Consider the following 72,089-nt stretch of genomic DNA (forward strand, 5'->3'; position numbering starts at 1 on the left):
GAGAGGAGAAAGTCCCTCAATGTATCATACCATACTCTAGGTGCTTGATTCAAGCCATATAATGCCTTCTTCAACTTGTACACATGGTCGAGCTTCTTGTCATCTTCAAAATTGGGAGGTTGCTCAACATAAACTTCTTCATTGATGTAGCCATTGAGAAATGCACTATTGACATCTATTTGATAGAGCTTGATGTTATAGGCACAGGCATAGGCTAGCAAGATTCTAATTGCTTCCAATCTAGAAACCGGGGCATATATTTCTCTAAAGTCAAGACCTTCAACTTGTGTATAGCCTTATGCTACTAATCTTGCTTTGTTCCTTACCACTATCCCATCTTGATCTTCCTTGTTTCTATAGACTCATTTGGTTCCAATTACATTGTGTCCCTTTGGTCTCTCAACTAATTCTCATACTTGATTTCTTATGAAGTTGTTTAATTCTTCATGCATTGCATTCACCCAATCAACATCCTTCAATACTTCATCTATCTTCTTTGGTTCAATAGATGACACAAATGAGAAATGCTCATAAAATGAGGCCAATCTTGATCTAGTTTGCACACCTCTAGAAATATCTCCAATTATAGTGTCCAGTGGATGATCTCTTGCAATATTGGTTGGTTGGAGTATTGGAACATTGTTGCTTGCACTTGCTTGATCATTGGGTTGAGATGATGTACTAGCCACTTGATCTTGCACATTATCATGAGAGCCACTTGTGCTACCTTGATTTGTATCATCTTGCACATTTGAGTTAGAGAGCACTTGCACTTGATCATCTTCTTCATCATTCACTTACCTAGGCCTTAATTCATCAACATCCATGTTCTTCATGGCATTTGAAAGTTGAATTCCTCTAACATCTTCCAAGTTCTCATTCTCATCTTGGGAACCCTTGGTTTCATCAAATTGAACATCATGAACTTCCTCAAGAGTACCACTTTCCAAATTCCAAACTCTATATGCTTTGCTTATAGTGGAGTAACCAAGCAAGAATCATTCATCACACTTCTTGTCAAACTTGCCCAATCTAGTGTCTTTCTTCAAGATATAGCATTTGCAACCAAAGACCCAAAAATATGTAATATTCGGCTTTGTACCATTCAAGAGCTCATATGGCGTCTTCTCTTTCAATGGGTGATAATAGAAGCGGTTGCTACAATAGCAAGCCATGTTGATAGCTTCAGCCCAAAAAGATTGACTCACATTGTACTCACTAAGCAAGTAAGCATAGACCTTTGCATATCAATGAGTATTCTATTCTTCCTCTCAACAAGATCATTTGATTGTGGACTGTACTTGGCCAAGAATTGATGTCTGAATGGATCAAGATGCCTAAGAGGGGGGAGGGTGAATTGGGCTAATTCTAATTTTTTACAATAATTAAGTCCTATACTTAGCCTACTTCACCCCTTGTGCCTAGAATATATTTCTATTATTCTCCAGCATAAAAGTTTTGCACCCTAGGTTCCAATCTTACTCTAGCATGGCAATTCTAGGAATGTAAAGACATGAAATGAATTGCTCAAATATAAATGCTCAAAGTAAAGAGAGGGAAAGGAACATGACGATGTTTTCCCGAGGTATCGAAGAGTCGTCACTCCCCACTAGTCCTCGTTGGAGCACCTGCGTAAGGGTGTAGCTCCCCCTTATCCGTTCAAGGATCAAGTGCTCTCTATGGGCTGATTCTTTGACACTCCATCGCGGCGAATCACCCACAATCGCTCACAACTTGACTTGGGTCATCTACAAGCTCAGTCGGATGATCACCAAGCTCCCAATCACCACCGAGCCGTCTAGGTGATGGCGATCACCAAGAGTAATAAGCACAAACTCTCACTTGACCAAGACAAGCCTAATAAGAAAGGTGGATGCACACTTGCTACTCCCTATCCACTAATGAGGTCCTTAATCTTGGATTATCAAACCGTAATCACCACACTAGGCTCTTGCTCTCCCTTACACTCCAAAGGTGTTTCTCAGCTGAACAAATGCGCAAGAGACCACCTATGGCCAAGTGGAGTAAGTATTTATAACCCCTCATTCAAAACATAACGTTTGGAGGCTGAGTCAGCACTCTGTGGGCTGACCGAACGCTCCAGTCAGGGTGACCGGACGCTCTGATCAGTTGTACCCACCACTATGTTAGAGAGAGCCATTAAGCTTTGATCGGACTCTGACCTGCGCCCGGTCAGCACCCACCGGACACGTCCGGTCAAGAAAGAGCCTTTCTAGAACCTCTCTAGAGTCGACCGGACGTAGGCACCCCAGCATCCGGTCAGCACCTCCACTCAGCGTCCGGTCAGTACCAGATGACTGCAGTTGATTGACCAAACTCTGACCAGCTTCCGGTCAACATACACCGGACACGTCCAGTCAAGAAAAAGCCTCTCTAGAACCTCTCTAGAGTTGACCAGATGCAGGTACCCTAATGTCTGGTGCTCCTCCACTCAGCGTCCAGTCAGTACCAAACGACTATAGTTGATCAAATGAACTGACCGGACTCACCCTCCAGCGTCCGGTCACAACCAGACCAGCGTCCGATCAGTCATTTGACACTCCATTCACTTCCAACTCGAAATCCTATGTGAATGAAGTTGACTCCAATTGATCTTAGGGCTACTCTTGAGCTACCTAGTACTAGGTTTGATAAGTGTGCACCACACCTAACCCACTAGACTCACCTAGGTCAAGCTACTAGTCCATACCCCCCTTAATAGTATGGCCAAAGGAAAAACAAAGTCCTAAACTACTCTAAGTGTCTCTCCAACACCAAACGACACTTAGAACTAGTCCGTCCTTAACCTTGTCATCCATCCTTTGAAAACCAAAATGATTTCCATCGACAGGGGCATGACAACCATGATTGCCCAATCAATTTCCATTACCATGACCTAACTAAAATTGCCTCTGCAAAACACATGTTGGTCATAGTAATCTCATGTCATCATTAATCACCAAAACCCAACTAGGGGCCTAGATGCTTTCAATGTCTAATTCCAAATTCATCACATAGCTCATCAATTCTAGTGTTCTTGAACTCACTTGCATTGTCACTTCTAACTCTCTTGATGGTTATTTCAAACTCACTGTGAATGCCCTTGACAAATGATTTGAATGTTGCAGACACATCACTCTTGTCCACTAGAAAGAATACCCAATTGTATCTTGTATAGTCATCCACTATCACAAAAGCCATATTTGTTTCCACCAATGCTAGTATATTGTGTTGGCCCAAACAAATCCATGTGCAATAACTCAAATGCCTTGCTAGTGCTCATTATACTCTTCTTAGGATGGGTGTTTCCAACTTGTTTGCTGACTTGACAAGAGCTACAAAGCTTATCCTTTTCAAACACATCTTTCAAGCCTCTAACCAAGTCATGCTTAACCAATCTATTCAATTGGTTCATTCTAGCATGACCAAGCCTTCTATGCCATAACCAACCCATGCTAAACTTAGGACCTGTTTGGCAGGGCTCCTCTCCAGCTCCGGCTCTGGCTCCTCCAGAGGAGCCCTGCCAAACGTTTTCTTGGAGGAGCCATTTTTCAGTAAAAAATAGAGGAGCCAGAGCCATTTTGGAGGAGCCACAATTTGTGGCTCCTCCAAAACGGCTCCGGCTCCTCCAGAGGAGCCCCTCAGGAGGAGCCGTGCCAAACAGGTCCTTAGTGAACAAGCATGTTGACAGTTGAGCTTCACTAGCATTGAAATGAATCAAGTATAGATTCTCATATCTAAAGCCTTTGAAGATCAAGTTAGAGCCATCTACACTTATGATCTCTACATCATCTATTCTAAATATGCATTTGAATCCAAGATCACATAATTGAGCCATGATAGCAAATTGAAGTTCAAGCTCTCTACTAGAGACACATTGAAAATGCTTATGTCAATGGATATTACAATCTTACCAAGCCCTTTGACCTTGCCTTTGCCATTATCACCAAATGCGATACTATCATAACCATGATTGCCATTGGTATTGATTGAGTTGAACATTTTTGCATCACCGATCATGTGTTGAGTGCACCCACTATTAAGAACCCAATGCCTTCCTCCGGCTTTGTAATTGACCTATAAAAGAAGATCAATTCTTTTTTGGTACCCAAACTTGCTTGGGTCCTTTAAGGTTAGTGACCAAGCTCTTTGGCACCCAAATGACTTTCTTCTTTGAGCCCATCCATGGTGCACCAATGAACTTAGCATTCACACCATTTGTACCCTTAATAAGCACATAGAAAGAATCAACTTAATTGAGGATACATTGGCTTGAGGCTTCTTTTTCATGCACTTTTGCTCTATATGACCAACTTGCTTGCAACTAGTGCAAAACCGATCATTGTTCTTCACAAAACTAGCCTTATGAGGAGCAAAGGCTGCCTTGCCTTTCTTAGGGGTATATCCCAATCCCTCTTTGTAGAGAGAAGCTCTTTGGCTACCCAAGCACATAAGCAAGTGGTCCTCACCACCATAGGCTTTGCCTAAGGCGTGAGTGAGCTCATTAACCTCCTTCTTGAGGGTCTCATTCTCAATCATTAGTGAGGCATCACATATGAAACCATCACTACTAGATGAGGTAGAAGTAGAAGTGCTACAAGAAGGGTTAGTGGGAGCAACAATAATAGACTTATAGAAAGATTCATCAATTATATCACATGTTAAGCCTTTCTCACATGTTACAACATACTCCTTCTCATTTTGCTCATCAAGTAGAGTGGAATGAGTTTTTCAAGCTTCTTGTAAGCCTTGCCAAGCTTCTCATGGGCTTCATCTAGCCTCTCATGAGATGCATTGAGCTCATCAAAGGCTTGCTTAAGGACTTTTAGTTCCTTTCGCAAGTCTTTGCATTCCCTTCTCTTAATGTCAAAATGTTCTTTAGCATCTTCTAACATGTCAATTAGTTCATCTTTAGTGGGTTCATCATCATTGTCACTTTCACTTTCATTATCATGTTTCTCATCACATCCATCATCACAAGTTTGTACCTTAGTAGCCTTAGCCATGAAGCATGATGGAGTGTCAAAGAGAGAATGCTTCTCATTGATAGCAATGCTTGCAAGAGCCTTCTTCTTGGTGGTCTTGTCATCATCACTATCATCATCACTTGAGAAAGCATCACTATTCCAAGTGACCACATATGAACCACTCTTCTTCTTCTTCTTGAAGGCCATCTTGTCATTCTTCTTGCTCTTCTTGTCATCATCATCATTGTCGCTATTGTATGGGCATTGAGCAACAAAATGATCCTTACTTCCACACTTGAAGCACCTTCTTGACTCTTCCTTGTTCTTAGATGAAGACTTCTTTCTTCTAGCATGATAGCCCTTCTTCACCATGAACTTATTAAATCTCTTGACAAAGAGTGCCATCTTCTCATCATCCATCTCATCAAAACTCAAGTCTTCATCTTCACTTGATGATTCTTGCTTTGCCTTGCCCTTGGATGATGTGGCCTTGGATGCCACTCTTCTTCTTGTCATTCTTCTTCTCCTTTTTTCTTCCTTCTCATCATTATCCCTATACATGTCATCGGTCATCACATCTCCCAACAATTGGTTTGGTGTCATGGTGTCCAGACCACTCCTCACTAGAATAGTGGCCAATGTGCCAAATCTTGATGGTAAGCATCTTAAAAACTTGTGGAAGAAGTCCTTGTCCTTTACTTCTTCTCCAAGTGCTTTGATATCATTGACAAGCACTTGATGCCTATGGAACATCTCTAACATGCTCTTATCTTCTTTCATCTTGAAGCCTGCAAACTTCTCTTAAGAATATATGCCTTTGCACCCTTCATGGCTTGAGTGCCCTCAAAGGATTCCTCCAACTTCTTCCATGCCTCATGAGCCATCTCAATGTTCTTGATTTGCTCAAATGTTCTCTCATCCAATGCATCATGAATAACACTAAGAGCAATGTCATTGTTTTGGAGCAATACTTCCTCGGCGGCGGTGGGAGCCTCCTCATTGGCAATCTCAATCTTGGTCTCCATCACCTTCCAAACCTTCCTATTGATAGCCTTCCAATAGGGATAGCTGAAGCCATCAAATTGGGGTGGCTTTTTCGTGTTATTGATTTGAGTCATTTTGACACTGAAGGTTGTTAAGCTTCAAATAAGGTGACCACCGCTCCGATACTACTTGAAAGGTCCTAATGGCTAGAGAAGGGGTGAACATCCTATTTAAAATTTCTCCAATAACACTTAGGCCCTGTTCGCTGGTCTGAAACTTGGCTGAAACTAGCTGAAAACATTGTTCCGGCTGAATTGTTGTAAGAGAAAAACACTGTTCCAGCTGAAAAAAGAAGCCGAACAAGCCGAATATGGGGTAAGCCGAACAGGGCCTTAGCAAATATGTTAGATAATTAAACGATGAAGCGAGTGTTGCGCTATCCTAATAAAAAGCAGGCCATCTACCACAATTCTAGCGACTATGATCTCTAAGCATACAATTTGCTAAGTCACTATACTAAGTTAGTGAGCTCTCAAAGACTAACTAAAGAGTCTCACTAACCACTAGACCCGACACGAGCTAGCTCTCAAAACTAATTACACTAAAGAGCATAGCAACACTAAGAATGTAATACAAGAGATGGTGATGATGATTATACTGATGTGTCGAGGAGTGAGCCAATCACAAGATGATCACGATCAATCACAAGATAACCAATGAAATCCTCGAACAATGATGACACAAGATTTTTTACCAAGGTTCACTTACTTGCCGGCAAGCTAGTTCTTATTGTGGTGATTCACTCACTTGGAGGTTCACGTGCTAATTGGCATCACACGCCAAACTCACAATCAGGTGCCGCACAAATAATACAAGATGAGGATCACACAAGCCATGAGCAATCTACTAGAGTACCTTTTGCCTCTCCGCCAAGGAAAGGTCAAGAACGCCTCACAATCACCATGATCGGAGCCAAAGACAAGCACATTCCTCCGCTCGACGATCCTCATTGCACCAAGCCATCTAGGTGGCGGCAACCACCAAGAGTAACTAGTGAAACCCACAGTTAAACACGAACACCAAGTGCCTCTAGATGCAATCACTCAAGCAATGCACTTGGATTCACTCCCAATCTCACAAAGATGATGAATCAATGATGGAGATAAGTGGGAGGGCTTTGACTAAGCTCACAAGGTTGCTAAGTCAATGCAAATGACTAAGAGAGTGAGCTTGAGTCGACCAAACACCTCATATAGAGGTTCCATCAAAATAGAGCCATTGGGCTCACAGAGCAGCCCAACTCGGGGCGATCAGATGTGCTGGTCATCGTGACCGAACGCACGGCCCCTAGCATCAGATCAACGGATGTCATCCACGTGTCCCCCATTTAAACCCCAATCGTCGATCTCCAACAGTCAAAACTGGTCGCGCCAACGCCTAAGTGATGCCTAGACACGCGTAGACATGACCAGATGCTCTCGCGCCGTGCCAGGTGCTTACAACACCACGTGCCTCCAACTATCGATCGGACGCGACAATCACTCTAATGCCCGCATGTCAGGTCACTTCCAGAGACATTCTAGAGCGCCTAAAATGCGACCGGACATGTTAGATGCGCCTTGATCGGACGCACCCAGTGTCAGATTCTCCTTTTGCTCACTACGCGTCACGACATCAGCGTACGTTAGCCTGACCAGATGCGAAGGCCCTATGCGTCCGATCACAAATACTGTGCAACGTCCGGTCAACCACCAGACCTAGCCCGAGCATGCCAACGATTTTATAATTGATCGGACACTGGAATCCTGAGTCCAGTCACTTCAAACTTAGCGTCTGGTCACTGTTTGATAGTGAAAAACACCTCCTTCACTTCACCAACTTCTCCACCCTTGCTCAAATGTGCCAACCACCAAGTGTATCACCTTGTGCACGTGTGTTAGCATATTTTCACAAACATTTTCAAGGGTGTTAGCACTCACTAGAATGTAAATGCATATGCAATGAGTTAGAGCATATAGTGGCACTTTGATAACAGCATTTTGATATGAGTTTCACCCCTCTTAATAGTATGACTATCGATTCTAAATGTGATCACACTCGCTAAGTGTCTCGATCACCAAACTAAAAAGCTCCTATCAAGTTTTACCTTTGCCTTGAGCCTTTTGTTTTTCTCTTTCTTCTTTTCCAAGCCTAAGCATTGATCATCACCATGGTTACACCATCATCATGATCTTCACCATTGCTCCATCACTTGGAATGTACTACCTCTCTCATGATCGCTATGATAAACTAGGTTAGCACTTAGAGTTTCACCAATTCACCAAAACCAAACTAGAGCTTTCACCAGCATCTCCAGTTTGGTGTGCATGGCATAGATCTCAACATTGCAGCCTGCGAGGAAGAACTATTTCATCAAGGTGAGTTTTCTCTTAACTGCACTTACACAACAAGTAATTCATGATTCCTCGGTCTAAAACAAGAATAATCTTGAATAAAATGTTTTGCCTCACCTCATTACAGTACAACACGAAGGTCTCGACTTTGATGGTCCGGTTGTTCATGATGACTTTTTTATCTCAACATTGGAGTCTCTGCTCAGCAACAGGAGATGCAACAAGTTATCAGTAAGTATATGATCACCAACCCTTTTTATTTACTTTTCCACAGAACATTGAATTGCGTAGTTAAGATGACAATTCCCACATGCTTGAATCCTAACGGTATAGAATAATGCTAAATGGCCACATTGGTCCCATAACATAGTTTAGCACTGCATGGACATCCTCGGTTCCCCCCCAAACTTGAAGTCCACAGGCTTCACAAAGTTAGAGCAATATAATTTACAGAAATTTGATAGGGTTGGGGAGGCGCTACTTCCCTCAATTTACCAACCTATTTTTCTGTACCTCTCTTTTGAGCAGCCTCAAATGCTATCTTACATGCAAAACTGGTGGTACAAAAATCTGTAAAGCAAAACTGCTTGTCACAAAATTTGCAACGCAAAGGATGACAAAAATTGTTTTACACATCTATAGCAATTGCTCTACAACAACTCACCCTGTAATTATTTTGTAGACATGACGGAGGACATGCATGAGTATGGTGTGTACGCTGGTGCCGTGAGCATAGTCTTCGATGAAGAGGAGTTGGAGGACTCTGATGTTGAACAAGGTCATCATGCAAATGAAAATAATACACATCCATATAGAAATTTGACAAATGATGAACGACAACAAATCTATGCAGCATTGCTTGAGCAAAGTGACCGTGGAAGGCTAAAAAGAAAAAGTACAACTATAGTAGCTCAAATGTTCCATGTTAGTAGGCCTCAAGTGCAACACATTTGGCAGCGAGCAAAGCAATGTCGTGCATAAGGATAGCCGATGGATGTTAGATCAAGGAAGTTGAAGAACTGCAGCCGAAAAAAGATGCAAATAGACCTATCTGAGGTTCTCAGGGTTCCCTTGCATAGGAGAAGCACTATTCGATCTCTAGCTAAAGTCATTGGTGTAAAAAGGAGCACGCTACATAGGTGGTTCAAGGAAGATCTACTAAGACGTCACTCCAGCACACTAAAGCCTTTGCTGAGGGAAGAAAACAAAAAGAGAGGCTGCAATGGTGTGTTTCCATGTTAGATAAACGGACATTGCCAAATGAACCCATGTTCCTTGAAATGGAAAATATCATCCACATGGACGTGAAGTGGTTCAACACCACATCAAAATATAGGAAGTATTATAAGCTTGCAGGAGAGGATGACCCACACAGGACCGTGCAGCATAAGAATTCCATTGGTAAAGTTATGTTCTTATCTGCTGTTGGAAGACCTATATACGATGCCGAAGGTAATTGCATTTTTGATGGGAAGCTAGGAGTTTGGCATTTGTTAGAAAGGTACATCATACACTTGTTTCACATTCTTATATTAGTTTGTGGTACTCATTTGTGATCCTTACTTTGTTTCATTTACTGTAGGAACACGCAAAAAGAAGGAGCCATAATAGAGGAAGGGGGCCGTAATCACCAAGCCTATTAAGGTAGATCGAAGCACTATGAGATCCTACGTTATTGATAAAGTTCTGCAAGCTATTGTTAGAAAATGGCCACGAGAACATGCAAGAAAAACCATTTGGATTCAGCAAGATAATGCGCCTTCACATCTTCCAGTAGATGATAAAGAATTTGCTGCTGCTGTAAAACGTACGGGGCTTGACATTCGACTCGTCAACCAACTTGCCAATTCCCCAGATTTGAATGTCCTAGACCTAGGATTCTTTGCTTCTCTTCAATCGTTAACATATGAACGGATCTCTAGGAACTTGGATGACCTGATTGAGAATGTATAAAAGGAGTTTGATAACTACGATCCAGCAACTTTGAACAGGGTGTTCCTAACATTACAAGGGTGTATGATTGAAGTGATGAAAGATGGTGGAGGAAACAGATATAGGCACTAGGCATGCTACCGAAAAGCCTTAGTTGTGACCGCCAGCTATATGAGGATGTGCTCGCATCGTTAGGACACTAATTATGCAATTAGGACTGGTATATTCATCACATGAGTATTTTTTTATAGCTGTAATATAAGTCATAAGCATTTTGCACATGCTGTTATATAAGTCATGAGCATTTTGCAACTGTTGTAATATAAAGTTATGTGCAATTTGCTACTGCTGTAAATGTACAAAGCTGTAAACTTTATATGGTGTGTGGCTAATATTTAATATGGTGCTGATGCTATAATTTCAGGAACTTCTCTAGGACTGAAAGTTCTTCTCACAATATCTATTACAGTGAACACACTAGCCGTAAGAAAAAACAACAGGAAATTAAGAAAAATACATGCAATAGATCAGGTAAGCTTCCATGCTTGCCATTCAAACAACATTATCCATGTAGGCGTATCTAATGAGAAGCTACAAACTTCATACCATCAGCCTGTTCGTTTGGTCGTATTTGGCTTATAAGCCATGGCTTACCAGCCAACAAACAGTATTTTTCTCTCACACCAAACCAGTTAACAGTACTTTCAGCCATGGCTTATAAGCCAAACCAACAGGGTGCATATACAGGGGAATGTACAATAGATTGGTCGTGATGTAGTACTGTTAATAAATTGCAAGAATCACGTCAAACCAGAGAAACAAAAAAAAACTTTGAGTTGCATGTAAAGATTTATGATAGCACTAATTTTATTAGCTACGCTAATTTTTATTCACCACAGATAGCATTCCATTGTGACACATAGGGACTAGGAGTACAACAGTTCATATGACACCTACGTAACAGTTCGTTGTCGCAACTAGTACCTAAACTATAGACATCAGTTCATCATCCCACAACAAAAGCATCCAGCATAAGCACTCTAGCACACATAAGACAACAACGTATTAACTAGGGACGGAAGAATATAGGGACCGGAACCTTATACATGGGGCCGGTTCGTTTTGAGAAATTTCGAGAAATCTGGATCAATCTGGAGGAATTTATGAGATCATGAACAATGAATTTCAGCCATGAATAGTGGATTCCGGCTGAAATTTCCACCAGCCGAACGTAGCCATGCTCACAAAGACCCTACGGTAGATGTTGTTTTGTTGCGAGAGAAAAATACTATAGATTATAGCTGATAAGCCCGCTGATAAGTTCAAGCGAACAGGCCAGATGTTGGCAAGCACCTCCTTCAGACGTGCAGCCACCTCTGGCGCCCGATCCATCTCAGAAGCCTCATCCACCTGAGGGGCCAGCTCCTCGCTGGTAGCCCCGACCCTAGCCACCAGTGGACGCCCCTGCGGGGGCAGATCCGTGGAGGCAGCCCCGGCCTCGGCCACCGGCGGAGGCCCCTTCCGAGGTAGGTCTTCAACAGAAGCCCCATCCGCGTCCACCACCGGAGGCCCCTTCGCGGACAGATCCTGGCCAACAGGTCCGTCGGCGGCCGAAGCCCCCTCGGCGTCCACCTCCATGCCATCTGACTCGAACTCAATGTCAGAGTCTTCATCCTCGGAGTCGAGGACATACAGGATGCCTTCGGCGTTGACACGCAGGCAACCTCATCCTAAACGGCGCTCGCACGCACAAATTGACTTTGTGGCCTCAGTTTGCATCCCAACACTGGCTAGCTTCATGACACAGTCCACGCCATCACCCTTGTTGCCTATCTTGGCGCCTCCCTCATGCCGACGGCGGCTCCACCGGCGACACCTAGGCAACCTGCTGCCCCCAGACATGCACGCAACGAGGATGAGAGCTCGAAGTGGGAGACGAACGAGGAACGGAGATCTGCGGGGATGGGGCTCGATCTGTGCGGAGTTGGGGTGCTGGATAGGGATCGTGGATGGATGGGGAAGGATCTCCAATGGGGAACAGAGCCGGTGTGGGAGAGCAGAGGATGAGATGCAGCAGACCAAAGGTGTGGACGAGGGGCGTTGTGAGATGCGGTAGATTTTTTTTTCTTTTTTTAGGCTATTTGATTCATGCCATTATAATTTTTGATGTTTGGATAAACGCTATTACTATTTGCCTATTTTGAACCATGTCATTATAATTTTTCGTTTTCCAAAAAATGCCACTGAATACGTAAGGACAGCTTGGGCCCTGCTACATATGTATACGAAGACGTATATTTCATCTCCCCTGTCACTGACACACGGGCCCACATGTCATCTTCTTCTTCCTCTCCTCATCTCTCTCCGGCTCTCTCTCTCCATCCCGACGCGGCCACAGCGGGCGCTGCCGGCGGCGGCGGCTAAGGGCTTGCGAGCGAGCCGACGAGTCGCTGTCGTGACCCCGCGCGCCGCGGGCGAGCAATCGGCGACGGGAGCACCACAGCCGAGCAGCAGGACGCGGCCGGTGCGGAGCTCACCGCCTGGGCGGCGCGCCGAGGACGCGGCCGGCACGGAGCTCGCGGCCTGACCGATGTGCTGCTGCTCGCCCGCGGCGTGCTGCTGCTGCTGCTCGGCGTGCTGCTGTTGCTGCTCAGCCGCGTGCTGCTGCTGCTGCTCGCGGGCTGTCGACGTGCTGCTGCTGCTCGCTGTGGCCGTGGCCGCGTCAGGAAGGAGAGAGAGGAGGAAGAAGAAGATGACATGTGGGGCCCGCGTGTCAGTGAGAAGGTGATGGAGTATACGTCTTCGTATACGCCTGTAGCTGGGCCCAGGCAATGTCCATACATATTCAGTGATATTTTTGTGGGAAATAAAGGATAATAATGACATGTTTCAAAATAGACGAATAGTAATAGCGTTACTCGAAACATCGAAAATTATAATGGCATGAATCCAAATAACTTTTTTTTTACCCAAACGGCGGCAAGTACCAGCACCGAGAGACTTCCGTGTGTGTGTGTTTTCTATTTTTTTTTATTCACGAGCGGGGCCGTAACGAGTAACGACGCTCGAGAGCCTTCCCTGAAGTTGGAACAGAAAGTTTTCAGATGTCAGTCCCACGTAAAATGATGACCTAGGCTACTGCTCCTAAAACTACGTCTTTACGGAAAAATTTTAGCCCCGTTTGTTTAACTTGTAAGGTGTACTTTTCAGTCAATAAGTAGTATTTTTTTTTCATAATAAATTAGCCAACAATATTTATAGCTATGGCTTATCAGCTAAGTGAACAGGACATTTAAACTTTTAGGACGGCCTTATCTATATATATAATATTGTATCTTATATTCTTATTGTATATTTTTTAGTGAAAATTTAATGAGACAAATACCGCAAATCAGATACTATTCATTAAGGATGTCTTTAATTTTAGAGATAATTGTCTGTTGGACATCTAGAGTGATGGTCCTTTCCTGACGGACACCCATTTTGAAGCATTTTGTCATAGGGCACTCTGGTTCGTTGAAAATAGGCCACATGACTCCGTGGCCCGGTTTCAGCCGGTTAAGAAGAAAGAAAATTTTACTTTGGACATCCGATGCCCCTGAAACATACTTGGGTCCGCCCCAAGCATAAGAACCCGTTCGTTACCCGGTCATTAATTGTCTCACTCTCCTTCCCTGTCTCTACGATAAAGGCAGCGGTGGGCGGGCGCGGCGGCGGCGGGCTAGCATCGTCGACACGAAAAAACAAGCAGAGGTCGGTTGAAGATGGCGACAGGCTCGGGCGCTTCGTCCTCGACAAGTTCGCGTGGAGCGAGAGAGGCTAAGCCGCTGTGCCCTTTCTGTAGGACGGCCACGGTTGTGGCGCGGACGTCTAGAACCCAAAACAACCCAGACAAGCAGTTCTACACTTGCAGGAATCGTGACTGGTTGAGTTATTTGCATTTCTTGCTGGTCCATTTTGGCATTTTCAAATCGGATCTAGGGTTCATCCCAATGTTGTGTTCTTCGACGTGATCAGGGCAACGCGTAGTGCAGTTTCTTCATGTGGAAGCCAGTGAGCGCAGAAGATGGCGTGGATGTTGCAGCAGTGATGGCCGGCTTGAAGGCTTTGGAGAATTCTGTGTTGAACCTGAACAATGTTGTAGTAGCTCTAAGGGCTGATGTGAGTAGAATAGTTGGAGAGTAGAGAGTTCTTAAGTGAATAAATGTGGCCAGTGTGTTTGTAGGAGTTGTATGCTTTGTTGCCATGTGCATGTTATTGTATGTAGGGCATGAACTTAGCTTTGTAATGTTTGTGAAATGAAAGAAATGCAATTATGTGATATTGCCCAAGTTAATAAAGTTTTAGCATGACCAACTTGAATAAGGTCAGCAACATACAACAAGTAACAACAACCTTGAATTCACTATATTACCAAGCCTTAAACTTCACAAGAATATATTACCAAGTTCACTACATTACCAAGTTCTGCCAAGTTCATATGCCAGATTACAATACCATGTTTAATATATTACAATACCAAGTTCTGCCAAGTTCATATGGCAGAGGTGGCTCAAAATCACACAAAAGCACAGAATTCAAAAGCTTTCTTCTCTTCCTGTGTTGCTTACAGTGCCTAGACATCCATTAGGGCCCTCTTGCTCCTAGTGCATGCACTTGGACTGGATGTCAGCGTTGAGGTAGACTGACTCCTAGTGACCGGGGAGTTTGCAACCCTGCAAGATGAAACATGTGGTTAACATGTTTTAAACTAGTCATGCTTTTAAACTAATTAAAAATAGTGCCAAAAGATGGATCATTTACTGCATAGTTTGATCAGGAGGTGTAGGCTCAGCTGGAGTTGTCTTCTTCTTCTTCTTCTTACTGCATAGTTTCCTCTTCTTAGATGGAGCATCTCTGGTTTCTATAATCTCAACCACTTTTGGCTTGTAAGTCCTTTTCTTCTTTTTCGGTGGTGAAGGTGGTGGTGCATCAGGGTCTAGGACAGTTTCATTACAGGTTTTCTGGAGATGGCCAAGTCCACCACACCTTTTACACCTTCTCTTGCCCTTGCTGGTTGACCCACCCTCTTCAACTCCAATGATCCTTCTCTTCCTTGGGCTTCCTGCTGCTCTATTGCATTTAGGAGGAAGGAGTTTGAAGCCAATTTCCACCTTTTCCCAATCTTCCTTGCCTGGCATAGGAGGCACAACAGTTGCATAAGCTGCTTTGAACATTTCTACAGAGTAGTAATGGTCAACAAAGTCCTCCAATTTAACTCTTCTTGTGCCAATGAAAGCTATGGCATGCACACAAGGCAGACCAGTTAACTGCCAACCTCTATAAGTGCACTCTTTCTTGTCCAGATCAACAATGAACCTCCATGGGACTAGGTCCTTATTCACTCATCCTACTTACTTTTGTACTTTGTAACACCTCTGGTGTTACGAGCTTGCTTAGCACCAAGATTTAGACCTAAGAGGATTTACCAAAATGATTTTCTCGGATTTTAAAATTTAACTTGGATTTAAAAGTGTTAATTTTGGCAAATTATATTGAACAACGGGTTAATTAGTTCCTAGATGTTTTGTTTCCACGAGTTAGTATGATGTATGGACTAGTGCTTAAAAATGCCTGATGGCAAATAAATGGCGAATGACTTGTTTATTTGATTAAGCACGAAAAACAATTTTTATAAACAAAAATGATTGAAAGTAAAATTTGCTAAATATTAAAACCTTAGAGTTTTAGTTATGCTTGTTAGTGCATAAAGTTGTTTAGAAAATGAATTTTTGGAAGCTAAAATAATATAAAATATAAACAGGAAAAATCATATCATCAGCAGGATATGAACATTGTGAATATGTGGGTATGCTTGTTCGAGTGTCAATGTGATGTTTGTTAGTTTAAAAATTAATATGAACGAAATAGAAATAAAAACGAGAGTGCCGCTCACCACTCATCCCACCTACCTCGTCGGTACGACGCATGCGTTAATGGATGATTTGCCAGGCTGGCTGCCTTCACGTCCCGCCAGGTTCAAGTCGTCCCGTCTATGCACTAGTTTGAGAGACGGTGGTGCCTCGTCGCTTTCTCGCATGTACTCGGTCTCGCCTTAACTAGTAGAGCACTCTCGCCTTGGTCCATCTAGCTCCGGTCAGGTGAAAGCTCTAGTTTGGTTTTAGTGAATTGATGAAACCCTAAGCGCTAACCTAGTTTATCAAGTGATCATGAGATATGTAGCAAATTCCAAGTGGTGAAGCAAATGAAGATCATGACATGATGATGGTGATGCCATGGTGATGATCAAGTGCTTGAACTGAAAAAGAAGAAAGAGAAAAACAAAAGGCTCAAGGCAAAGGTATAAATGGTAGGAGCTATTTTGTTTTAGTGATCAAGACACTTAGAGAGTGTGATCACATTTAGGTTTGATAGCCGTACTATTAAGAGGGGTGAAACTCGTATCGAAATGCGGTTATCAAAGTGCCACTAGATGCTCTAACTCATTGCATATGCATTTAGGATCTAGTGGAGTGCTAACGCCCTTGAAAATGTTTGTGAAAATATGCTAACATATGTGCACAAGATGATACACTTGGTGGTTGGCACATTTGAGCAAGGGTTAGAAACTTCACCGACGGAGTGTCATCGGTGCCACCGATGCCATAGACAGAAAAGACGGAGGTCACTATAAGTGACCGGACGCTGGGTCACTCAGTGACCGGACGCTGACAGGGTGCGTTCGGTCCTATTGACGTGGCAGTGGACAGAGGAGTCGTCGAGTGACTGGACGCTAGGTGTGTCTGATCGAGCATGATCGGACGCGTTTGATCGTGAAAAGTCGTCTCTAGATGCTTACTGGAAACGACCGGATACTGGGGTTCAGCGTTCGGTCACTTTGAGCTACTGCGTCCGGTCATCACTTGACCATTGAGATCGAGCGCTTAGTATTTGAAGAGAGGGGACACGTGGCACGCATCACATGACCAGACGCTGAGGTCCAGCGTCCGATCAATATGACCGGAGCGTCTGGTCACCTCGTGTTGTGCCCAGTAAAGGGGTATAGCGGCTCTATTTTGTGGGGACTTCTATTTAAGCCCCATGGCCAACTCAAGCTCACTCTCTTGGGCATTTACATTTACATAGCAACCTTGTGAGCTTAGCTAAAGCTCTCCCACTCATCTCCATCATTGATTCATCATCTTTGTAAGATTGGGAGAGAATCCAAGTGCATTGCTTGAGTGTTTGCATCTAGAGGCACTTGGTGTTCGTGTTTCGCTATGGGATTCGCTTGTTACTCTTGGTGGTTGCCGCCACCTAGATGGCTTGGAGCAGTGAGGATCGTCGAGCGTAGGGTGGTGATTGTCTTTAGCTCTGATTGTGGTGATTGTGAGGGGTTCTTGACCTTTCCCCGGTGGAGAGCTAATAGGTACTCTAGTGAATTGCTCGTGGCTTGTGTGATCCTCATCTTGTGTTGGTTGTGTGGCACTCTATTGAGGGTTTGGCGTGTGATGCCAATTAGCCTGTGAACCTCCAAGTGAGTGAATCGCCACAACGAGGAGTAGCTTGCCGGCAAGCAAGTGAACCTCGGTAAAAAATCATTGTGTTCATCATTTGATTCCAAGGTGATTGGTCTTCATTGGTATTCATTCTTGTGATTGTTTGGCTCCTTCCTCGACACGGTAGTATAACCTTCTTGCTCACTCTCTTTACTTTACCACAAACTAGTTGTCAAGCTCTTTAGTGTAGCTAGTTATGAGAGCTTGTTAGTTTGGTTAGTGTGGCTCTTTAGTTAGCCTTTAAGAGCACACTAACTTAGTGTAGTGTCATAGCTATTATGTGGATAGAAACTATATAAACTAGAATTGTGGTAGGTGGCTTGCCTTTTAGTAGGCTAGCGCAACACTTGATTCGCCTCATAATTGTCTAACCGGTTTGTTAAGTGTTGTTGTAGAAATTTTTAATAGGCTATTCACCCCCCTCTAGCCATTAGGACCATTCATTAGGCTGCTGCCATTTTCACGCTACTCGCATGTGGCCCTGCTCCCACCCAGCTCAGTGTCATTACGCTGACATGACCATGCTGAGCAGGCCGGGCCACCTCTAAGCTACTGCTGTTGCTACTACGTATTGCTTTCTCTCCTTTTCTTTTTCTGTAGCCAGGGAGAGGCACCCTAGTTCCTGCTCGCCCATCCTGCTGGCCCTCTGTTTCTCTGCTTGCCTCCATCATGTAGCCCACTGCATCATGACATCGCACTGCTGGGTGCATGTGGCCGCACGTGGGCACGCTTTAATGCCCCTGTCGCAGCTCATGTCGTGTTGTCCCTACCTACGCACTACTTTTCTCTCTCACTCTCTCGGTGTCTATCGCTGTCTACCTCCCTTTCTTTGTTTGCTCCTACGCTAGGACGCCGTCGCCGCACCACCTACTATCCATCGTTGGCCTCTAGCGTGAGCGCGCGCGCGTACCCCTAGTCCCATGCTGGACTCGCTGCTCCTCGGTGCGCCCGTGCCGCATCGCCCAGCCGAATCGTGACCTGCCCGCTGCCCCGCCGCATGCCATGGCCGCACCCACCGTTGCCCTAGGCCTTGCGTGTGTGCGTGGGTGTGCGCGAGCTCCTCGGCCACCGCCACACTAGTTCGTCGCGGCGTAGCCACCCGAGCCCTGGAGCACCACCGTTGTGGCCACGCCGTCCATGGCCCGGTCCTCCGCAAGCGTGCGCAAAGCTCCCTTGGTCCCACGCTGGAGCCGCAGCCCCAGCTCCTGCTTTCCCCCACGCCATCGCTCTCCTCCCACTCACCGAAGCCCGCGCGTGGATTCGCCTCGCCTCGCTCCTTCACGCCCACCGTAGTCGTTTCCTTTGCCTATCGCCGTGCGCGTGAGCACGCCTGGGCCCACGTCGCTCCACCTCCGTGTGGTATCTCTCATCGCCATCGATGTCTCCGCGCCACCCTCCGCTGCGCCATGGCCACCCACGCGTGCGGCCGGAGCCACCGTTGCGCCGCCGCAGTGTGCACGCGTGGCCATCATGCGGTACCCTGCCTTGGTCCGCGCCGTGGCCAGGCCCAGGTCCGACCGTGGTCCGCACACCACCCCGCGTGGCCCCACGACAACGCCGCCGCTAGCGAGCCGTCCATCGGCCGGCGGAGTACTTCCCCTACTTGGAGCTCTGTTTCAGGGTAGAAAAGGGACTCAAGCGTAAATAGAAATTTTTACTGTGTTCACTTTGCAAAAACGCTAGACTCATAGGTTTACAAATAGGGGCTTAGTTATTTTTAGGAAAATTCAGGGGGCCTTTTCGCAATTGTGCCGCCACCTTGCTTGGTCGCATGGGCCGCTGCTGCATGCGCGCCTGGTGGGCTGCCGGCCTTCGCTGGACCGGCTTGTCGCCGCCATGCCACGGGCCGCTCGCTGGTCCGGCCTGCTGTGCATGTGGCCGCTTCACGCGGGCCGTGTTGGGGCTGCTGGGCTACGGCCTGCCGACCGTCTGGGCTGCCGCACCCCGTCCCCGCCTAGGCCGCCGCGCGCCCACCCGTCTAAGTTGCCTTGGCCGCTGGTCCAGATCGTGCTGGGCCATTGGGCCGAGCTCGTTGTCGCCGACCTTTTTGAATTGTAGAGCACTTTCTAATTTAGCTTGCAAGGTAAATTTGTAAATTTAAAATAAAATTATGTAGGTGTCCAAAAATGATGAAACTAATTTTGTTAAGTTTCTAAAATAATGATCTACCTGATAGTGTATTTTGTTCGCATAAGTTCTATATTTTTTTAGGGTTGCTCTAATTATTTTAAAATATTTAATATTGTTAAAATATGAACTTGTAGGAATATTTAATAATAGGGACGTTGATGGATCGTGGAGTCATCAGGAGTTGATGGAGAAATGGTACTTTTGGAGATCATGTCATGAAGATGAAATGCTAACTTTTGGTTATATCTTATCTGGGCAAGCCCCGGTGCATAACCCCTACGTTTCTGCACTTTAAATTATATTTGTGCATTAAGTTTTAAGAAGTTGAATGAAACCCACTTGCATATATAAATCTTTATCCTATGAGTCTTACTAGTATGACAGGATCATGTAGATTGCTATACTACAGGACTCCGGTAGAAGTCGAGTGATTGCCTGTCACTTGCGAGAGATAGGAAATTTATTACTGTATTATTATCACTTGGAAAATATAAATGGTGGAAATGAAAAATAGTGACCGGGCAGGGATATAGTTTGGGTATTAGTGGGTGTAAGAGGTTGTATCCTGTGGCCAACGGGACATAGCTTGGTTACATTGTTTTCTCTGTCTGTGTCGGTTAAGGATCAGCTATTGCATTGGATTCTAGGTAGGTCACAGACTTATTATTCTGAGCACATACTTGGGTATAGGTGCATGAAAGACTTGTTACTTTCTTGTCATGGGTTCTGGCTCTTTCCGGATCGACTGTCAGGGTGGTTTTTGGGTGGAGGTCCTTGCACCGCACTGAGTCCAGGACTCAAGGACGGGGGCTTGGAGTCCCAGTTTGGATGGGGATCTAGACCCTGTGACAATAGGGTAGTGGGTTGGTCCTACTTATGCCTAGGATACAAGCAGGGCGTGTGTTTTCGGGGTACCCAACTGGAGGCATTGATTCACGAATCGTCGGCATTCCGGTATGACTTGTCTACAGCCTAGCAACGTAGTAAGAACTGGAAGATGAAAGATGGTAAAATGATTCTGATTGCTTACCACCTGCTTGAAAGTAGCACATGTGCTTACATAGAATGGTTAGTTAATGAACTAATACGACTGCTAATAAAAATTGAATATAAGGACGCATACTTAGTAATGCTTTCTGTAGATGTAATAAACCCACAAGCCAGAAAGCCTTGCATATCCTTGGAGTCTTTTTTTTTCTCATGTCGGATAAGTCTTGCTGAGTACAATTGAGTACTCAAGGTTTTATGCAATAGGTGGATGCTAGAGCCGACTTTTGTGTGTGGATTCCTCCTGGTGGGCTCAGAGAGGATTTCCTTTACGCTGTGATCATAGTCTCTATTTATAACTCTTATTAAATGTTTTTATAAATAAAAATTTTATAATCTGTTTTCATAGTTTATATATCGATGCTTCATTATGTCATGAATAGATATTTATTTCCGTTGTAATTCTGATCACATGTTTATATTCCGTTGTTAAATTAAATTGTTCATAACTCTGATAACATGCTCATATTCCGCTATTATAAATAATAAATGTTATATTCTGATGTTACATGTAAAGTGATATAAGAAATGGCTAAAATGTTGTAAGCTTTATTCTCTCATTTGTGATCCTGATGGAAAAATATAGATTTTCAGGTTCTCCCCTGGGGTGTGCCCGACGAGACTGTGTAATTTGATGTCCTCCTTAGGTACTTAGTGTCTAATGAAAGACGAGTACTCCTGGAAGGCATTAGATTAGGTGGTTCTGCCACATACTTCTCTTTCTCATCATCTAGTCCTACATACTCAATTTCATCAGACTCTCCCTAGTCATCATCAGCATTAGTATCATCCTCATTATTATCATCACCTTCAGGATTACCATCAACCTCAGGATTACCATCTCCATCAAGATTAGCAGCCACATCAGAATTAGCAGCCACATCAGGATTATCAACCTCAGTATCAACAGCAACATCAGAATTACTTACACATTTTGGAATATGAACAACTTTAGCATTATGATCATCTATTGGATTAGGCACTGGAATATGAACAGCTTCAGCATTATGATCATCTACTGGATTAGGCACTGAAATATCATCAGGCAAAATCATAGCTAGTGGTAGACAATTGACATGACTCTGCTGTGTGCTAATAAGAGACTGACTATCAACAGAGGCATTGGCACTGAAAAACTGAGACTGTAACAAACGAGGACCAATGTTAACAACCTGTATAGTTAGTGGCAGCTTCCTACAGTCCCAATACTCATCAAATGCATGTAACAGAGCAGAATCAGAATCTATGCACACTTTCTCATCCTTAGTTTTGTTAAAGAAAGTAACCTGCAGTTCTTGATCCTGACCATGAACTATCTCCTGACAAAGCAACTCATGAAAACCGATCCAATTGAAGAGATCCTTATCCACCACACTAGCATGTAGTTAGTAGTTACATGATAATCATCGAGCCCGTCTGATCTTTGCTCTACATAGGCATGTACTCTAATCGCCATGGGATCCATCCTAAATCAAAACAAAGGAAAAGAACTAAACTAAATGATTTCAAACCGCAACCTTTCTAACGCATCCACATGCATACAAATCTAAAGAGTACGTGTTCAAAAAAGCCCACCCTTTTGGAATCCATTTCAATTGAGGAACCCTAGGCGGAGAACCAGGGCACTGCGCGTTCTTCTTGCTGGGGGACTTCATCTTCGGGTCGTGGGGGTGCTCCAGATCCTCAGCCCCACATGGCGGCGGATGACAACCGAGGCTGGAGGTGTCAGCGGCGACAGGCACTGGGGTGGACGGCGGCGCAACGAGCATTGGAGTCGAGTGGGCAGCGAGGAATGGAGTATGGGATTAGGGACGACGTGCGACCTAACCGTAACGGCCGGGTCGTGGCCAGTTCTTATGGGTCCAACCAGACCAGGTTAGGGGCGGACCCAAGAGTGGTTAGGGGCACCGGATGTCCAAAATGAAGTTTTTTCTCTCCTCAACTGGCTGTAACCGGTCCGCGATGTCCTGTGGCCTAATTTCAACGAATCAAAGTGTCATTTGGCAAAATGCTCCAAAGTAGATGTCCACCAACAAAGGACCATCACTCTAGATGTTCAACAGACAATTCTTCCCTTAATTTTATCTACTCTCTCCACCCTTAATATAAAACGTTTACTCCATATAAGCAACCTACTGGCCCCGTTCGGCTGACCTTAAAAGTCAGCTTGTTTGGCTTTTTTTTTTCAGCCAGAACAGTGTTTTTCTTTCACAATAATTTAGCCGGAACAGTGTTTTGGCTTGTTTTTTCAGCCAAATTCAGCCAAGCGAACGGGCCAGTATGTACATGGCATAAAAAAAACATACTATGTACATAAAGATAACGAGGTGTAAAAAATCTGTCCTAACTTTTTTCCAATTCCTCGTTAAAAACATGCTATCAGGTCAGTAGGCCCTCTATTCGTCCACAAAAGTCAACCAAATTGATATCCACCGACATTTTTTTATCTCATCCACCGACATTTCGGCGCAGAAAAAGGATGCCACAGCCTCATGACACACAAGCACCAATACCCATCAATCAAATTCTTGAAGATAACGACCAAGAGGTTAAAAAAAATATCTTCATGGGTTCACTCTCACAGCCCACACACACAAGCACCAAACATTCTAGCCCTCTGTGGGGTCAACGGCAAAGCGGACCCATCAAATCCGCCGTCCAAACCCGCAGACCAAAGAAGCAGCCCTCCATCGGACGGCAGAGAGCAGCCGTTCGCCCCTTGGATTCAAACGCCCCGTCACTCTTAATCGCTGCAGAAACTACCAAAATTACCCCTAGCCCGCTCCCTCAATGTCCTGCTCCGTCGGAACGGACAGCCGCGCCATTCCCCCAGCTTTTGCTGCACCCTCGCGCTGCTAGGGTTTGCTCGCAATCCAGCCCCTCCGCCATGGCCAAGACGAAGCAAGGGAAGCGGGACGTCGACGCCTACACCATCAAGGGCACCAACAAGGTGGTCCGAGGTAAGCCCTTGCCCGGCCGTGCTCTTGATCCACGACGTCGCTTGCTGGTGTCTAAGATTTGAGCCCTGACGGGTCCGGCTGCTGTGCGTGAACCGTGAAGTGGGGGACTGCGTGCTGATGCGGCCGGCGACCACGGACAAGCCGCCGTACGTGGCGCGGGTGGAGCGGATGGAGTCGGACGGCCGCGGCGGCGTCCGGGTGCGGGTGCGCTGGTACTACCGCCCCGAGGAGGCCAAGGGCGGCCGCCGCCCTTTCCACGGCGCCAAGGAGCTCTTCCTCTCCGACCACTTCGACACGCAGAGCGCGCACACCATTGAGGGCAAGTGCATCGTTCACTCCTTCAAGAGCTACACCAAGCTCGACAACGTCGGCCCGGAGGACTTCTACTGCCGATTTGACTACAAGGCCGCCACCGGTGCATTCACCCCCGACCGTGTCGCAGTGTACCGAGCTCTTCCTTTTCTTTAACCTTTTGTCATGTGGTGCTCATCGGTTCGTACTGTCTCGTTGCTTGTGATGTAATGTGGGATTGCTTGTCTTATGACATCGTTTGTATGTGAAGGTATTGCAAGTGTGAGATGCCGTACAACCCGGATGACCTCATGGTGCAGTGCGAAGGATGCAAGGACTGGTAAAATCCTGTGAAAAACTCCACATTTTTCTCCCAATAATAATGCATGTTTTGAAAGGAGTTTATGTGGTAAAATCACTGTGAAATAGCTCCAAATTTTCCCCTCAACAATGCATGTCTTGAAATGGTGCTTATGTGGTGGTTATATGAACTGCCTTTCTTCAAGATGTTATATCTTTCTGCTCTCTGGCCCTATGTCTACTTTGTCGTGCAGAATGAACTAACTAGTTCATCTCGTGATTATTTAGTTTCCTTTTGACTGCGGGGCAAAGTATAAATCATCTGGAATATGGTCACCATTAAGACTAAACATTGATTGATGAACATGAGGTCAATGTTTTTAAGGCGTCGCCTAGGCGACGGCTAGGCGTCCAGGCGACGGAAATGTCTGGGCGTCGGGGGTCGCCTAGCTAGGTACCGTATGGCGTCCGCCTTGGCGTCTAAGGCGCCCGCCTTTTGCATTAGGCGTCGGGGGCGACGCCAACCAGCCTGAGGCGGTCGACATACTCGTGAGCAGCCGCACGCGGGAAAGGGAAGGGACCCAGGGCGGGAAATAGCTCCTGTGCGGGACTTCTCCCGCCTTGCTTCGTTTCCAGCGCGCGCGTACAGAGGAAATCGCGCGGGAATAGAGAGGGATTGCGAGAGAGGGAGGGGATTGGGAAGAGAGAGGGAGAGGCAGACCCTGCTGGTGTTTCTTCCCCACTCGCGGGCAGGTCCCGCTCGCGTCCGCTTAGAGCCGCGCGTCGCGCACGTCCGCTTGGAGCCGCGCGTCCTCCAGCACGCGTCCGCTTGCGTCTTCCGCTTCCTCTGTGTGGACCCGTGCGTCCGTCCGCACAGACCAGGAGGACCGGGACGACCTGCTTCTTCTGCGGACCCAGGATGCAAAACTATGTCCAAGTGTGAGCACTGAAATTAGGAGGGAGATGGCAGCTTACTTGGATGCAAACAAGAGGAAAAGACCATTGGTTCTAGATGATGAGGTGGTGGTGGTGGCAGCAAATGAGGCTCCTGCAAATGAGGCTGCTGCTGCGGTACATCCTAGTTCAGGGACAGCAGCAAAAAAGAGGCAAGCATCCTTACAATTCATGGCTGTTAGCAACAAGACTAAACCAGAGGGAAAGGCAAACAAATCTGTAGTTGAGATGCTTCGAAAAACACCAGAAGAGATAGTAGATGAGAGACTTTCAGGGTCTTATCAGCCTACAATTGTGTCCAGTACAAAAACCAAGGAAGAGAAGCATTATGTGGATACATGGTAGAATTTCATATTCGATTGCTGTGAGCAAGTGTGAGCACTGATTCTTTATTGGCATTATATATTAATATGTTTATATGGCGTCGCCTAGGCAAGCGCCTTATTCGCCTAGGCGTCCGGAAGGGGATCATTTGCCTCGCCTCGCCTTACCGCCTTTAAAACATTGCATGAGGTTTCTTAGAGCCTTATGCTCCTGTGTTTGCTTGGTCCTTATGTAAGATATATGCTATTCACTATTGACTAGTATTGCTTACATAGTCTTTTGTAGATATATATAGTTTCAAGAACTGTTTAAACACATATGATCAAGGAAAGGACTGGTTTTCTGCAAAATTTCATAGCATTTGTCTGTTTTGTTCTGTTTTATTATACCTGTTGCGCATTGGTTTTTCTTGCTTGACAAGCAGCTATCTTAGTTATATGAACCTGATTGTGGTACATGCGATTCTCCCTGGAATACTACGGAACTAAAATAGAATTGGATTAGAGTTTAGAACAGAAGGTGCCATGCAGTGTTTTTAGGATTTGCATGATCTGACATTTCCTTTTTTTTTCTATATACAAAGAAGCTTTTAAGATGTTTGATGTACATGAATATGATTGCTTATGAGAACATTTAGACATCATGGAGTATGCTATCTCTGGATTTTGTCGCATGATAAATGTATGCCATGTATTCTACATAATGATCAAAGGGTTGCATGATGGTATAGTTATGATGTTTGTCTTTTTTGTTGGCTTTCTGCTGCAATGGTTCCTTGAGAGTTGAGACTCTTTTTTCATTTATACATATGGGTATTTATTATTGTTTGTATCCAATATCATTTTATTGTTACTAACCACTATTTCCTCTTGATCCTGGTGCCATGGATATGACTTGTACATATAATCCTGTTTTTTTCCTATATTCTATGGGAAATGTTTATTTAACTTGTTAACATGTTTCTGATATTTGTATGCTGTTATTGCTCTTCTTTATTACCATTTTTTAATTAAGTATCCAACTTTTAACTCTTGTAGGTTCCATCCGTCTTGTATGGGAATGACCATTGAGCAAGCCAAAAAGATAGATCATTACATGTGCTCGGATTGTGCTAAAGAAAATGGTGCAAAGCGACCCTCAAATTCATACCCAGTTTCACCAAACTCTGATTCTAAGGTAGTGTGGTTTTCTCTTTATCACATGACTGCATAAATTGTTTATTAATCTTCTGTGTGCATATAGTTTCTTATTTCTATTTTGAGATGATTTTTAGGCTAAATCCTAATAAGATCTGATTTTCACGTAACATGTTTTCAGAACTGGTAGTTTTGCCTGCATTCCCAAATTAATCATGATCAGTGCTTAGTGTTGAGCTGTCGATTTCAAATGCTCATTCTTGCTTATTGTCTATGTTTGCTGCAATTAGCTCTTTGATGCCAAGTTGATTTATTTTGTTGATTTTTCTTTCATCTTGCACTGATCAATACTATCTCATAATTATTTAGTGCAACATCTGTATTAATCTTCATTCTGTATGTTGTTTTTGGCATATTTCAAAGGTGACTAGTTCAAGTTACTCCCTCTGTCTCAAAATAAATCAACTCCTAGAGCTGTCCCAAGTCAAACTATTTTAAGTTTAGCTAACTTTATAGAGAAGAGTACCAACATCTATGACACTCAATAAGTACACTATGAAAGTATGGGTGTGTTTGGATGCCTGCATAAGGCCCTAGCCAGGGTTCCCCAATGCAAAAATCATGTGTTTGGATGCCTGCATAGGGGTGTAAGCCTGGGCCGGCTAATGCAAAAGAATGCCCTTGGCCTGGCTTCCTGGAATGCTCCCTCCCACCGTTTCCAGCAAGCCTGGCTTGTGCTAACCTCCGGTGCAGCTTTTGGCGTGGGCCCGAGTGGCCTCGCTTGGCCAACGAACAAAACACTCCCCCGTCGTCCAGGTGCTAGGGTTACCTCCCATTCTCACCCTCCCTGCCGCCGCAGCTCTTCCTCTCTTCTCACGGTTCGGAGTCCAGATCGGAGAGCCAGCCCTTGCGACCAAGGCGAGACCTCTTCTCATCACTGGTATGTGCTGTATGGTGTTGGTGACCCATATTGCGGACCTCAATCCCCGTCTCCTCCTCATGGTTGCTAGAATTTCTGATGTGTTGCTGCTGCTTCTTTGATGATTGCGATGTAGACTTTTTTCGTCGATTAACCCTAGTGGTGCTTTTATGTTGTTTTCAAGGGGAGAAATCCTGGTGTGTATGATAACTGGATGGATTGCCATGCACAAGTGAATGGCTTTGCAAGCAACCTGTACCAGAGATACAAAACTTGGGAGGAAGCAAACCGAACTTGGTTGCTGTACAAACGTCACCAAGATCTGGCCACAGAGATCAAAGCAGCTATAGCAGAAACTTGCAAAGCTCCAGAAAAGCCTCCCACTGTTAATTGCAGCAAAGATCTCATCATCATATTGCTGGTTGTAGTGGTTGCAGTCCAGATGTGGCTTCTGTTTGCTAAGTAGTTCTTAGCAAACAGAAGCTAAGTAGGTAGTTAGTTCAAATGATGCAAAGGGACCATATTCATCAATTAGGACTGGTAGAATGTGAATTGAATTGTGGTAATGTCGTTTGTGTCGTTAGCATTGACTTGTGGTAATGCCATTTGTATCGTTCAACTAAGAAGGCAATCCATATTTAAAAAGAACTGAGCGCCGGCGGTAAGGTCACCACTGCAGGTGGTGGCGAGGCCAAAAGAATCCTAACCTAGGTAACCAAACACGCAGCACCCAGGTGGTGAGCTAGCATTGTGCAATCCGGCAGTAGAGCAGGCAACCAAACAAAATACAAGTGCAGCCAGCCTAGACCAATGCAGCCAACCAAACAGGTCCCATTTGCATTGCAGTAGACAGGCCAGGTTAGCCCAGGCTTGATGCGGGTACCCAGGCTAGGTTTGCCCAGGCATCCAAACACACCCTATGTTTCATGGTGTATCTAATGATACCAATTTGGTGTCATAAATGTTGTTCTCTTCTATAATTTCGGTCAAACTGAAGAAAAATTGACTTAGACCAACTCTAGAAGTTGATTCATTTTGGGGACGAATGTTACACAACTCTAGAAGTTGATTTATTTTGGGGACGAATATTAATTTTTTAGCTAATTGGATTTTTATGTTCTCAAGATTGTTTACGCTTTCTCATCTATGATTGGCAAAGCAAGTCTTAAACCTTGATTGGCAATCTTCTCTTCAGATATCTGAAACATGCTTTCTTTGGTGTGCAGTCAGTATTGTTTTGGTTGGAAGCACCTTATGGGCAACATAAAACATACCATAGAGATATATGAAGCCTTGCCATTGTAGTCATATTGAAAACTACAGCTAATCAGTGAAGTTCTGGTAAACATAAGCTATGATCAGTCGATCACATGGCGAAACCAGTGGCCTAACCATGTCTGCCGTAGTGCGTGGTCTAAATTTTACCCTTTTAATTAACTTTGATTAGCATTTTCCCTATGCATTTCTTGGTACATTAGGATGCATTGTTTCAACGGTTACATGTGACTTTAAACTTTTAAAGAGATTAAAAATCAAAATATGCTTTCTGTTCTGTCTCTTCATCATCTGCAGATTGAATCAAAGAGGCGCAAGAGATAAAATGCTGTGGCAGAAGCATCCCTGGCAAAGGAGATGCGGTATTTATGGCGTCAGCTCCTCATTACTGGTGCATATTGAGATATTGAGATGTACACTGCGAGAGAAGAGCCAAGCCAATTGTAGGACAAAACTTGTTTGACTTATCATTCTTCTGTGTATTCTGGGGACGTTTCCTGCAGCTTAGACATTAGTGTGATGAGTAGGTCAGTTCCCGCTGCTGTGCGTGCATGATCAGCTGCTTGAGGCGGGACAAGAAGTCGAGAAATGCTAGAGTGCTGCTGACTCTGTCCGATGTAACTTTATCGGTGTGTGTGTTAACATATGCACTGGCTGGAAACGTTCCCATGTGTGAATTAATGGACGATGCTGATGATAGCTTTGACTGTTGTTTCATAATTCAGTTAGAGATGTTGCGAAGAGTTGAAATAATATTGAGTTTGATCTTGAAACTTGAAATGTGCAGAACGGTATGGTCTATGGTGATGAGCAGGCTATGCTGGATTTCTGTGAGAAAACATAGAAGAGCATTCCTCAGCAGTTTTCTGTGTGCTTGAGCAATCGACTTGTTTAGCTTCCTGTATGTACCTGCGAGACCTTCAATCTGCAATTTTATTTCGCACCTTTTACACTGCATGCATTTGCATGTAATCACAGGTCAGTGGTGGTGCTATGGAGATGGGGTAAGAACGACGCAGCAGGAGTCAGGACGAGACGAGACAGCAGCATCGGTCGGAGACTCGGAGTCGACGGCCCGGCAGTCGGCAGCCACCGGTACATCTTCGAGGTTTCATCAGTAACTCGCGTCCCACGCGCCCACCCACGGCACTGCGCCGACATGCCGTTGCATTTCCATGGCACGGGCACGGCCCTAGCGCTGAACCGCGTTTGCCGGACGTTGGCCGCATATCCATACGTACACGGGAAAAGTGCTTTGATATATACAGTACACTATATAATACTCCTATAAGTTTGTTCCCCAAAAAATATACTCCTATGTGTTTAGTGTAAATAACCTTCAGCTATTCAGCGACGGAGGTTGCGTTGGCAGCCCTCAGGATCAAGTAAATTATGCTCGTTTAACCTAACTAGCAAACATACTCGTACACTACAACGGGAGAAAATAACGGTACAATGGGAGAAAATAACGGCTTGGAGATTTATTTCACGATCACGTCATGACTCACGCGTATGAATTCATCTAGGAATCGAACTCTGTATTGTGTCTGGAAGCGTGATATGTGTGGTATGAGTACGGGAGGTCTACATATATTTATCAATAATCTTTTTATGTGTTCCAATTCATTTTGGGGTTAGAATCTACACCATGTCTAAACACTTAACTCGTACCGGTGTGGGAGAGAGTTAAGAACTATGGAAACTCTTCGTATTCCAATTTGTTTTGAAATAAGACTCTACACCTACATGGACACGCTAATCTAACTTGTAGGGGCATAAAAAAGAATTTGAATCCGCCCATCAGACGGTTGTGAGGACAAAAGACGATTAAACTTTTTTTTAAGAAAAATATAAAAGAAAAAAAGAACAAGCGAAGAAACTCTTTGTAGTTTGATATTAGGATAAGATATGACCAATCGTGAAGAGAAAATCTAGAAGGATGGATCGATTGAACAACTTGGCGTTGGCAATACATGGAAGATAAATCCAAGGAAGAGAAATCAATAGAGCTCACGGTGATTAATTTAGCATATGCACAGACCTGAAGCTTGAACGCACACGTGAAGTCACTCCAGACTCGTTGATGTCAGAAATACTATCACAATCAATTTCACCGTTTTAAGAAGATGAAAACTTCTTAATCAAATAATGTAGCCTAGTTCATTTATTTTATTGTGATTTCTTAGATAATGTTGTTGGTTGTATTTCTAATTATTTGGCACAACAATAAAATCCATAGTCACTGTGGATCAATCAGTAAATCATGTTTATTTTTCCAATGGAACCCACCATTGCTTTATTGTCTTGGCTTTCAGACGGTGCTTTAGACGGACACGTAATGTAGTGTACAATCGATTTTTTTGGGACTCGTTGGATGGTGGTCCATCTCAAGTCAATTAGAAAGCAGACTGTATCAGCAATTCAGCGTGATATCTTACATCCCTGTTACCACGACTGTTAAGATTGAAAGAATCGAGATAACCAAGAGAGAATGTGAATTGAGCTAATTCTAATTTTCTTGTAACAATTAAATCATACCGCTTAGCCCGTTTCAACCATTGAGTGTTTCTATTCTATTGCACAAAGTTTTGCACCATAGTTTCGATCTAGTTTGACATGACAATTCTAGAAATGTTAAAACATGAATGTCAATGCTCAAATGTAAATATTGAAAGTAAGGAGAGGGAAAGGAATATAGTGATGTTTTTTCGAGGTATCAAAGAGCCACTAGTCCCTGTTGGAGTACCCGTGCAAGGGTATAGCTCTCCCTAGATCCGTGCAAGGATCAAGTTCTCACTACAGGCTGATTCTTTGTCACTCTGACGTAGTGAATCGCCCATAACCGCTCACACCATAAGATGGGTCACCCACAAGCTCCACCGGGTGATCACCAAGCTCTCAAACACTACTAAGCCATCTAGGTGATGCCGATCACCAAGAGTAAAAAACATAAACTCTCACTTGACCCAACCAAGCCTAATGAGAAGAGTGGATGCACACTTGCTACTCTTCAAGCACTAATGAAGTCCTTAATCTTGATTTAGCAAATCCAAATCACTCCACTAGCTCAAGCCTCTCTCTTGGAACCCCAAGGCTGTATGTAGAACTTTAGAATGCCAAGAGAGCTCTAATGCACGAGATGGAGGGATATATATAGCCCCAAGTCAAGGAACTAGTTGTTGCTCCTCCACTCAGCCTTCACAGGGGCATCAGACGTGTCTGTGGCAACCTAGCTATCACACCGGACACGTCTGGTGAAGTTATAACGACTAGTTTGAAAACTAATAGCTGTTAAAAGTATGGGACGTCTGGTGCTCACCGGACATGTCTGATGAGTACTAGTCCTCAATCTCCCGATTGTATACCTCTTTGGAACCCTAGTTCGGTGGGGAGTCCGGTGCACCACCGAACACGTCCGTTGAGTGCATTGGCTCCCAAGCTGGATTGTAGGGCTCTCTAGAACCCCTGTCCAGTGCACACCGGATGCCAAGGTGCGATAGCTGATTTCTCCACTAAAGAAAGGGTTGTGCACGCCTAGTGCATAGGTCCGATGCACACCGAACACGTCTGGTGCGCCTGTAGCTCCACCAACTCATCCATTTCATGCACTCTTTGAGTTGGGTTTGATCTCAAACTTGCCTTGGGCTCCCGTAGAGCTACCTAGCACTAGTTTTCACAAGTGTGCACCACATCCACTCACTAGACTCAACTAGGTCAAGCTACCCATTCATGCCACCCTTTATTGTATGGCCAAAGGAAAAACAAAGATCCTATCACTAATCTAAGTGTCCCTCAACACCATTGACACTTAGAACTAGCCGACCCTTAATCTTCGTTCTAATCCTTTGAAAACCGAAATTGAATACCTTCAATAAGGGCATGAAAACCATAATTGCCCAATCAATCATCATTATCGTGACGTAACTTTTATTGCCTCTACAAAACACACATCAGTCACAATAATCTTATGTAGTCATTAATCACCGAAACCCAACTAGGGGCCTAGATGCTTTTAGAGATAGAAATGGATCGGAGATCTAGGAGACTTGAGCCACGTAGGATGAAGAATGGAGGAAGAAACCAACTCACTGGTACCGCATCTAATGTTTACAAATTCGACACCCGCCTACTCCCAATTGGCTCTTGGATGCCCATCCTATAATCTAGGAGGAAAGGATTAAAATAACTTATAACTCATTCCTAAAGCATAGAGTTCACCTTTAAGTGTTGAAGTACCATGACCGAACTAGACAAGACTTGATAGTAGGACCGTAGTGGAATTCTACAACCATGCTTTGATACCCATGCTCGCTGCGAGGACTTTACCCTAGTCATAAAGATAGTACCACGTGTCGTCCACTCGGCCAAATTACCACTAACTTGAGGGTCGTAGGAAGGTCCCTGCAGTCGCCATCCATGATCTACACAAACACAGTTAAACCATAGGATCAATTCATAGACATAAACACCATGAACCAACCATCAAGAATTACATAACTCAAAAATCATACATCATAATTAATTAAGAGAGATATGAAATTTATAATTGTAGAATCTCTGGTTGGTCTAGAGGAGGGGTGAATAGGTCTGTCAAGACAAACACTCAAACTTTTATCAAATTCACCCTACGGCACTACCGCTCTGGAGGGCGGCACTGCCGCAGCTGTAGACAACTTTGAGTCACAGTTCAAAATCCGTGAATGAAAACTTAGATTGGAGAAAATTCCTAGCTTACTGTAGGTATGACAATCATAGATCAAGAGCTCGAAGTGGTAGAAACATCACACACAAGTAGATCGACAAAAAAACCTAGAAATCACCTCAACCACAATATGTCATGCAAGTAATATAAATTAAGCACAAGTGACAATGATTTATCCTGTGGTTTAGCTCACCACCAAGGCTTGCCTACCTCTATGTTGTTGAGGTTAGCCACTAAGGCTTAGAGCTTTCCAACCCTTCCTCATTCTCAAGTCAAGAGACTTAACTCTTGAGAAGAGGGGTGAGTTTACTAGCTTCAAGAGATGGTTACAAACCTCCTGGGGCTGCCACGTAGTTGGTAAGCTCTGAAAGCATCTAGGCCCCTAGTTGGATTTCGGTGATTAATGTCAATACAAGATTACTATGACTAACGTGTGTTTTGCAGAGGCAATTAAGTTAGGTCATGGTAATGGAGATCGATTGGGCAATCGAAGTTGTCATGCCCCTACGATGGAAATCGTTTCAGTTTTCAAAGGATGGACGACAAGGTTAAGGATAACTAGTTCTAAGTGTCGATTGAAGTTGGAGAGACACTTAGAGTAGTTTAGGACTTTGTTTTTTCCTTTGGCCGTACTATGAAGGGGGGTATGAACGGGTAGCTTGACCTAGTTGAGTCTAGTGAGTTAGGTGTGGTGCACACTTGTTAAAACTAGCTCTAGGTAGCTCCTATGAATGCCTAAGATCCTTTGGAGCAAACTTCATTCACATATGTTCGGAAGTTGGAAGTGAATGGAGGGTCAAATACTGACCGGACGCTGGCTCCGGTGCGACCGGACGCTGGCCGCAGGGTCCGGTCAGTTCATTTGACCGAGAAAATCAAGTCTGGTGTGACCGGACGCTGGGAGGTCATGTGACCGGACGCTGAGGGCCAGCGTCCGGTCAACTCCAGTAAGGGTCCAGACTTGGAAAAGTGTGACCAGACGTGTCCGGTCAGTGTGACCGGACCCTGAGTATCCAGCGTCCGGTCGTTTACAGTAAGCATCCAAGAGCGACCGGACGCGTCCGGTCGGTACTGACCGGACCCTGACAGCGTCCGGTCATCACTTGAATGCTAGTTCGCGGGTTGAACTGACCGAAGCGTCCGGTCATCACGACCGGAGCGTCCGGTCATCCCGCAGAAGCTCATAACGGTTCGTTTTTCAGGCTGGCTTATAAATAGAAGCTCCACTCGTGAGTGGAGTATCCTTTGCTCATTCCAACAGCTGAGAAACACGTTTGTGAGTGCCAAGAAGAGCAAGATCCTAGTGAGGTGTTTGTGATTTGAGAATCCAAGAGAGTAGCCTCACTAGCAAATCAAGAGTAGCAAAGTGTGCATCCATCTTCTCATTAGGCTTCGCGTGGTCAAGTGAGAGTTCGTGCTTGTTACTCTTGGTGATCGCCATCACCTAGACGGCTTGGTGGTGATTGGGAGTTTGGTGTTCACCCGGCGGAGCTTGTGGGTGACCCAACTCAAGTTGTGAGCGGCTTTGGGTGATTCGCCGCGACGGAGTGTCGAAGAATCAACCCGTAGAGAGCACTTGATCCTTGCGCGGATCAAGGGGGAGCTACACCCTTGCGCGGGTGCTCCAACGAGGACTAGTGGAGAGTGGCGACTCTCCGATACCTCGGCAAAACATCGCCGCATTCTTCTCTCTCTCTACTTACTTTGAGCTCTTACTTTGAGTATTTACTTTGAGCAATTCAATACTTGTTTTACATCCATAGAATTGCTTGCTAGAGTAAGTTTGGAACATAGGTTGAGAGGTTGTTGTGCATTAGTTTGATATAAACACTTTTCTAGGCACAAGGGGTTAATTGGGCTATCCGTAGGATTTGATTATTGCAAGTGAATTTAGAATTAGCCCAATTCACCCCCCCTCTTGGGCATCTTGATCCTTTCAATTGGTATCAGAGCCTCGTGCTCACGTTTTTAAGCTTAATCGCTTAGAGCAAGATGTCTCACGGGGATGGACCTCCTCCTATCTTTGAGGGAGATGATTTTCCATATTGGAAAATCCGCATGGAGGCATACTTAGAAGCTCTAGATGTTGGAATTCTTAGAGCCGCCTCTCAAGGGTTCCCCGCACCTAGGAATGCCGCACAACTTCAAGGCGATGAAGTGAATTATGAGAAATAGAATGCAAAGGCTCGCAACACCATTTTTAGAGGCCTTTGCAAAGAGGTGTTCAATCGTGTAAGGAACCACAAAGACGCCCATGCTCTATGGTCGGACGTTTGTGCGCTCCATGAGGGAACCAAGAGTGAGCGTGAGGAACGCTATCATCTTGTGATTAAAAAGCTAAATTTTTTTGAGATGTTTCCCAAAGAAAGTGCTAATGAGATGTATTCTCGATTAAATGTTCTTGTAGAGGAAGTCAATGGGCTTGGACTTACTCAAATGTCACCATCCGATGTTGTGAGAAAAATCTTGAGTGTCCTCCCCATTGATAAATATGGGCACATTGTGACCGTGCTACATCAAGGTGATCTTTCCACCGCTACACCGACACAAATCTTGGGAAAGATCAATGCTCATGAGATGTACATGCACATCACACCACAAGATGGCTCATCCTCTACAAAGAAGAAAGAGAAGGACTTAGCATTCAAAGCAAAACTTGAGTATGAGAGCTCAAGTGATGAAGATGATGAAGAAAGCCTTGCCCTCATGGTGAAGAAGACCACCAAGATGCTAAAAAGGCTAAATAAGAGTGGCATCAAGTTTGATGGCAAGAAGAAGAAGTTCTTCACAAGCTCAAGAAGAAAGCTAATCTCCGAGATGGATTGCTACAATTGTGGCGAACTTGGCCATCTAGCTCATCAATGCACAAAGCCCAAGAAAGACAAGTTCAAGAACAAGGGCAAGAAAGATGATTCAAGTGATGAAGATGAAAAGAAGAAGAACAAGCCATACAAGAAGAGAGATGGCAAAAAGAGGGACTTCTACAAGAAGAAGAAGAGTGGCAAGGCCTACATTGTCGGTGATTGGCTCACGGACATTGATTCATCAAGTGGATCATCCGATGATGAGAGTGACGATGAAAAGGTGGCCGCCATTGCTATTGATCTTGCATCTTCACCGCCACCATCGCCATCATCCTCTACACACCTATGCCTTATGGCCAAAGGTGAACGCAAGGTAACTAAGAGTGATGATAGTAGTGATGATGAACATGCTAGTGATGATGATAGTGATAGCGATGATGATGACTCACCTACATATGATGATCTTGTGAAAATACTAAGAAAATATACTAAGATCATTAGAAAGAGTAGAGCTATAAATGAAAAACTTGATGCTAAAAATGATTCACTCTTAGCTAAGTGTGATACATTAGAAAAGGCTAATGATGAGCTCAAAGAAACAAATGATTCTATATCATCCAAACTCAAGGAGCTCAAATCTTCTAAGAAAGAGCTTAAAGATAAAAATGATAAACTTGAGTGGGTGCACAATGAGCTTGTCACTAGTCACCATAAGCTAAAAGATGAATATACAACTCTAAAGATCAATTATGATACCCTTATTATTGCACAAGAATTCTTACCAAATGAGCCACATGATGCTACTAACCATGTTGTTAAAATTGATATAGCTACCTCATGTGATGATTTAATTGATGAAAGCATTGAGCATGGATCTAGTAGCAAGGGCAAGCAAGTGGTTGAGTGCAATGACTATGATGAGTTTGTCAAGCTCAAGAGTGACAATGAGAAGCTCATGAAAGATCTTGAAGAGTTGAAAAGTCACAACACCATTGTGCTAGAAACTCTTGATCATGACAAAGAGGTGATCCTTGAGAATGAGAAGCTAAAAGAAGAAATCAAGAAACTCAAGGAGGAGAAGAACAATGATATTCTCAAGGAAGAGAATAAGAAGCTCAAGATGGAGAAAGAGCATCTCAAGGTGGGATTAAGCAAGTTTGCTAGAGGCAAGCATCTCCAAAGTGAGCTACTCATGAATACCGTCATGAAGATGGATAGAAGTGGCATTGGATATATGGCAAGTGTAGAGAAGAAGAAGGCTCAAGCTCAACACCAACAATCAAAGCCAAAGTCAAAGCCAAAGAGATGTTTTGAGTGTGGACAAGAAGGTCACTTTGCTCATGAGTGTCAAACTCCACCACCACAACCCTTGCCCAAGCATGCTAGACCCTTTGCTTTCAATGCTCACTACATGCTTAGAAAAGATTCGAGTGGAAAGATGAAAGTCATGTTCTTAGGTCCCCCCAACAAGAGTAGGCCTAAGAAAGTTTGGGTGGCTAAGTCACTTGTTGAGAAGGTGAAGGGCCCTCAACAAGATTGGATCCCTAAAGCTTGAATCTCTTGTGTGTAGGTGAACTACAAGACCGGTGGAAGTCATTGGGTTATTGATAGTGGTTGCACTCAACATATGACCGGTGATCCTCGTATGTTCACCTCACTAGATGAAGAGGTAGATGGACAAGAGAAAATAACATTTGGAGATAATTCAAAGGGCAAGGTTAAAGGATTGGGCAAAGTGGCAATATCAAATGATCATTCCATCTCCAATGTACTCTATGTTGCTTCATTGAGCTTCAACTTGCTATCCGTTGGGCAATTGTGTGATCTTGGCTTTCAATGCTTATTCACCGAGAAGGAGGTGGTTGTGTCCATGGTAGATGACAATCAAGTGATATTCAATGGATTTAGATACAACAACTTATATGTAGTTGACTTCACCTTCGAAGATGCAAACTTGAAGACTTGCCTATTCACCAAAACAACACTTGGGTGGCTATGGCATAGAAGACTTGCTCATGTTGGGATGAGCTCACTCAAGAAGCTTATGAAGAATGATTTGGTGAGAGGGTTGAAGGATGTGAAGTTTGAGAAGGACAAGCTTTGTAGTGCATGTCAAGCCGGCAAGCAAGTTGCAAACACTCATCCAACCAAAGCTTTCATGTCAACCACAAGAGTGCTAGAACTCCTACACATGGATTTATTTGGACCAACAACATACAAGAGTTTGGGAGGAAATCTCTATTGTCTTGTGATTGTGGATGATTATTCAAGATATACATGGGTGTTCTTCCTTCATGACAAATCCGAAGTTGCATCTTGTTTCAAGAAGTTTGCCAAGAGAGCTCAAAATGAATTTGAAGTGAAGCTCAAGAAGATAAGAAGTGACAATGGCAAAGAGTTTGACAACACAAATATAGAAGCTTATTGTGATGAAGTTGGAATCAAACATGAAGTCTCCGCAACCTATACTCCTCAACAAAATGGTGTAGTTGAGAGGAAGAACCGGACTTTGATCACTCTTGCAAGAACAATGCTAGATGAGTACAATACCCCCGAAGCTCTATGGGCGGAAGCAATCAACACCGCATGTTATGCATCCAACCGCCTATTTCTTCAAAAGTTCCTTGTCAAGACTCCATATGAGTTGCTCAATGGGAAGAAGCCGGACGTCTCCTTCTTTAGGGTGTTTGGTTGCAAGTGCTACATCTACAAGAAGCGGCAACACCTAGGGAAGTTTCAAAGGCGTTGTGATATAGGCTTTCTTGTTGGTTACTCATTGAAGTCCAAAGCATATAGAGTATTTAATCATACCACCGGCTTGGTTGAAGAAACATATGATGTGGAATTTGATGAATCTAACGGCTCCCAAGGAGCACATGAGAATCTTGATGATGTAGGTGATGAACCATTGAGGGAGGCTATGAAGAATATTCCGGTGGGAGACATCAAGCCAAAAGATGATGAAGATGATGTATAAGTCATTAACCAACCTTCTTCATCAAATGTACCACAAGATGGTGAAAAAGTTGGGAGAGTAGAAAATGAAGATACTCATATCTCCCATGAGCAAATGGTGGTACAAGCACAAGATGTTGATGCTCCACAACCTCCTCCTCAAGTGGTCAATAGAAGAAATACACCTCTCCTACAAGATCATCCACAAGATCTCATCATAGGGAGTCCAACAAAGGGGGTGATGACTCGATCTCAAAAGCTTACTTCATTTATTGCTCATCACTCTTTTGTCTCTTGCTATGAGCCTACCAAGGTAGAAGATGCTCTTAAAGATCCGGATTGGATCAATGCCATGCATGAAGAGTTGAACAACTTCACTCGCAATGAAGTTTGGAATCTTGAAGAGCGACCAAAAGATGCAAGAGTCATTGGAACAAAGTGGGTATTCCGCAACAAGCAAGATAATCAAGGTGTTGTTGTGAGGAACAAGGCAAGACTAGTGGCAAAGGGGTTCTCTCAAGTTGAAGGTTTAGATTTTGGAGAAACCTTTGCACCGGTTGCAAGATTAGAAGCCATCCATATCCTTCTTGCATATGCATCACATCATGAAATGAAACTATATCAAATGGATGTGAAAAGTGCATTCTTAAATGGCTTTATTAATGAACTAGTCTATGTTGATCAACCTCCCAGGTTTGAAGACCCTAGATATCCTAATCATGTTTATAGGTTGTCCAAGGCACTATATGGGCTTAAGCAAGCCCCAAGAGCTTGGTATGAGCGCCTTCGGGACTTCCTTATTGAGAAGGGCTTCACCATTGGGAAGGTCAACACCACACTATTCACCAAGAAGCTTGATGGGCATATCTTCATTTGTCAAGTATATGTTGATGATATCATCTTTGGATCATCAAATGAAGACTCATGCAAAGAATTTGGTGAATTGATGTCTAAGGAGTTCGAGATGTCAATGATTGGTGAGCTTACATTCTTTCTTGGTTTTCAAGTCAAGCAAATGAAAGAAGGCATATTCATCTCTCAAGAGAAATACACAAAAGATCTTCTCAAGAGATTCAAGATGGATGAATGTAAGCCAATCAAGACCCCAATGCCTACCAATGGACATCTCGACCTAGATGAGGGAGGTAACTCGGTTGATCAAACTCTCTACCATTCTATGATTGGTAGCTTGTTATATTTAACCGCATCTAGGCCCGACATCATGTTTAGTGTGTGTATGTGTGCTAGATTTCAAGCTAGTCCTAAGGAAACACATTTAATTGCCGTAAAAAGAATCCTTAGGTATCTTAAGCACACACCAAGCATTGGCCTTTGGTATCCCAAAGGAGCTTTATTTGAATTAATTGGCTACTCCGATTCGGACTACGCCGGATGCAAAGTTGATAGAAAGAGCACATCCGGAGGGTGCCATTTGCTTGGTAGATCACTTGTGTCTTGGTCCTCCAAGAAACAAAATAGTGTGGCTTTGTCTACCGCCGAAGCGGAATACATTGCCGCGGGTGCTTGTTGTGCACAAATATTATACATGAAACAAACTTTACTAGACTATGGAGTAGTTCTAGAGAAAGTACCTCTTTTGTGCGACAATGAAAGTGCGGTAAAACTTGCAAATAATCCGGTTCAACATTCTCGCACCAAGCATATAGATATCCGCCATCACTTTCTAAGAGATCATGTAGCCAAAAATAATATATCACTAGAGGGTGTAAGATCCGAAGATCAATTAGCGGATATCTTTACTAAACCGTTAGATGAAGCTACATTTTGTAGATTGCGGAATGAGCTCAATGTACTTGATTTCAGTAACTTCACTAAAAATTGAGCTTGTGTTGTCCCTTGCATTCATTGTAATATACAACATGTTTAATTTGTAGCGATGCATATAGGGCTTGTCTAACATGGTTAAGATAACCGCCGAAAAGCGTGTGAAGAAGCTTAACCTTGGATCAAACTTGACAAGCAACTAGATTTACTTACAAGCATTACATATGCATGAATGTTTGTTTGTCGTTTTGTTCCATTTGCCCTCTTGTTGCCTATTTTCTTAAAAAGAATTATAGCCTAAGGCAAAATATTTTGAAAAATATGAGGGTTTGAGAGAGGTCACTCACATCAGTCCCAATTGGTGTTTATTTGGATCTTATTCGAGTTGGGACTTGATTGGGAATAGGTAGCGCGAAGGAATGTTGAAGGATTGCTGTAAAAGGTGCATCGGACGCTGCACCGGACGCTGCTGTCCAGCGTCCGGTCAGTTCACAGGAGGTGAACTACTGATGAAGGAGTGACCGGACGCTGCGTCTGTGCGTCCGGTCAGGAAGGGTTCTGCGTCCGGTCGATCAAAGGAAGGACAAGCAGTACTGATCGGACCCTACCTGCGTCCGGTCATGGACCACCGGACGCGTCCGGTCGCAATTTCAGAGGATTCGGACCTCTCTGGAATCGACCGGACGCTGGGTGGTAGCGTCCGGTCGCTACCACCGGAGCGTCCGGTCAGTGGATCTCGCGCATCTTAAGGACTCTTTTCCCCATTTCCTTTTCTATCACGTTCTTGGGGGTTACTTAACCGCGTCCTCTGTCACCCGCCGTGACCTAGCCCAAGCCGCCGCCGTGCCCTAGCCCGAGCAGCCGCGCCACCGCAGCCTCACCGAGTCGCCGCCGTCCCTCGCGCCACCGCGCTCGGTCCCCTCGCCAAGCCGCGCCGCCGTCCCACGGGCCTCCGCGCCTGCTCAGTGCCGCGCCTCTGCAGTGCCCCAGGGCCCGCTGCCGAGCTGCGCGCCCCAGCCTCACGCGTCACCGAGCCCCGTGCCTGCTCGCCTCCACGCCGTGCTCCAGGCTTCTCGCGCCCTAGCTCGTCGCTCCATCATTGCCTCTTGCGCCGATCTGTTGATCATCAATTTGTGAGCCCTAGCCCTACTATCTCCTTTGTTTAGTATGAATTTTTTTTTCTCAATCTTGATCTATACAATGGTGACCTAGATCAATTTGTAGTCTCTGATTCACCATTACATTTAGGACTTTCACCCTAACCCTAGCCCGGTTCCGAGGATCCCCCGCGTGACATCTTACCTCTTCTCGGTTCGCTGATCGTCAGGTAGAAAGCCATTCGATTCAATTTCGCATCTACATTGCTTTCTCTGCTAGGTTTTCGCATCTATTAGACATATGGTATTTATTTGTATATCCATCTATTCTATCGTGCAGCAAGTCGGTTCCGCTGTGGTTCAATTGGCAGTTGGCAGTTAACTCGGAGCCAAGCTCGTGAGTAAGGATCGAGGCCAAGCCTCGAAAGCGACAGTTTGACAGTTGATCTTCATCAGCGTCAGTTCACCATCTTGTCTATTCAGATGGCTCGCACCAAGAATGTTGGTGGTGGCCTAGGTGAAGATGATCAGAGGCCCTCGCCTCGTCAGCCAGCTGGATCCAAGGGCAAATCAACCAAGCAAGTAACATCCAAGAAGCGGAAGTACCCCAACGCAGAGACAGCCAGAGCAGCAGCTGTTGCAGAGGCCGCAGAGCGTGCCGAGAGAGGTGGCACCCGCAGCGGAGTTGTCATTACAGATCAGCCAGTTTCACCCGCAGTCAAAGCTGCGATTGAGGAGGTTGAGCGTCGTCATGGTAGTCCAGCAGGGACTGCCACGTTTGCAGGACGACGGGTTGCCATTGAGGAGGGTCCGTCAGCACAGCAGCAGCCTCCACCAGTAGAGCCTCAGCTAGCCCAGGAGACTCAGGAGAGTCAGGAGACTGAGCCGGCACCTCAGCTACGCCGCTCGAGTCGTACCAGTGCTGCAGTTCCACTGAGGCCAGCTACACGGCGCAGGGGTTCACGCCCTCCGCCCAGACCACAGGGTCCGCCTCCAGTGGTTCACCTCGACTTGAGGGCCGCTATAGCCAGGCAGGTTTAGCAGCTGTGGTTTGTTGAGTTTGAGGTTTGGTTCCCTCTAAGGAGGGATGAGAGAGCAGCTGAGGGGTTCTACACGCCACTGCAGGAGGATTTCTACAATACATATCTAAACAGTGGGGCAGTGTTCAGATCACAGAGGGTCTGTCCGATAGAGTCCATTGTGGTAGCAGCCGGAGAGGGCATTCGGCAATACTTGTCATATTTGCCAGGACTGTCAGATCTGATTGGACGGACAGGGATATATGTACCTTCTTGGGTTCGTCAGTTTTATGCCTCGCTCTACATCGATCCTCATCACAGATTCATTCACTTTGCCTTCAACGGCAAAGACTATAGAGTGACGAGTAGCAGGGCCAGAGAGATACTGAGACTACAGGAGCAGCCTGTAAGGATGCATGAGGTTTGCTATGGACATCAGGAGCCTCCCAGGCGTCCTCATGGAGGGTTGGTGCCCCCTACAGACTTAGTGCGCCATTGCTTCAAGGAGCCGTTTGGTGAGGGGTCGAGTAGGAACCCCAGTGACTTGACTCCTACAGCGAGGATACTAGAGGCCATCATCAGGAGGACACTGCTTCCTAGGTTGGGATACAGGGAGGGCCTGACTCGCTTACAGCTCTGGCTTCTCAATGCCATCATGCAGATGACAGTGTTTGACATCTGGGACCTCCTTCTTTCAGAGATGGAGGATACTATTGCTGAGGAATTCAAGGGTCGCAGGCAGCTTCCCTATGCTCACTGGATCATGTTCCTCATCCGCAGAGTTGTGATTGATAAGCCCCCTAGCATGATGGATGAGTATACAGGTGCCACTACAGAGTTCCCAGCTTACAACCTATCACAGAGGATCAGACACGCCACTCCTCAGGCACCCAGTCAGCCTAGCCATCGCCTCGATGTGCCAGAGTCTGTAGCTCAGCAGGACGAGATCATCAGAGGGATTGCAGCCACTGAGGAGGAGGAGCTAGAGGCACAGCAGGGAGTGAGTGAGTACAGTGACAGCTCTGACGACGACTACCAGCCTATACCTCAGATGCCTCCACGCAGACACGATGTAGAGGCCGGTAGCTCTAGTTCTGCTCCACCTGCTCCTCAGACAGACCCCGCTCTCATTGCTATTCTTGAGCGGATGCAGCAGGATCAGACACGACAGGCATAGGAGACAGCTACAAACTTCGCACAGTTTCAGGCTCGTCAGGATGAGTTTCAGCGGCAGCAGCAGCTCCTTCAGCACCAGATGGGATTCATGCAGCAGCAGCTCATGGGATTCATGCAGCATGTAGTGACAGCCATTGGGATTCCACTGCCACAGACTTCGCCCTAGCTTGGACAGCCTCCTACCACTTCAACGACTCCAGCAGTACAGCCCATCGGGCTTCAGAGTCAGGGACAGCCTCCAGCTCAGTTTACTTCACCTCCTGTACAGGTGTCCCAGTGGTTAGCTTCACCTGGTATAGCCCCGCAGTTCACTCCTTATCACACGGGTTTCTCACCAGAGCAGACTTCCTCGCTATTCGTGCCTGAGTCGTTAGTCTCCAGGAGTCTTGGAGCATCATTCAGCGAATTGACCGGCATGCCTACTCCGCCTCACATGCATACTGCCGGTCCATCTATAGCAGCTCCAGCTATCATGACTACTCAGAGGCTCCCCTCGTCTATTGCCTCGTCAGATCCTACGACAGACATACTTGCAGCTTCACAGGCAGCACCAGCCCCAGCTCAGACCCAGACCGCTTCAGCGACACTTCCTGCTTCAGAGGGTCAGTCAGTTCAGAGCTCAGGGTCAGATGATGATGGCGCCCAGTTCCACCTTGCTCCACGTACTTCAGCGCCCGACTCGTCCGCTGCAGCCCCGCCGACCGACCCTTAGGTTTTGGTGTTTGACGCCAAAGGGGGAGAGGGTTTGAGTATGTAGACTTAGGGGGAGCGAGTTTTAGGGGGAGCTAGTTATCTAGTATTAGCTTATTATATACATTTGGAGTTTTATTTGTGTGATACACTATTACTTATGCATTCGTGTGTTTACTTTCATGCATACTATTATATATATGTGATAGTGCTATCTACGTGGTTGTGATATTTGACATGTGTGTTTTCTACTTTGCATTTTCTATATGTCATATCACTTGTGTTATGCTCATTTGCTTTTGCTTCCGCGTTTATACTTCGAAGCAAATGAGCCTTTGGTATTAGTACTCATGCTTAATTCATATTCTTTGAGTACATTGTGTTGGCTTGGGTCATATAAGCTTGACTAACTCTTTTGTTCTTATTGACAAAAGCTTATATGAACCAAGCCCGTCAAAAACCTCACTCCATAACATACTCGAGGTGGTATTGTCATCAATCACCAAAAAGGGGGAGATTGAAAGCATCTAGGCCCCTAGTTGGATTTCGGTGATTAATGTCAATACAAGATTACTATGACTAACGTGTGTTTTGCAGAGGCAATTAAGTTAGGTCATGGTAATGGAGATCGATTGGGCAATCGAAGTTGTCATGCCCCTACGATGGAAATCATTTCGGTTTTCAAAGGATGGACGACAAGGTTAAGGATAACTAGTTCTAAGTGTCGATTGAAGTTGGAGAGACACTTAGAGTAGTTTAGGACTTTGTTTTTTCCTTTGGCCGTACTATGAAGGGGGGTATGAATGGGTAGCTTGACCTAGTTGAGTCTAGTGAGTTAGGTGTGGTGCACACTTGTTAAAACTAGCTCTAGGTAGCTCCTATGAATGCCTAAGATCCTTTGGAGCAAACTTCATTCACATATGTTCGGAAGTTGGAAGTGAATGGAGGGTCAAATACTGACCGGACGCTGGCTCCGGTGCGACCGGACGCTGGCCGCAGGGTCCGGTCAGTTCATTTGACCGAGAAAATCAAGTCTGGTGTGACCGGACGCTGGGAGGTCATGTGACCGGATGCTGAGGGCCAGCGTCCGGTCAACTCCAGTAAGGGTCCAGACTTGGAAAAGTGTGACCGGACGCGTCCGGTCAATGTGACCGGACCCTGAGTATCCAGCGTCCGGTCGTTTACAGTAAGCATCCAAGAGCGACCGGACGCGTCCGGTCGGTACTGACCGGACCCTGACAGCGTCCGGTCATCACTTGAATGCTAGTTCGCGGGTTGAACTGACCGGAGCATCCGGTCATCACGACCGGAGTGTCCGGTCATCCCGTAGAAGCTCATAACGGTTCGTTTTTCAGGCTGGCTTATAAATAGAAGCTCCACTCGTGAGTGGAGTATCCTTTGCTCATTCCAACAGCTGAGAAACACGTTTGTGAGTGCCAAGAAGAGCAAGATCCTAGTGAGGTGTTTGTGATTTGAGAATCCAAGAGAGTAGCCTCACTAGCAAATCAAGAGTAGCAAAGTGTGCATCCATCTTCTCATTAGGCTTCGCGTGGTCAAGTGAGAGTTCGTGCTTGTTACTCTTGGTGATCGCCATCACCTAGACGGCTTGGTGGTGATTGGGAGTTTGGTGTTCACCTAGCGGAGCTTGTGGGTGACCCAACTCAAGTTGTGAGCGGCTTTGGGTGATTCGCCGCGATGGAGTGTCGAAGAATCAACCCGTAGAGAGCACTTGATCCTTGCGCGGATCAAGGGGGAGCTACACCCTTGCGCGGGTGCTCCAACGAGGACTAGTGGAGAGTGGCGACTCTCCGATACCTCGGCAAAACATCGCCGCGTTCTTCTCTCTCTCTACTTACTTTGAGCTCTTACTTTGAGTATTTACTTTGAGCAATTCAATACTTGTTTTACATCCATAGAATTGCTTGCTAGAGTAAGTTTGGAACATAGGTTGAGAGGTTGTTGTGCATTAGTTTGATATAAACACTTTTCTAGGCACAAGGGGTTAATTGGGCTATCCGTAGGATTTGATTATTGCAAGTGAATTTAGAATTAGCCCAATTCACCCCCCCTCTTGGGCATCTTGATCCTTTCAAGCTCCATGAGTGACGCTCTAGCTGGCTAGGAGCCAAGCTCCAAGAGTAACAAACACAACTGCCGGTCAAAGCGTGAACCAAGTGCTCTTTAGAGTTGTGAAATCACTGGAGCTGCTCTCTAATCGAGTTAGGGACCCTTTTTCCTCAAGGATTGATGAGAAAATCAATGGATTTGCTTGAGGACTTGAGGTCAACAATGGAGGGAGAGAGAGAGAGAGAGCTCCTACTCTGCTTTGGACATGCTCAAGTGAGGAAGAAGAGGCAGGTAATCCACTGGGAAGGAAGGGGAAAGGTATATATATACCCCCAGCCCCCAACGGTCACTTAAATCGTAGATAGCCATTGGGGAGGAAAGGGAAAGGTATATATACCCCCAGCCCACAACGATCACCGCACCTAAGGGGTCGAGCGAGACAAAGCCCGTAGCCTCGAGGTCGGGCGAGATGGAGCCCATGGCCTAGAGGTCGGGCGAGACGGAGTCCGTGACCTGAGGGTCGGGCAAGATGGATCCCGCGACCTTGAGGTCAGGCGAGAAGGATCCTATGACCTTGGGGTCGGGCGAGACAGAGCCCGCACCAAGGGGTTGGGCGAGACGGATCCCACGACCTTGGGATTGGGCGAGATGAATCCCGCACCCAAGGGGTCAGGCGAGACCATTTAATACGTCTCAAGCCATCCGGGGAAGTCAGCATAGGCGCTAACTTCCTTGTGCCGCGACTCAAGTGCGTCAGTGCCTCTCTTCAAGTGCAACAGTGCCGCACCACGCAAGATAGCAAGGGTAATAGTGAAGTGTAGACTGTCTTGGCTATGAATCTAAGGATGCTTGTGGTTGTTTGAGAACTTGATAGCATATATTAGCTTAAGCATTGTGTCTCCCTTTATAGTACAACTTTTCCTATACTCAAATTCAAGATATAAAAGAATCTTAAACCGCTTTTGAGTTTGAGGCCATCTATATTTGTAATTGGAGGCTCCTCCATTTCATGTAGCATCCTCGAATATAAATTCGCTGCATGTCATCTCGATAAATTTTATTAGTTCTCTAATTGCGTGGTCATTATCACCAAAACCCACAATTAAGGCTTGATTGTACTTTCAATCTCCTTCTTTTTGGTGATTTATGACAACCCAATTAGAGCTTACAAAAGATATGAAATAAATACTGAGACTTTTCGAGCCATGGGTGTAGAGCCTCCCCCCTAAGTATGTAAATAGAGAATTGAATTCTCAAATTTGCATAAGAAGCCAAGATTCACATTTTAGTGAAAGTGATGGGGCTCCCCCTACATCCATGCTCCTGTGGGGTGCTGCATACTGTGTTAAGTATGTAAAACATGATGCAAATAATAGTTTATGCACAACATGGTTTGTTGTTGCAGCAGGGTGCGGCACTTCTGCACTTACTGTAATAGCATAGATTAGAACAGACACCACACAACATGTGATATATATAAAGATATACATTCTAGCACAAATGTATTACAAGCGAAAGCATAGATTAATATATGTCCATATCCCAACTATATATAAAGTACTTAAGTAGCATTATTACATAAATAGAGTTTCTAATGGACTCTCAAACTCTCACCTAACGAAGACTATTCTAAACAGATATGAACGCAACAACCTCCATGGCGTCAAAAAAGTTGTTGACCCCTCTATTTTTCTCCCCCTTTGGCATAAAGCACCAAAAAGATAAGAAAAGAAAAAAGATCTACACCTACTCATCATCTTCCTGGATGTTCATCCAATCAATATCATCACCTTCTGTAGCCCTAGCACCTCCTGCAACAGTCCTGGCACCACCATCACCATCATCATCGTTGGAGTCAATACATGCATGGCCCTAATGGTGAGTAGTGGTGGTGTAGCGAGTGGAACGAGTGGAATGCCTCGGCTCCTATCTTTGACGGTATCCCTCCAGGGTTTCATCCCAATCTGCTGCTCGTCCCTGATGCTCCTCCTCATCATCTAAGTCTATGTTGAAGAGACTCGGAAGGTCATATGGTGGAGGAGGTGGAATAGGAGGAAGTGGTGGAAGGTCATGTCCACGCTGCTGACGCTGCTCAAGCTGTGTCTCATACGCTCTGTTAGCTGCATAGGTGCACTTGCCGAAGATTGCCTTCAACCACTTGCCAAACTTCTTCATCTTGCCTCCTCTGCGAGACCTAGAGCGGGAAGATTCAAGGATGTCTACATGAGCATGAGAGCTCCTCGCTCCCTGAGTAGCTGCAGCTGACTAGGTCTTCTCAATTTTGTAGACGGTGTGCATCCCATCCTTCAAAAAATAAAATCCAATGACCCTCTCAATCATAAACATGAGGTAACGGCATAGGGCAGCCCCCTCCTCCCATCCTCTACTGCAAATCTCAACTCAGTCCACATGAATCTAGGGACATTGAACAAGTCCGCACCTAGAGCAAATCTAGCCAACACATTTCTCACATAGCCATTAATATCTGAGGCTGCTCTATCCTTTGGGTTGATGGTGTTCCTGATGAGGTTGTTAAGGATGTAATAGAAGCTATGTAGACCACTCATCTTGCCATCTGCAATTCTTTTATCTCTTCACATGTAACTGGTGTCACGGATCTCAGCTCGATGCTCATCATGAATGTAAGTGTAACCTCTATGCTCCTCCCCAAAGCCAAGAATCTGACTGAAAGTGACAAAGTCGACTCGATGGTGCCGACCATCAGTCATCCAATGAATCTCATCAGAGGTCTGGTCATAGAAGTATGTGGTATGAAACTATGCAAGGACCTCCTCATTCCAGTTATACTAGAAACCCATGATGTTTGAAAGCTGGAACCTATCACAAATTTTGATTACCTTGTCAAACTCAGGCTCCTCCTCCTTCATCTCATCCCAATCAATGTACTGCATCTTGATAATCTTGGTTTTCTTGGATGCAAGAATGACAGTGGCATAAAAGTTGAAATGAAACTCATTCTAGAATCTGTAATCAATGCCCAAATCCTTATGCACTGCATAGGGATTGATCCCCCTTGCCTCTTCCACTAGTTTCCAACTCTAGGAATAATTGACAACTGCACGCTGGCAGGAGTCATCTAGAGGTGTCATGATGATCTCACCCTCAAAATCTCTCAAGTATCTACTATTAAACTCTAAGAGATGCTATGTAACGGGAACGGGGATCCCGATCTTCCGTTAGGTGGTGGTAACTATCGTTGTGGCAGAGAATGACACTCCGATCCGACTTCAGATCGAAAGATTGAACCCTATAATCTTAGCACCATAGCTCCACTGGTTATCAACCAAGTCTCGAACCAAGTTGACCTCGCCAAGGAGGCTAATCCCTGCCTACACAACGAAGAACACAAGCAAGAACAAGAAAGAACACAACCAAATTGCAGATGAATGATTAATTTCTCAAAATTAGGGTCTCACAAACCGATGAACGATGAAACTGTTCTTGATAGAATAATCTAAGCAAAACCCCAAAACCTAATGACGGCGGCGACGTATGATTATAAAGGTCTTAGGGTCGTCGCCTACCCTGGATGTGCCCCCTAATGGGCCCAAACACGATACACGGTCTAACGGACCAAAAGATGGTGTCGCAGCACCCTGGCAGATTCTAGACGCTGACTTGTTTTGATGATTCCCGTTGATTCCAAAGAGCTTTTGATGTGAGACCACTTGGATTGGCTTTCTTATCAAATTATCTTCCCATCCATATGTGGATTATCGAAAACAGAGTCCAGATGCATCTTGGGTGACCAGTTTAAGGCAGACTAGTCCTAGAGGCCGAGGCAGACTCGAAATCATGTTGGACTGGGCCTCCGGTTCCTGTTGGACGTCCTTGCTGGTCATCTTCGCCTCCACCACATCCTCTAAGTCCTTCATGACCCTCTCCAATGTTTCTAGGCAAGATAACATCATTATGTAGTAGTCTATTCTCAAAAGTATAAAAATGATCGCTTAAGAACGAGCTCACCTCTAAATTGAGTTGACGTATTGGAGCCTGGGTCATTGGGTCTTGCATGATGGTTGGAGGATCAGTGGGTACATCCAAAGGAGTGATGTCCTCATCATCCTCCCCCTCTTGAAATGGAGTCATCCTCGACTCAAGCTCATCTTCTTCTCCCAAATAAGGTTTCAAATCTGCAATGTTAGAGGTGGGACTAACCCTGAACTCGGGTGGCAACTCAAGTTTGTAGGCATTATCATTTATTTTCTCAATTATCTTATAAGGACCAACTGCTCTTGGCATTAATTTAGACTTACACATCTCAGGAAATCTATCTTTTCTCAAATGTAACCAAACCAAATCACCCGGTTCAAGTTTAATCTCTTTTCTACCTTTACTACCAGCAATTCTATACTTTTCATTTATGCTTTCAATATTTGCTTTAGTTGTTTCGTGCAACTTATGAATAAAATCAGCACACTCTCTAGCATCACTATGTATTCTCTCAGTGGTAGGTAAAGGCAAAAGATCAATAGGAGCACGGGGGTTAAAACCATACACTACCTGAAAAGGACTTACCTTGGTGGTGAAATGTTCCTCCCTGTTATATGCAAACTCCACATGCGGCAAACACTCTTCCCACATCTTCAAATTGCGCTTCAAAATTGCTCTCAACATGGTGGACAATGTTTGATTCACAACCTCAGTTTGCCCATCAGTTTGGGGATGACATGTTGTAGAAAACAGTAGCTTGGTCCCTAATTTATTCCACAACGTGCACAAAAAATGACTCAAGAATTTTGCGTCGCGATATGAAACAATAGTAGAAGGCATACCATGCAAGCGAATGATTTCTTGAAAGAAAAGGTCAGCAATATGAACAGCATCATCGCTCTTACGACAATGAATAAAATGTGCCATCTTAGAAAACGATCAACCACCACAAAAATGCTATCCCTCCCCCTCTTAGTCCTTGGCAAACCCAACACAAAATCCATAGATATATCAGCCCAAGGAGTAGAAGGAACAGGAAGAGGCATATACAAACCATGTGGGTTCAACCGCGACTTAGCTTTTTGACATGTGGCACACCGAGCCATGTACCGCTCTACATCTTGCCTCATCCTTAGCCAAAAGAAGTATGTGGACAGCACCTCCTCCGTCTTCTTGGCACCAAAATGTCCCATCAATTCGCCTCCATGTGCCTCCTACAACAACAAAAGATGAATGGAACCAACTGGAATACATAGGCGGTTAGCTCTAAACAAAAACCCATCATTGATCATAAACTTATTCCATGTATGTCCCTCTCTACAATTAAGCAACACATCCTTAAAATCAGGATCAAGCGCATATTGTTCTTTAATTGATTGAAGATCAAAAATCCGACAATCAAGTTGGGATAGCAATGTATATCTTCTAGACAAAGCATTAGCAATCACATTATCCTTCCCTTTCTTGTGTTTGATAATATGAGGAAAAGATTCAATAAATTCAACCCATTTAGCATGCTTACGATTCAGATTATTTTGAGAGCGAAGATACTTAAGCGACTCATAATCAGAATGAATAACAAATTCTTTAGGCCACAAATAATGACGCCACATCTCTAAAGAACGAACAAGTGCATACAATTCCTTATCATACGTGGAATAATTAAGAATAGGGCCATGCAATTTTTCACTAAAGTAAGCAATGGGTTTACCATCTTGCATCAAAACACCTCCAATGTCAACTCCACTAGCATCATATTCTAGCTCAAAAGTCTTACCAAAGTTTGGAAGTTGCAGCAATTGTGCATGTAAGCTTGTCCTTCAAAGTGTCAAAGGACTCCTCATGTGCCTTTCCCCAATGGAACACCACTCCTTTCTTCGTCAACTCATGCAACGGGGCAGCAATGGTGCTGAAATCTTTGATGAAGCAGCGGTAGAATCCTGCAAGACCAAAAAAACTCCTCACCTGTGTGACAGTTTGGGGAACCGGCCAGCTCTTTATGGCTTCAATTTTCATCTTGTCCACCTCAATTCCCTGTGGAGTTACAACATAGCCAAGAAAAGAAACTCGATCCGTGCAAATGATGCACTTCTCAAGGTTACCAAATAAACATGCATCACGTAAAGCATTAAAAACAGCACGTAAGTGATCCATATGTTCATCAAAAGACTTGCCATAAATCAATATATCATCAAAGTAAACTACCACAAAATGACCAATAAAAGCTCTTAAAACCTCATTCATTAAGCGCATGAAAGTGCTAGGTGCATTTGTCAAACCATAAGGCATAACTGACCACTCATACAACCCGAATTTGGTTTTAAACGCAGTTTTCCATTCATCTCCAAGTTTTATTCTAATCTGGTGGTAGCCACTTCACAAGTCAATCTTAGTGAAAATTATAGAACCACACAACTCATCAAGCATGTCGTCTAGTCTAGGAATAGGATGACGATACCGAATAGTATATTATTGATGGCTCTACAATCAACACACATACGCCAAGTTCCATCTTTCTTAGGAACCAAAAGTACAGGAATGTCACAAGGACTAAGGCTTTCACATACATACCCACAGTCCAAAAGCTCTTGGACTTGCTGCTGAATTTCCTTAGTCTCCTCGGGATTGGTTCGATAAGCAGCACGGTTGGGCAAGGTTGCTCCCGGAATCAAATCAATTTGATACTCTATTCCTCTCATAGGTGGCAGCCCTAGGGGTATCTCAGCTGGAAAAATGTCCTCATACTCCTGCAAAAGGTTAGTGACAGCAGGAGGCACCAAGCTAACAATATCATCAAGCAAAAACATAGCTCATTTGCATACTAAAGCATAGCAAATATCATCATCAGAAATTTCAGCAAAGTCACATTTTGTTGCAAGCATAACACCACCCTTCAATTTAATCGCCTCAGCCTTAGAAATAGATGTAGACTTATCCTTTTTAGGTGGGAAAATAGAATTAGTAACTTGCTAATTTTTAGATTGGACAAATTCAAACTAGTAGCACGTTCTCTATCAGCTTGTACAATTTGAGCAGGGGTCAAAGGTACCAAAGTAATTCTCTTTCCTTTATGCACAAAGTTGTATTTATTACTTCTACCATGGTGTGTAGCATCATTATCATGTTCCTAAGGATGAACCAATAAGAGTGAACAAGCTTGCATAGGTACCACATCACAATCCACAGAATCAGCATAAGAACCAATAGAAAATGATACTCTGCAAGTTTGTGTTACCTTTGCTTTACCTGAATCATTTAGCCACTGAATATGGTATGGATGTGGGTGTGAGCGTATGGTCAAGCCAAGCTTCTTGACCAAATCAGAACTCACCAAATTGTTGCAGCTACCTCCATCAATAATGACACGTGCGCGACGGTCGCTGATGATAAAGAAAATCTGGAACAAGTTATGGCGTTGTAGCTTCTCAGGTTGCTGGACTTATGAGCTAAGCACTCGCTATACAATGATGCTCCAATAGGCTGCCATGGCCTCGTCACCAAGGACTTCGCCGTCTTCCTCATCTGCATCTTGGTCTTCCTCATCCTCAATGTCAGAGATACTGATGTAACCATCTTCTATAGCAATATATGCTCGCTGACTTGGGTAGTCCTTCTACACATGGCTAATGCCATGGCAGCGGTGGCACTGAATGCCCGAAGTGCATCCCGTCGATGCAACGGATGAGGAACTCTTGGTAGGCACCTACAAAGAATTTTTACCTAAATCTAAAGGTCGTGTGGGAGGTGCCTTAGGTGTAGCGGAAACTCTAGAGGCTGTTGGTCGCTTGCTCGCTAGTGGAGGCGCCTGAAAAATGGTTGGCTTGGTCAGCCCCGAAGATGGTGCCAAGCGTGGCGTGTATGTGGTGGTGCTAACCTTGCTCTTGCTCTGCTGTTCACGCCCCTGCAATTCTTTTTCTGCAAGCATAGCAAACTGAAACAACTGGTTGACAGTGTTAAATTCTTTATAATCAATAATGTCCTGAATCTCATGCCTCAAACCCGAATAAAAATGACAAATGGTATCTTCATTTCCCTCCACAACACTACAGCGCATCAATCCCTTTTGGAGCTCACCATAGTAATCCTGTACAAATTTATCTCCTTGTTCTAAACACATCAATTTCTTATGCAAGTCTCTATGATAAGGAGGAACAAAGCGATCACGCATAGCTACCTTAAGTTCTTCCCATGTACCAGGTAAAGCATCCTGTGCAGCTAGCCCATTCCACCAAATAATGGCAAAATCCTTAAACTCACTAGTAGCTTGTCGAACTCTATGATGCTCAGGCACAAGGTGGGCGCTAAACTTTTGTTCTACTGTCATCTCCCAATCAAGATATCCCTCAGCATCATAATGACCCAAAAAAGATGGTATTGTGAACTTAATCTTAGCATAAGGATCATCGGGTACACGGTGATTATTACCTTGATGGTGGTGGACACCACCCATACCTATCATGTTGCGGTGAAGACATCATCGTAGTCTTGCTTGTCGGAAGGCTGCTCGATCTATGTTTCCAGTGGCATCATGCACCGTGTCTTCTGGCAAGAGACCATCGGTGTTGCTGCTAGAGACATCATTGTTGTTCATCGCCACCAAGGTTTCCAACTCAGTAACCTTGTCGGTTAGTATGGAAATTCGTTTGTCCAATCTCTCCATGCTGTTGCCAATGTTGAGTTCAATGAGTGTGTCAGTGACGGCCTTCCTAACGGTCTCATTCATCCTTTTTGGGCATTCTCAACAATAGCTTGTAGTTGCTCTTGGCTGACACACTCGTTGAAACCCTTAGGATTGTTATCTCTAGTCTGTTCACCTCCTACCATGGTAAACACAAAAATAGGAACAAACAATGAAAGTTATCCCTACCAAATGACTATGTGGTTGCAGTGGTGTCACTTTTCACTGCAAGTGGAAGCGTCTTACTAAGCTCTTACAAAGTTCTTACCAACACAAGCAGTGGGCGGTACAACCGGCGGCTGGTTCGTAATACTTGTGAGGCAGTGGTATCGAGATTGCAAAGCCCTTTTTCTGTACCGATCTAAAGAATTTGTGGAGCTTGGAAGGCAAACAAAGAGTAATATGTATATCTGGCACACAAGTCAGTAACAAAAAGTAATGTTGAATTATAGTCCAAAGTACTTGTTCTCGTTGCTGGTCTAAAATGTTCCAAGTACCAGACATGTGACAAAAGTATGGTGGATAGAAAGGTGACAGGTGTGTGAAAAACAAGTATGGTGGATGGAAACAGCAACACAAACAAGGAACCCGACAGCACATGCAAACACAGCTCACTTTGGTCTTCTCTATGTGCTCTTCTAGATATTATTCCTCTTTTGTCTCTCTCTTTTTTTCTATTTTTTGGGCTGTCGTTGTTTTTTGGGAAATTTGGACTTTTTATTTCATTTTATTTTATATTTTTTCTTTACTTAGGAGCACAAAAGAAGTAACCACAAAAAATATGAGCCTAAACAAGTGAAATACGTGGCCTGTGGAAAATTCAGAAAACTTGCTCAAAATCAACACAAACCTTGTGACCACAAAAATAGGATCTTGTGACCACTTTTTGACCAATTTAAAAATTTCTGACCCCGGCGTAGCCGGGGATGGACGGATCCAAAAAATTTTTTTGATTGATTTTGATATATGGAACATCAAAATCGGAGTTCGTATGCGAAAACTAGGCCAGTTTTAAGAATTGGCTCTAAATTAGAGGATAAAACGGGAATAATGTGCACAAAATTTAGTCACAACAGCAAAGATTTGATGGAAATGATGGGGGAAAACACATGAACTGGACTCTAACATGATCCAACCAGCAACAAGACCTTGACTAAGACACAAACTCAACACGACGGACTCTGAAACTGAAATATGCAAAGGCTATGGCGCGGAAGGTTCTAGAACAGGAAAAACAAGTATGACACTGGACTATGGGATGAATGCGAAACACTCAAACTAGGGAATAAATGTGAACCTGACGGTATACCTTAGCTCTGATTACCACTTAATGGGAACGGGGATCCTGATCTTCCGTCAGGTGGTGGTAACTATCGTTGTGGCGGAGAATGACACACCGATCCGGCTTTAGATCGAAAGATCGAACCCTGCAATCTTAGCACCATAGCTCCTCTGGTTATCAACCGAGTCTCAGACCAGGTTGACCTCGCCAAGAAGGCTAATCCCTTCCTATGCAACGAAGAACACAAGCAAGAACAAGAAATAAACACAACCAAATTGCAGATGAATGATTAATCTCTCAAAGTTGGGGTCTTACAAACCGATGAACGGCGAAACTGTTCTTGACAGAATAGTCTAAGCAAAACCCCAAAACCTAATGACAGCAATAGTGTATGATTATAAAGGTATTAGGGTCGTCACCTACCCTGTACGTGCCCCCTAATGGGCCCAAACATGATACACGGTCCAACAGACCAAAAGACGGTGTTGCAGCACCCTGGCAGATTCTGGATGCTAACTTGTTTCGACGATTCCTATTGATTCCAAAGAGCTTTTGATGTGAGACCACTTTAATTGGCTTCCTTATCAAATTATCTTTCCATCCATATGTGGATCATCGAAAACGGAGTCCGGATGCGTCCTAGGTGACCAGTTTAAGGCAGACTGGTCCTGGAGGCCGAGGCAGACTCGAAATCATGTTGGACAGGGCCTCTGGTTCCTGTGGACGTCCTTGCTGGTCATCTTCACCTCCACCACATCCTCTAAGTCCTTCATGACCCTCTCCAATGTTCCTAAGCAAGATAAAATCATTAGGTAGTAGTCTATTCTCAAAAGTATAAAAAGGATCACTTAAGAACGAGCTCACCTCTAAATTGAGTTGACACATTCGAGCCTGGGTCATTGGACCTTGCATGACGGTTGGAGGATCAGCGGGTACATCCAAAGGAGTGATGTCCTCATCACTATGGGGTGTCAGGCATGGCATCAGTGGTACAACCTGTCATCTCTAGCCTCTCCTCATCTTCAATGTATTGCTCGCGCCTCCCCTTGTCACTAAGTCCCCTTGGAGCTGTACTACTGCCTACTGCTATTGACCTCCCTTGACCATGACAAGGTGGATCCTTATCTCTTTGCTCATTCATCTTTCTTTTCCCCCTTCAGTCATTATCTCCGTGCTCCATCTTATCAAATGAGGATAGGAGAAGAGAGGGGAGAAACTGATTGGGCTAAGGGAAGTAGCAGTCGTCAGTAATGTTGAGGAGGGCTGGTAGCTACTGTTGCATAGCCAGAGACCGGCAACGCGTGGCCAAGCGACGGTGATGGTGCAAGCGCGAGAGGAGAGAGAGGTGCGAGCATCGGCGTTAGGGAAAAGAGAGAGGGAAATAAGTTACTACGGACCTAAGGATAAGAGAAAGAATAAATAGGCCCTGTAGTAAAACTGTTTGGGCCAAATCTCAATTGAGATTCAAAGTGTGGCACTGCCGCACTTCCCAAAATAGTGGGAGTTAGCTATAATCTATATGACTCTCTCTGTATAAGATATAGACACGTATCACCTATATACCATGACCAGAAAAACAAACACTCAATACAGACCTTGATCATGATACATAAGTTGCCATTTATAAATCATTTTCATGCATAATATAAAAATTTTCAACTCTTTTGCCTAGATATTAGTTTATCAAACAGAGGCATGCTAAAATTCAAACCACATTACAAGAATCAAGTATATTTAGCTCACTACGCAAAGCACAAAACCTTGACTCGTCGAGGGGCTTTGTGAAGATATCAACTAGTTGCCTTTCGGTGCTCACATGGCGAATTTTGATATCTCCTTTAGTTTCATGGTCTCTCAAGAAATAATGATGGATGTCTATGTGCTTGGTTCTAGAGTGGCTTATGGGATTGTTTGCAAGCTTGATGGCACTCTCATTATCACATAATAATGGGATTTTGGTAAAATGACATTTGAAATCACGAAGAGTTTGCCTCATCCAAAGTAGTTGGGCACAACATGCACCAGCCACAATGTACTTAGCCTCGGCAGTGGAAAGGGCTACACAATTTTGCTTTTTAGAACTCCAAGACACTAGGGATCATCCAAGGAATTGATATGTCCCTGAAGTGCTTTTTTGATCTACTTTGCAACTGGCGTAATCGGAATCCGAATACCTAAGTAGATCAAACTTAGAGCCCTTAGGATACCACAAACCAAGGTTAGGAGTGTGTACTAAATATCTCAAAATTCTCTTAACGACCACCAAGTGACACTCTTTTGGGTTAGCTTGAAATCTAGCACATGCACACACTAAGCATAATATTGGGCCTAGATGTGCACAAATAAAGTATAGAGACAATCATGGACTGATATACCTTGGTATCCATGACTTTTCCTTCAATGTTGAGATCAAGATGTCCATTGGTTGGCATGGGAGTTTTGATAGGCTTGGCATTCACCATGTCAAACTTCTTGAGCATATCATGGGTGTACTTCGTTTGACTAATAAAAGTTTCATCCTTCACCTGCTTGATTTGAAATCCGAGGAAGAACTTTGACTCACCCACCATGGACATCTTAAATCTTTTCATCATGATCCTACTAAATTCCTCAAAAAAGTATGATTAGTACTACCAAATATTATGTCATCGACATATATTTGGCACACAAATATATCTTTACCAACTTTATGAGTGAAAAGGGTAGGGTCAGCTTTACCTATTTCAAAGGCTTGTTTAAGCAAGAATTCCTTAAGGCATTCATACCATGCTCTTGGTGCTTGCTTAAGCCCATAGAGCACCTTTTGGAGATTGTAGACATGGTTGGGGAACTTATGATCTTTAAAGCCCAGCGGTTGCTCAACATAGACAAGTTCTTGAATAGGGCCATTGAGGAATGCACTCTTCACATCCATTTGATATAGCTTGAAGATGTGATGAGCGGCATAGGCTAGAAGCATTCAAATTGCTTCAAGTCTTGCCATCGGTGCATATGTTTCTTCCAAGTCTAAACCCTCTACTTGAGTGAAACCTTGAGCAACCAACCTTGCCTTGTTCCTTGTCACCACTCCATTCTCATCTTGCTTGTTATGGAAGACCCACTTGGTACCAATGACATTGGTATTGGGTTGTTTCACCAAAGTCCACACTTGGTTTCTTTCGAAGTTATTGAGCTCTTCTTGCATAGCCATCACCCAATCCGGGTCTCCAAGTGCTTGTTCTACCTTAAGTGGCTCCAAAGAGGAAACAAACAAGTAATATTGACAAAAGTTTGCTAAAAGTGAACATGTTGTTACCCCTTTTTTGAAGACTCCCAAGGATGTTATCAATGGGATGATCCCGTTGTATTGTTTGCCTTAGCCTTGGATGCTCAATGACCTCTTGTTCATCTTCTGGATCTTCATCATCATCTTGCTCAAATATGGGTTGTAGGTTTTGTCCATGAGCTAGAGTCAAATTAGCTGCTGCTGATTATGTAGGTGCGGCATTGTCACCCTCAAGTGTGGCACTACCGTGCTCTGGAGTTGCAGTAGGTGTTTGCTATAGTGTAGCATCAGGTACGTCAGTGGAAATTGGTGTAGTAGCAACTTGAGGAACCACCACTTCAATGACTTCATCTTCTTATGGTCTAATATCACCTGTAGCCAATTGCTTGATTGCTTCACATGGTGGATCCTCCTTTTCTACAACACTTGAATCAACTTACTCCACTTGAGAGCTGTTAGATTCATCAAATGTCACATCTACCGCAACCTCAACTCTCCTGAAGGTTTTGTTGAAGACACGGTAGGCATGCTCATTTGATCCATAACCAAGAAGAAAACCTTCATCAACTTTAGGTGCAAACATAGAGATTTTGGGTTTCTTGTTAAGTATGAAACACTTGCACTCAAACACTCTAAAGTAAGACACCTTAGGCTTGTTACCGGTTAGAAGCTCATATGATGTTTTCTTCAACTTTTTGTGTAGGTAGAGGTGGTTGATGGCATGGCAAGCGATGTTAATAGCGTCACACCAAAATATATCCGGGTCTTGTACTCATCTAGCATTGTCCTTGCCATGTCAATGAGTGTACGGTTCTTCCTCTCTACTATACCATTTTGTTGAGGGGTGTATGGAGTTGAAAACACATGCTTGATGCCCTATTCATCAAGAAACTCCTCAACTAGAGTATTCTTGAGTTCGGCTCTATTGTCGCTTCTCACTTTCTTGATGGGAAGAGCGAACTTCTTTTGAGCTCTTCTAACAAATATCTTCATCTTCTCTTGAACTTGGCACTTGTCATGCAGGGAAAATGCCCAAGTGAAACAGGAATAGTCATCAACAATAACAAGACCATATTTGTTACCCTTGATACTGTGGTAGAACCGCCTAATCTAATGTCTCCTAGGAGTGCTCGTCTTCTATTAGACACTAAGCACCCAAAGGATAACACTAAATTACTCGGTTACGTCGGGCACACCCCAGGGAAGAACCCGAAAATCCACATTTTTCCATCAGGATCACAAATAAGAGAATAAAGCTTACAATATTCTTAACCATTTCTTACATCACTTTTAATACAACATTAGAGTATAATAGTTATTATTATAATAGCGAAATATAATCATATTATCAAAGTTATGAACAATTTAATGTAACAACGGAATATAAACATTTGATCAGAATTACGGCGGAAATAATTATCTATTCATGGTATGATGAAGCATTGATATGTGAACTAGGACAATAGATTATAAAACTTTCATTTATAAAAACATTTAGTAAGAGTTATAAATAAAAACTACAATCACAACGTAAAGGAAATCCTCTCTGAGCCCACCAGGAGGAATCCACACACAAGGGTTAGCTTGCATCCACCTGTCGCCTACAATAGGGGGAATAAAACCCTGAGTACTCTATTGTACTCAACAAGACTTACTCGATAGGAGGAAAGAAAAGACTCCAAGGATATGTAAGGCTATCTGGCTTGTGGGTTTATTGTATCTATAGGAGCATTACTAAAAGTGTGTCCTTATATTCGATTTTTATTAACAGCCGCATTAGTTCATTAACTAACCATTCTATGTAAGCACCTGTGCTACTTTTAAGTAGGTGGTCAGCAATCAGGTTTCCTTTTTCCATCTTTCATCTTTTAGTTCTTACTACGGTGCTAGACCATAGACAAGTCGTACCAGATCGCCCGATGATTCGCGAATCAATGCCCCCAGCTGGGTACCCTAAAAACACATGCCCTGCTTGTACCCAAGGCACAAGTAGGACCAACCCATCACCCTCCTATCCTAGGTGTCCAGCTTGCCGTCCAAACTAGGACTCCAAGCCCCCACCACTGAGTCTCGGACTCAGTGCGGTGCAAGGACCTCCTAACCCAAAAACCACCTTGATAGTCGGTCCGAAAAGAGCTGGATCCACAATAAGAGAGCAACAAGTCTTCCAAGCGCCCATACCTAAGTATGTGCTCGGGATAATAAGTCTATGACTTGCCTATAGCCTTATGCAATGGCCGGTCCTTAACCGACACAAACAGGGAAAGTAGTGTAACCAAGCTATGCCCTGCGACCGTGGTGACACAACTTCTTACACCCACCAATATCCAAACCATATCCCTGCCCGGTCACCATTTTTCCTTTCCACCTTTTATATTTTCCAAGTGATAATAATACAGTAATATATTTCCCTATATCTCACGAGTGACAGGCAATCACTCGACTTCTATCGGAGTCCTGTAGCATAGCATTCTACACGATCTTGTCATACTAGTAAGACTCATTGGATAAAGATTTATATACAAGTGGGTTTCATTCAACTCCTTAAAACTTAATGCACAAATGTAATTTAAAGTGCAGAAAAGTAGGGGTTATGCACCGGGGCTTGCCTGGGTGGATTTAATTAGAAGTTAGCTTTCCATCATGGTGACACGGTCTCCAAAAGCACCATTTCTCCAGCAACTCCCGATGACTCCATGATCCATCGATGTCCCTATTATGATATGCAATGCAATGCGATGCAATGCAAACACGTAATTAATCAACTGCAATCGTGATTCATAAAGTATGATTTACGTCTCTCAAGTTAACAAACTAGTTCTAACGACGATCGTACATAGGCTACATATCCATGTTGTCGAATAAGACGCTATTTCCCAACAATTATTTTAGTTATATAAACCAAAGTTGTTTCTTTATTTCATTCTATCGATTTAATCATTATTCGAAATAGAGCATCATTAGTAATTTACTATAAAATTTTTAGAGCTACAAAAATTACAGTGAGCAGATAATAATATTAGTAATTTACTGTAAAATTTTTAGAGTTAATTCTATCACCGATTTATCATGAAAATTCCTATAAGTTCACCTTTTAACAATATTAAACACTTTAAAATAATTAGAGCTACCCTAACAACATATGGAACCTATGTGAACTAAATACGCTATCAGATAGACCATGATTTTAGAAACTTAATGAAATTAGTTTGACATTTTTATGGTTTTTCTACTATTTACTATGAATTTCCAAACATTCAGTCGATTACTAAAATTAACAAAATACCGAAGAAAGAAGAAAAGACCCTTGGGCCTGAAGCGGCCTAGCTCGCATGGACCAGCGGCCATGGCAGCCCAGGCAAGGCAGGCGCGCGCAGGCACAAGCGGCCCATGCGCGTCGGCAACCAGCCGACCCACCGTGCGGGAGCGAGAGGCCCAGACATGATGGCAAATAGGCCAGCCCAGCGCGCGACAGCAACAGACCAGCCCAGCGTGACACAGCAATGGGCACAGCGGACCAGTGAGAGCAGTCCGACACACAATGGGAAGCCCAGCGGAGGCGGTGCTAGATTGCGAAAAGGCCCCTATACTATCTTAAATTTAACCCATGGTACTCTAGTCACTATTCATGTGAGTCACTGACTTTGCATCGAGAACCCTGGAAAGATTCTATTCTCGCCATCTCACCCTTATCTCCGTCCTCAAAATAGAGCATGGCCAGGGGAAATCGACCGGTGGTAGAATCTAGCCGTGCGCTCATCGACGGCGGTGGAGAAGTGGCTTCACTGCTTGTCTGATGCCGAGTGCACCTGCTGGAGGACGCCGCTCGGCCAGAGCAAAAGCATAGTGCCCTGGCCACGTGCGGCGATGCTCGGGACCGATGGCTCCACGGTGAGGGTGCATCGGCGGTGAGGCTAGGGCGATTCGCACACGGAGGAGGAGCAGGTCATGGAGGCTGTGTGGTGCTGTAGCCATCAGGGCCGCTGGTGTAGGCTGTTGCGGTGATGGGGCATATCACCGGCCCTGGGCAGCAGGCGGGCCAGCGCGGATGACGGCGGGGCGACGATGGCGCCTGGGGGGATAGTGCTACGGCATGGGCACATGATGTGGGGAGGGAAACTAAGGGGCGGTGCTACGGTGAAAGCCACGGAGGTGAGGAGGAGCAGCGCTGTGAAGCCCGCCAGTCCAGCTAGAGACCGAGGGGTGCACACTTGCAAGAGGGGAAAGGCGAGATACGATGGCTGTGGGGTCACAGCGGTCGTGCTCTAGGGCGAGCGGGAGATACAGTGACTATGGAGCGCCTGCACGACCGCAACATGTAAGCTATAGGGGAGGTGCTCTGAATCACAACATAGTGGAGCTCGTGTTGGGGAGGGTCGGCACCGGTAGGCGATTGGCATGGCACGACGACACCGGTGCAAGTCAAGCAGAGAAGAGGAGGGCGTCGGCGCACGGCAGCACAGGTAGCGAGGTGGACACGTGCATGGGCACCGTGGAGTAGCAGCATGTGGCGCCTAGAAGGGACCACACGGAGAAGCTGCAGGTCTAGCGTGACGGGGCTCACGCGCTCAAACACGGTGGCCGAGCAGCGGGGAAGGGAGGGACGGCGCTGCGGGACCACGGGCGCACGATAGACGACAGCGGCCTAGAGCAGACCGGGAGGAGCAACGTAGTGGTGAGGGAGCGGGGTGGAGACGGGCGCTCTCGAGGGAAGAAGAGGAGGGAACGACGGCACATGGGGGAATAGGAGGAGGTGCTCGAAAGGGCAGAGCAAGTAGCAGCAGACCGAATGGGTAGCCCGAAGCTAGGGTGTCTCCTCCACGGCAGTAGAAAAGGAAGGAGTAGGAAGCAGCATGAGGGGGTACACGTCGTACACACGCCAGAGCACCGATGCGGAGGTAGGATGGGACGGGGTAGCGTGGCCAGCAGTGGCGCACCTGCATGTGCACAGGGGAGTGAAAGGACCTGGCGTGGCAGGGGCAGAACCACGTGCACCAATTTTAGACGCCCAGCACAGTGTATCAGTTCAGACACGGTCGGATTGCAGGCTTTGCAATGCAGAGAAATGCAGAGCCATGATGAGAATGAGATAGTGATCAATAGCAATGTTAGGCGAGGACGCTGCACGCCACGCTCGAAAAGTAAATGAAGAATGCAGAGCTGCTGCGCTACCTCTCATCTACTATGTGCTTTCACACCACTCACGTGAATTTATAAAGCGGCCAAAGAGACAGCTACGTCACGGGTACGTTACCAAATTATCATAGGGACTAAAACGAGTCTATACGTAAAAATATAAACATGCCACTAGACCAAACTTCTCAACTTAGCATGTTTATCAAAATAAGCACGTGAGTATATATATATATACCTACAGATATTTCTATCGGTTAACTAATTTTGACAATTAGCAACATTTAGGCGCAAGGAGATTTTCAACAAGTTAGAATTTAAATTAGATTCGAAAGCTATATATATATATCGTTCTATTTATTAATGGATTTTATTTTATTTATAAAAGTTGCTTTTCATGCTTAATCTAATAGAACAAATCATTTGCTATCCATTGGCTAGAATTGTGGTTCGACATTCCTAAATATCTTTACGCACTGAGTAATTGCACTTTGGTGTTGATTCAAGTCCACAAAACTGAGTCACCGGATTCACTCATCGCATCAAGTACGTTTTAAATAAAAAATCTGAGAACTTGTTTCGAATTTTTTTACTTAGGCCTAAATCGCGGTGCTAAACAGGATTGTAAACACCAACCAACCCCCCTTAAAAAGGATCTCATCCTGAGATTCGAGCAAGAACCAGAAGAGGGGAAACACGATCATATTTTGTAGATCAGTGATTACACGAAAGATTACATGACTTTGAATACTAATCCACATGGGGGTTTAGAGATACATGGTGGAGAGCAATCTAATACAACCAAAGCTTAATCTTGAAGTCGAGATAGACGAGGACAATGGAGAAACAACAAGATAATGAGGATCCAGAACATGGTGTATGACCAATAGATCCAAAAATAGTCGACTGAGAAGTCAAACATCGTGAACCCTAAAGTCGAACTAACCAAAGGGAACTTGAACTTCTTCGACGAAACTAGATCCTTCTTCTTCTCAGATTACACCATCAATTCCGACTGACGAACCTAGTTCCACGAGTGATGACTGTATCTCATAGCTCTGCTCGGATTTAAGTGGATGGGGATGAAGAAGAAGAGCAAGGACCAAGGGTATTTTATAGAGGTGAATGGAGGTGAGGCGTAACACACTAGAAGTGGAGACGGCGTGGATATGGTACATAGATGGTTCATGCTGTGGGGATAAACACGGCCATGGTGTGCTCCCTACACAAGTGAGTGGATGGGAAATAAAGGAGAGAAGATAAGAGGGGGTCCGGTATAAGGGATGAGGCGTGGGGGTCGAGAGCCGATCGGATGCTAGGAAAAAGGAAAAGCATACAATGCATAAGGATAGCGAGTGCAGCATGATGCCATGACCATGTGAAACAAGGGCTAAAGGGCCCGATGTAGATGGCATTCGCAGGGCATGTAGCGAAATAACCTGGCTACTTAGCATGGTCAACTAAACACAGGACTTGGGACATGACATCCACTCAGACTTTTACAATCACTCCCGACTACCCGAGGGTAACTTTCCTTACTACTCTCCTTTTTCTTTCCCTTCCTTGACCACATCCGTCTTTCAGGTAAACCAAGACCATGTCATACTTTCTTCCTCCAAAACCACCTCCTCTTGTTTACTCTAGAAGAACACTATTTCATCAACCTGTTGTGGATTTCCTATTTGAACACCTGAATGATTCCAAGGAGAATATTTTTAGCAAAAGCAGCATGATGGTATAACTTGGTAAAGGTACTTGGTCAACAACCTTGACACCCATGCATGCCGAGCAGCGTCACCATGTGGCAGCTATTCCATAGGGAGCCCTCGGTTTCATCGTAGCACCATAAGCTTTTAATCGGGCAACTATTATCAACTTACATGCCATGAAGGCAGTGGGATCATAGACCACAGAATAAGAGGAGTATTGCAAGGGAAAATTCAAACAACAAAGGTTCCCTTCACAACAAGGGACAAGGAATTCAAGTCCAATGGCGGATTTGTTTTAAAGAGATTCAAGTGTTCTGCTACGACATCCACAATTAGTCTGCTGGTATCTGAATGGCAACTTCTCTTGTAACCCACCTAACATCACCCTTGAAAACTCTAAGCATGTCTACTAAGACCTAAAGATAGATGGACACAATCACATACTAAAATAAATAAACTACATGTTCCAACGATCTTATATGAGTACAGCATACAGGCATTCAGTCTCCCATTCACGGCACATCATTCATGTATGGTCGGAAGATCTCAACAACTATAGACAAAGAACAACGGCAAGAGTACCATACCGGAGGACAGCAATGAAAATCACTACTACTATGGGTACAGCATCCCAAGGCAACAAATCTACTCTAGACCACGCATATTCATTCCTAGGCTCGACAGATTCTTCTACCACCCTGGCTATGGATCTGCATCTTCTCATGGCAATGGTTGAGTGAGAGGAATCAAGGGCTCTACTTCTAACACTTTCAAGGGTGGAGGTGCTGGCGGCACTACAACACCGGTTGTCCTTCTTTCTGGTGGGTGGACAAGAATCCCTTCCAAGATTGGGGCATCCTGCCTTTCAGCAGCCAGCGTCCTTTAGTTGGCCCTAGTGACAAGATAGGCCTCACCCAGCTGATGGACATGCCAATCTTTAGCCTCCTTCAGAGCTTTTGACATGGCAGTCTCCTGGCTCTCAGCAGCTACAGCATTGGCATGCGCTTTGGTAAGTTGCACCTAGAGCATCTGGGTGAAGATCTCAGCTTTCTCGGCTCGATGGAGACACTTCCTCATCTTTGAGGCTTGCTGGTCATACTGCTCATCTAGAGCAAGCAGGTACATGGTCAAGTGCGCCATAGTTGGACTATCCTCTTGCGCATCATGCCCTTGCAAAGCCTCCATGCGAGCCCTCCATGCCCGCCGATTCTTGTCCAAAGGTGGAAAGAACCTCATGGGGGTACGGGCGATGGGCTCTTCATAGATCTAGCAAGGGTACCACAAGGCTTTGTGGGCCACAACCTGGTAGGTGTTGATGAAGCTAAACCCGGTTGCGGTCATATTCTAGGCTTTAGTGAGGTCGGGGAACTCTTCACTCTTCCCGATGTAGATGGTAATGTCACACCACTCGGTGCCACGCTCCTCATACTCATGGCCCTCATACTCGAGATGATCTTTGACTTTGAGCTTTTGTAGGGTGGCATGTAGGATTCTATGAAAACGCTCAACATTTAGGCAGTAACTGCTAACCCAAGCCCCTGCCATTTTTGGCGGTGGTTGCGAGGAAGGCTGAGCAAAAAGCTTGCTCCAAAGGAAAAGCTAAGCAAGCTAAAGTGCACCAAGTGGTGGTACTAATGGCTAAGCTAGGCTTTGCTTATAAAGATAGAGCGAGCAGTGGTCCTGGCGTGGTCCACCCGGGTTCCTACGCAGGATCGCTTACGAATGAATCGGCCAAATTTTTGTGCATTCGAGGCGAGTGATGTCTAAGGTCATTACTGACTACTACGACTATAGGGCAAGGGTCCAACAAGAGCGCAGAAAAGGGGTACGGGGAGACATGGGTCATGACCGGTGTGAACCACGGGCGAACGTGGAGCATGAAGCCACAGTGCAGAAATAACTCTAAATAGGAATGAGTTAGTCGTGCACAATACAACATGCGTGACACCTATGGAGGGCGTATCCACAAGCAATACAACACTACAATGCACAAACAGGATATGCATGAATGCACATCCTATATGTCCTTTCACTATTGCCAACATATAGGGCAACCATTCTCAGATTTTTGGCACATCGTTCTCTCCCTGTAGCTAGTCGATACTATTGGACTATGCTCAGGGTCAGTGTACCTGCAGAAAAATTGATTAATCCTACCTAAGTCAGTAGAGTGCCATCTATCTTGAATACATAACCATAGTAATAGGGCTACTTATATAACTTCGCATAAAAACATCCTATTCTTTGAAAATAATTTGTTGTGAAATTTTATTTTAGAAAAAGGTTTTCGAAGCTTTATTTCCTCATTTATGCTCTGATACCACCTATGGTAGAACTGCCTAATCTAATGCCTCCCAGGAGTGCTTGTCTTCCATTATACACTAAGCACCCAAAGGATAACACTAAATTACTCGGTTCCGTCGGGCACACCCCAGGGGAGAACCCAAAAATCTATATTTTTTCATTAGGATCAGAAATGAGAGAATAAAGCTTACAACATTCTTAACCATTTCTTACATCACTTTTAATACAACATTAGAGTATAATAGTTATTATTATAATAGCGGAATATAATCATATTATCAGAGTTATGAACAATTTAATGTAACAGCGGAATATAAACATGTGATCATAATTACAGCGAAAATAATTATCTATTCATGGTATGATGAATCATTGATATGTGAACTAGGACAACAGATTATAAAACTTTCATTTATAAAAACATTTAGTAAGAGTTATAAATAAAAACTACGATCGCAGCGTAAAGGAAATCCTCTCTAAGTCCACCAGGAGGAATCCACACACAAGGGTCAGCTCTAGCATCAACTTGTCACCTGCAATAAGGGGAATAAGACCCTAAGTACTCAATTGTACTCTGCAAGACTTACCCGACAGGAGGAAAGAAAAAACTCCAAGGATATGCAAGGCTATCTAGCTTGTGGGTTTATTGCATCTGCGGAAGCATTACTAAAAGTGCGTCCTTATATTCAATTTTTATTAATAGCCACATTAGTTCATTAACCAACCATTCTATGTAAGCACCTATGCTACTTTCAAATAGGTGGTAAGCAATTAGATTTCCTTTTTCTATCTTTCATCTTTTAGTTTTTACTATGGTGCTAGACCGCAAACAAACTGTACCGGATCGCTCGGCGATTCGTGAATCAATGCCCCTAGCCTGGTACCCCAAAAACACATGCCCCACTTGTACCTAAGTCACAAGCAGGACCAACCCATCACCCTCCTGTCCTAGGTGTCCAGGTCCCATTCAAACTGGGACTCCAAGCCCCCGCCCTTGAGTCCCGGACTCAGTGCGGTACAAGGACCTCCTAACTCAAAAACCACCCTGATAGTCGGTCCAAAAAGAGCTAGATCCACAACAAGAGAGCAACAAGTCTTCCAAGCACCCATACCCAAGTATGTGCTCGGGATAATAAGTCTATGACTTGCCTAGAGCCTTATGCAATGGTCGGTCCTTAATTGACCCAAATAGGGAAAGCAGTGTAACCAAGCTATGCCCCACAACCGTGGCGACATAACCTCTTACACCCACCAATACCCAAACCACATCCCTACTCGGACACCATTTTTTCCTTTCCACCATTTATATTTTCCAAGTGATAATAATAAAGTAATATATTTCCCTATATCTCGTGAGTGATAGGCAATCACTCGACTTCTACCGGAGTCCTATAGCATAGCATTCTACATGATCCTATCATACTAGTAATACTCTTGGGATAAAGATTTATATGCAAGTGGGTTTCATTCAACTCCTTAAAACTTAATGCACAAATATAATTTAAAGTGCAGAAAAGTAGGGGTTATGCACTGGGGCTTGCCTAGGAAAGATTTAATCAGAAGTTAGCTTTCCATCATAGCAACACGATCCCCAAAAGCACCATTTCTCTAGCAACTCCTGATGACTCCGTGATCCATCGACGTCCCTATTATGATACGCAATGCCATGCAATGCAAAGACGTAATTAATCAACTGCAATCATGATTCGTAAAATACGATTTATGTCTCTCAAGTTAATGAGCTAGTTCTAACGATACCCGTACTTAGGCTATGTATCTATATTGTCAAATAAGACATTATTTCCCAATAATTATTTTAGTTATATAAACCAAAGTTGTTTCTTTATTTCATTCTATCGATTTAATCATTATTCAAAATAGAGCATCATTATCTACCTAGCAAACTAATTATTATTGAGCTACAAAAATTATAGTGAGGAGATAATAATATTAGTAATTTACTATAAAATTTTTAGAGTTAATACTATCACCGATTTATCATGGAAATTCCTACAAGTTCACCTTTTAACAATATTAAACACTTTAAAATAATTAGAGCAACCCTAACAACATATAAAACCTATGTGAATGAAATACCCTATCAGATAGACCATGATTTTAGAAACTTAACGAAACTAATTTGGCATTTTTATGGTTTTTCTACTATTTACTATGAATTTCCAAACATTCAGTCGATTACTAATATTAACAAAATACCGAAGAAAGAAGAAAAGACCCCTAGGCCCGAAGCGATCTAGCTTGCTTGGACCAGTGGCCACGGCAGGCTAGGCGGGGCTAGTGTGCGCAGGCGTGAGTGAC

General features: G+C 44.5%; 1 protein-coding gene and 1 pseudogene across 7 annotated transcripts; both read left to right on the forward strand.

Moving 5' to 3' along the window:
• The first annotated feature begins 8,697 nt into the window (after positions 1-8,697).
• On the forward strand, positions 8,698-10,479 carry LOC136546167 (uncharacterized; annotated as a pseudogene).
• Positions 10,480-23,760: 13,281 nt separating this feature from the next.
• LOC136541919 (chromatin remodeling protein EBS-like) lies at positions 23,761-29,893 on the forward strand. 7 transcript variants are annotated; one of them, XM_066534095.1, is made up of 6 exons: positions 23,761-23,951; positions 24,052-24,394; positions 24,514-24,582; positions 26,858-26,996; positions 27,816-27,896; positions 28,060-29,441. In XM_066534095.1, the coding sequence occupies exons 1-6, from the start codon at positions 23,879-23,881 to the stop codon at positions 28,339-28,341; spliced, it is 987 nt and encodes a 328-aa protein (XP_066390192.1). In that variant the 5' UTR covers positions 23,761-23,878; the 3' UTR covers positions 28,342-29,441. The 7 variants fall into 7 exon arrangements, 5 of the variants coding, with proteins under 5 accessions (XP_066390192.1, XP_066390193.1, XP_066390195.1 ...); XM_066534098.1 differs by lacking the exon at positions 28,060-29,441 and adding an exon at positions 29,448-29,609 and having other exon boundaries at positions 23,762-23,951; XR_010780535.1 differs by lacking the exon at positions 28,060-29,441 and adding an exon at positions 29,448-29,535 and having other exon boundaries at positions 23,763-23,951; positions 27,380-27,874.
• The last annotated feature ends 42,196 nt before the right edge of the window (positions 29,894-72,089 follow it).

The sequence above is a fragment of the Miscanthus floridulus genome, chromosome 3 (assembly GCF_019320115.1).
Source record: "Miscanthus floridulus cultivar M001 chromosome 3, ASM1932011v1, whole genome shotgun sequence".
Classification (NCBI taxonomy): domain Eukaryota; kingdom Viridiplantae; phylum Streptophyta; class Magnoliopsida; order Poales; family Poaceae; genus Miscanthus; species Miscanthus floridulus.

Bases quoted from the DNA above. Each gene is read 5' to 3' on its own strand.
- LOC136541919 (XM_066534095.1), top strand. From the start codon at position 23,879: ATGGCCAAGACGAAGCAAGGGAAGCGGGACGTCGACGCCTACACCATC. The intron at 24,395-24,513 runs GTACCGAGCTCT...TTGTATGTGAAG, and splicing joins ACCCCCGACCGTGTCGCAGT to GTATTGCAAGTGTGAGATGC. The intron at 24,583-26,857 runs GTAAAATCCTGT...TAACTCTTGTAG, and splicing joins TGCGAAGGATGCAAGGACTG to GTTCCATCCGTCTTGTATGG.